The 72,089-nt window shown below is 32.0% G+C and overlaps 3 protein-coding genes across 3 annotated transcripts; 2 read left to right on the plus strand and 1 right to left on the minus strand.

Moving 5' to 3' along the window:
• Nucleotides 1-32,113: 32,113 nt before the first annotated feature.
• Nucleotides 32,114-35,252, minus strand: LOC103490139 (uncharacterized). The gene is made up of 6 exons (XM_008449514.3): nt 34,978-35,252; nt 34,597-34,724; nt 33,850-34,019; nt 33,581-33,658; nt 33,044-33,188; nt 32,114-32,662 (listed from the first exon to the last, which is right to left on the minus strand). Exons 1-6 carry the CDS (start codon nt 35,141-35,143, stop codon nt 32,252-32,254), a joined length of 1,098 nt encoding a protein of 365 aa, XP_008447736.1. The 5' UTR covers nt 35,144-35,252; the 3' UTR covers nt 32,114-32,251.
• Nucleotides 35,253-44,509: 9,257 nt separating this feature from the next.
• On the plus strand, nt 44,510-50,867 carry LOC103490141 (AUGMIN subunit 4). The gene is made up of 13 exons (XM_008449515.3): nt 44,510-45,257; nt 45,442-45,489; nt 45,609-45,734; nt 46,559-46,894; nt 47,120-47,219; nt 47,845-47,890; nt 47,978-48,071; nt 48,156-48,227; nt 48,351-48,409; nt 48,800-48,868; nt 48,957-49,008; nt 50,431-50,508; nt 50,605-50,867. Exons 1-13 carry the CDS (start codon nt 45,123-45,125, stop codon nt 50,680-50,682), a joined length of 1,293 nt encoding a protein of 430 aa, XP_008447737.1. The 5' UTR covers nt 44,510-45,122; the 3' UTR covers nt 50,683-50,867.
• An 8,119-nt stretch (nt 50,868-58,986) lies between these two features.
• On the plus strand, nt 58,987-60,372 carry LOC103490142 (protein translation factor SUI1 homolog 1-like). The gene is made up of 2 exons (XM_008449516.3): nt 58,987-59,145; nt 59,827-60,372. Exon 2 carries the CDS (start codon nt 59,874-59,876, stop codon nt 60,210-60,212), a length of 339 nt encoding a protein of 112 aa, XP_008447738.1. The 5' UTR covers nt 58,987-59,145; nt 59,827-59,873; the 3' UTR covers nt 60,213-60,372.
• The last annotated feature ends 11,717 nt before the right edge of the window (nt 60,373-72,089 follow it).

Consider the following 72,089-nt stretch of genomic DNA (forward strand, 5'->3'; position numbering starts at 1 on the left):
ATATATATATAGCAATTGGACTCAAAATATAACAACATTTGTATCAAATTCTTTCTAAATCTATTATTAATGATAGATGAAATTTAACGTAGAAATATGTAATAGATAGGTAAGATTTGTTAATGCAAAAATTGATCTAATATTAGAGAAAAATATTAGAATATTAGAAACCAAGTAGAAGGAGCTTATTTTCTGAAACACCGACTAGAGAAATGTGAAAGAGAACAAGTACAGCACTTCTCAAAAACTATAAACCAAATAGCCACTACAGACTACCGAATCTGTAGTTTCTAACCTTTAACTTTTTTTTTTTTTTTTTAATTTGATGAAGCCGAAAACTTAATAAAAATTAAAATAAAATTAGTTATCAAATAAAATATTAAATAAAAAAAATTATTATTATGAAACTTCACGATAGATCAAAGAAAATTACAACTTATGTACATAATTTATTTTAGTATATTTGAAAATAGTATATATTAAAAATGGTATCCTGTGAGGTTTAGTCAAAGTTGTCAGGCAGGGGTGAATCAAAATAATTAATGAAAAGAAGTTAAAAGACAAAATTAATATGAATAAAAAAGAAAAAAGAGAATATATAGGCATTAAATACATTTAATTTAGGGGTTGATAAGGAATTTTGGGGTAAAGTTTAAAGTGGAAAATTTAAAAAAAAAAAAAAAAAAAAAAGCACATGTTACAATTTTGGGGCAGCCGTCATTCAAAGCATTTAGATGCCCCTTCCCAAACATATAGATAAGTTGACGATCTAAAATAACATGATGATTCTTGGATCACTACTACACTCATTTAGATGGCTAAAACTTTTGTAAAAATAAAATTCAAATTAATTGGTAAAAAAAGGTTTGTCAAAGTTCATTTGTATTATAATGAAACTCTTCAAAGTGTATATGAATACTCTTTTCATGAACAAATAACAAACAAAGTTTAAGAATATATTTTCAATAATAGTTTAATATTTTCTAACACATTCTTAAAACATAAAACTTCAAAAATCATTTACTAATCTTTCATTTTATAAAGGCTGTCAGTTTGTTGGACTTTAATTTCAACCTAACCTAAGAGATAGACTAAATTATATTCATCCTCCCTAAACTTTTTCTTTTATCTTAAAAATATATTAAATTTTTAGAGTATTTTAAAAAATATAACAAAGCGAAAAAATATTTACAATGTATAAAATAATTTCGAAAACAGAAAAAGCTCACAAGCTTACTATAAAAAATACAAAAAATGTCCAATCAACCACGCCGTCAACAATGCGTAATAGATTTGATACACGATCGTTTAATTTGGTTACATGATCGTTTAGATTTAATTGTACCTAAATTTAAACGTTTTTTTTTTCAAAATTTGGTACACGATCGTTCATATTTGGATTCTTTTGGTACACAATCGTTTATTTTTTTCAAGATTCTTTGGTACACAATTGTTTAGGTTTGGCTAAACGATTTTTTTTAAGATTCTTTTGGTACACAATTGTTTATTTTTTTTACACAATCGTTTAGATTTGGCTCTATTCCCAATCTAAATGATTTTTTCAAGATTCTTTATAAGCGATCATTTAGATTTTGCTATTTGTTATACAGATCAACGACGGTTTTTTAGTCCAAATAAAAAGTTTGAAAAAAAAAATATATTTTATATTTGATACACTATCTTGAACCAAATAATAATTTGAAAAAAAAAAGAAGAGGAAAAGAATAAAGACGATGTAAAGAAAAAAATCAAATCGTACACGAATGATAGATGAAGAGGAGAAGAAAGACGATAAAAGGGAAGGACAAACCTAAAATATTTAAAAAATAGCTTCATGGACTTTATTACATGGGCCATAAATATTTTACCAGTTTGTTATATTTATGAAAATTTCCTTTACAAATGTTAACACTGTTGGGTTGGGTTATACTTTGTTTGGGGGAACGATTATCATAACTCCTCTTCCCTCTCTCTCTCTTCTTAAATCTTTTTTGACTCCTCGTAATCCTCTGTGTCTTCAACTCCTCCATAAAACTACGTTTTTAAATTTTTCTCCAAATACATGTTATAATAAAACTAAGTTTATCATAACAATAGTTTTATTATAATGGTTTTATCATAAGATTAACCCTCCATAATCCAACCCTTCCCCCAAACGTCCTTTAAGATTTTCATTTGGTATTTGAAACTTTAGAAAAAATCCTTTCATTCGTTCCTATGAAAAATATGAAAAAAAAACCTGTAATATAATCTATCCCATTAATATCCTTAACATTTCAAAATGAAAATTCTTTTATCATCCCTTTTTCACCTTTTCTTTTTCTCTAATTTTGAACAAACCCTTCCATTTATTAATAATAATTAAAAACAAACAGGTTACTCCACATTGAAAAAATTACAAAACAAAAATATCCATTTTATTTGTTTATGAAGTGTAAATTTTTATTTTTAAGGGAATGTCAATTATTAGTTCTTTTCTCTATTTTTTTTTTTTTTTTTTTTTGAAAAAGTCTATATTTATTGGTTGAAGTGAAAAAGAAATGTGTAAGGATGACAAGGAAAGATTCCTTTATTATTCTTTTTGTCAGTTTAATTATGTGTTTGAGTTTAAAATTCTTCTTCAGCTGGCGGCCGTCAAATGTTAACCATCAGATTCTGTCCAGCCGTCACCAAAAAGAGAATCTTTCTTTTTTCTAATTTTTTCAAAATACCCTAAAATACTTATCATTTACTTTCAATTTAGGTTTCAAATATCAAAAAACAAAATATTCTATATATGAATTTTATTGGATAAATCAACATTTTCTTATTTTCAAATAACTAAACCTGTCTATAATTTATATAATAAAAAATATTAATTCACCCTTATATTAACATCGAATCTGTATAAATGCAAAAATAACAACAAACACATCAACATATATATCAATGAAAAATTTAATACTATATTTTCAATTGAACTATTTGAATTCCCACTATTAATAAAAAAAAAAAAAAAAACACATATAGGACATGGGGATCATTGAAGGCAGCCGAATGTAAATGGATCAAGGAATGAGATGCAATCAACATTAGCTACGGAATTTGCTCTCCTTCTCTACTATTCTTGCGAGGATGATATACAATGTTTCTTTAAAATTTCTAAAAATTGTGGATATATTCTACTTCTTTCAATATGTGTGTTCTATATGTGTACTTAATTTTATTTGTTAGTTGCAACCAACTTCTCTTTTTTCATTAGTGTTAAATTCTTTTTTTTTTTTTTTTTTTTTTTTTTACATTTCTTCCAACTAAATAGCCTTTTTAGCATTCTTAACTTTCATGCCCGTATGAGTGCAAATATAAATCTTCCATTAGAAAAAGTTAATGTTGATTGCCCCAACAGATTTGTTTCTTAATTTTTCCTCAAAATGGATTATTTAGCTTTGTTTTTCTTGATTCAGCTACAACATGGTAGAAGTCAGAACAATTATTTTAGGACTAAATTTCCTTTTAATGTTTTGAGAATTATAAAGCCCACAAGTCACAGCCCAACAATGAAAAATACCAAAAATGATCTAGTCAATACGCGATTAATCGGTGACACGCGTGTGCAAGTAATCTTTTTCTAAACAATCATGTCCTACTATCTAAACGAATGATCTACTATCGTTTAGGTCATGATACATGATTATGTAGTTCTTTTTAACGATGGAAAAAAAAGGCTTCAAATTTTAAACGATCGTGTTGACCATGCTAAACGACCGTGTTGACCATGACAAATGATCGTGTTGACCATGAAAAACGATCATGTTGATTATGATAAATGATCGCATAGTCCAATATAAATTATCGTTAAAAACTTCAAATCAAACGATCATGTTAATCATGTTAAACGATCATGTTGACCATGCTAAACAATTATGTTAACTATGGTAAGCGATCGTTTAGATCATGTTAACACAATCGTGTATAGTTCATTTTAAATGATGGGAAAAAATCTTCAAACTTAAATGATTGTGTTGACCATGGTAAACGTAAATCGTTTAAATCATGCCAACACGATCATGTAGTTCGTTTTAAACGATGAGAAAAAAGCTTCAAATTTAAACGGTCGTGTTGACCATGGTAATGATGAAAAATGGTAAACATGCTTAACGGAAAACAAGATCAATTTCACTTTAATTACATCTAAACAATTTAGAAATGTAACATGCTTATATTATCCTAATTAAAATAAATTAGGCTTAATAGGAAACGTACCTTTGAAGTTTTCTCGATCCTCGTAATTTTCTCAAGAACACGAATCCGGGACGACCACTAGAGTTGACCCACTATTCTCCAAACTTAGAACCGGGTTGTAGGACCCAATACATGAAGGAATGAAGGAGGGAGAGATGGAAATTGGATTAGGGTCGGGAGAAATTAGGTAATTTTTTTTTTCACTTTTTGCTTTAATTTCAAAAATTAAAAATTTCAAAAAGTTTTTTACAATTTTGAAAACAAGTCTTTAGGCAAAAGACATGCAATTATTTCATGTAAAGATTAACCTAAGTTCAACACCTCATTTTCCATTAAGAATTAATGGAATTTAATGGTGTTTACATCCCATGTAACTACTTATCCCACTAAGTGTTAGTGGGATTATCCAACAAAATTTTGGATTATTTTTCACTAACTATAGACAAATGGCAATATGGTCATTTGATCATTCAAGTCAAAGTTAAACTTTGACTTTCTCAAGTTAAAAGTCAACATTTTGACTTTTTACCATTTTGTTTATTTGACTAATTTCGACCTCCTGAGCATGAATCTGCAATTTTCTGAAATTCAAATCACATTTGAATATAAAGATGGTCAGAATTTGACTTTTCAAAGTAAAAATGCCAACATTTGACTTTTTACAAATTTGACAATTTCCATCAATTCCGAGCTTCCAAATATGAATCTGCATTCATATTTTTAATATTTAAATCACATTTAAACATAAAGCTATTTATCAAATTGATAATCAACGACTATATCACATATATTTGTTGGTTTCTCTTTTTATCTAATTCGAATAGGTCGAATTATTCCAACATATTGTTCTAAGTTAATTCCATATGAGGTAGCAGAAGAACCTAATGGACCTATAGATCATGGACTCCAATGATCCGAGGTTAATTGACTAAACTCTTTTAAATCGAACTAATCAACATTTGTTAACTAACGGGCATTCCACTAAAGTCTCATTGTTGCACTCTTCTAACTATAGATATATTTGTGCCCATCTGATATAACCATTATCAGTAAGTTAATCCTTCACAGGTTGTTCATAACCTCGAATAGGTCAAAATATTGTTTTACCCCCAATACTACATCTTGCTCCTTAAGTCTCATTGGTTCATATTGAACAATTGGTTTAAGGTCCAACCTATCTATAAATAATCCACATAAGAAAGAGAAGAGAGTTTGTATAAATATATAGATAGCAATGAGTAGCAAAGTGAACAAGTATTTAACATTTATGTAGAATTGCACACATTACCTCAGCAAAGGTCTCTAGATAAAATCATACGTCAAATCTTGAAATCCATTTACATAAAATTCCATTACCTAACCTAAAAAGAAGATGCAAAATTTGTGAATGCTCGATTCCAATGACTTTTTCCAGATGCTGGTTACAGATAGTTATTACTTTTGGTGCTTTCTAGTGATGTTCTAAGTACTCATCTATTTAACTATAGAAGCTAAAAATGAAAAATTGAGATTCAGATTAGAGGGAACTAAAGTATCAAAGTACAAGGAAAAAAATTCAAAGTTCAAAGTACGCTATGAACATAAGTTATGCACGACCATGGAATTATAAGGTTAACCTAGAATCCAAATATTAATATTTTCATCATGACAAGCATTTTCCAAAATCATTCAACAAACTATTTAAAATGAAGTAAGCTTGAAGATTTAGAATTCAAACCACTTCTATACTTCTCAAGAATTTTTACTGAAAAGATACTCCATCAAAACTAACATAAATAACAATGTACCAACAAGGTTCTTTTCACCTATACTCATTTTAAAGTTATTCAGAAACCCACAAAAAGGACCAAGCTTTCTTACCTTAGTGATCTTTTCATGCTTTAGATCTAGCTAGTGCGGGTTTAATGATGGAACCAAGAAAAGATTAGCATGATGGTGTACCCAAGATACAAATCCTATATTTTTTTCAGATGAGCAGAAAAGCAAGTCAATGTCAGAAAACAAGAATACAAAAAATACGAAAATACATCACACCTACAAACATAAAATAGCAATGAGATTGTTTTAAATTTATGGACTGCTCCTCTTTTCTAAAAGCCATGTGTCCAGAAACATGTTGAATGAAAAAGATATGAATATCACTTTTTTCTTTCTAGATATGCTTAAGTTACCCCAAAATCACAATCCACAAATTCACATGGAGTAAACTAGTGAGCTTAAAGTCTCTTAATTAATTAACTTCATCTCTTAAATAGAGCAAAAGAAACAAGAGGTTTTTGCAATTAAGCCCTAAAAATCACCAACAATTAAACCCTAAAACTCACCCACTTCAGCACAAATTTTCAGCAAAACTGAATGCATGACTTACTTAGAACCGAAACCCTATCTGTTAATAATCTTCAATAGTGAACAATAAACCCAAACCCAAACACTTATTGAATGTAAATTACATTTTCATTGGATGAAATTAAAGAAGCAAAGAGAAAGAAGAAAAAGCCCTAAATAATTCAAAGAAATTGAAGCAATACCCTAAAGTTCGACAGTCCTCCAAAGCACACATAGAATCAATTAAAGTTCCAAAAATATTACATAGCGGAAGAGATAGGGGAGGCGGCGGCAATGACGACACCAAAAACCTTTCCCCTTCCCCTTTTCCTTCTTAGGAAGTCTCTTAGTGAAAGAGAAAAACTTCAACCCTTCTTCTCAGATCTGTGTTTTACAAATCTGGTAAAGTATTTAAAGGGAAACTCCCATTGGAAATTATATTTTATCTCCCGATGCTTTTACATAATGTCGGGAGTGCCTTACCTCTACCAATACTATTCATGCATGGCATCGGTAGTGGGTTACTAATTATCGACGTTTGTTTAATGCATCGGGAGTGACTATATCACTCGATGCTCCAATTATAGAGTAAAAAAATGTCTTATCTCTCGACAGAAATTCTTTCGATGGAATAAAACGACATCGAGAGAGCCAGAATTTTTTGTAGTGTACTAAACCTAAAACAAGTGGGAGTGAATTTTGTCTTGCACCTTATGTCCCTATTCATCCCTCGGTCTTACCCCTAAAATAGGAGGCTTACTGAGTCAGCGTTGTTAAGTACTTGTTCTTAATTTATGCTTATACATTTGTTCATAGATATGTCATGTTAAAGCTCTAATTGAGTGACCTATTATGCTACTAGAATAGGGTCATGCGATAAAAGATGCAGTTCCTATCCATGCGTTGTTAAACATCTCATGATATGCGTGTAATACAAGTTTTCCTCTCTATCATCCAAGTGTAAACAAATAGAGGTTTCCTTGTAAGTTCAGGAGCGAACATAGAGAATTAATGTTCCTAGTGAATCTATCGCACAACTAAACCTATGCGTTATATGTGAATATGAACAGTATATTGTATCCTACTTATATACATTACGGTGCATTTGGTGGTGCAAGGTGACCATGGCAATGGAGTGAAATGGAAGATGAACTCAAATTACACGCATGGTATAAATGAATGCTTAATAACTAATTGCAATGTATAGTGTATTAATGATTTGAGGCGATACAAAGCATCTATTAACTTCAGAATTAAGGCGAGTGTCCTTTCAGTACCTTCTCCATAGTTACTCGCCTCTCGAGATCCAAATATTTAGAGTTAACTTATGATTTGTATCTAATCAGTTTGTTTGAATTACAAGTAATTTATCCTAATTTAAGGTGGACAACCTTTCGGTTCTTTCACTGCACATGTTAACATTTCTGTAACTTATGCAAAGGATGAATTCGGTGACGAGGTTGTATCGCTACAATGTCGTCGTCGCTTGTTGAGTTATATATGTGCTCTCACTTGTCAAGCGATTGCTATCAGTGCGATTGTCTTTTCTCTCAAACAGACATTACTTTAACATCCGCGTTTAGCTAAACAATACTTATAAGACATACATACGAATTTTCTATTATCAATAATGTGTTGCATTGCTCATGAATTAATTAAGCAGATTGAAAATGGATATCATGAGAAAGATGGGAGAGTGGTAGAAAAGATGCATTAATATCTTAAACATAACTTTAGGCCTTTCGGCCATGGAGTACATTATTTTACAACTTAATGCAACAAAACTATAAAATGGTATACAAATAAATGTGTCAAGCCTCAGAGTATGATTTCTCATACTCCTTGGCTCTGATTTGTGCCTAATTGTTGAGGAGAAAATGGTGTAAAGATACTGTAGTTATATCTTATTTTACTGATTTGCCTCAAAGAATTACAATATAGAATTAAAAGAAAATCACAACTTCTACTTCCTAGAGACACACTCTAAACAGAATCAAAACCAGAATAAGAAAAACTAAGAGGAAATAATAGCACTAAAAATGATAAAAACAAATAATAAAAGAACTTGACATGATCCTTTGCTTCTCTCAAGCATGGAAGACGGTAGCCCTTACTTTTGTCGAATAATTTTTCTCCCATTCTCCTTCCTCCCCCCCTCCCTTTTAATCTGTTTTACTAACTAACTAATGAGAATGATCTCCTCCATTATTTTCTCCTCCTATAATCTCTTCTAGATTCTCACATGGGTCAATATTTTTGTTTTCGTTGTTTTTATCTCCTATTATATTTAAACAACATTGGTGGCCTAACATCACTCTCCTCCTCCAAATCCACCTTGTCCTCAAGGTGGAAGTCAAGGAACTATTGCTAAAAATCATTGTAGTCTTCCCAAGTGACTTCATGTGGAGGTAACCCCTTCCAACTGATAAGTACTTCCCATTCTTTTATGGTTGGATTCTTTCTGTAACCATAGATCTCTTTCAATTGTGTGAGCCATTCATGTTTCTCATTCCTTTTCCTTCTTAACAACATTTGCCTATACGGCTTGATTTTAAGGAATACTAATTCACCTTTTTTAAACTCCACATCTCTTCGTTTCAAATCAACAAATTTTTTCATCCTCTCATGAGCTACTCATAGGTGTTCTTTCAAGGCTCCCAAGGTAATATCTCTCTCCTTCAGCTATAGGTCAAGTGTGGAATTGGGGGTATCCATATCTTCATAGTGGATCAGTGGAGGAGGCATTCTTCCATAAACTGCTTGAAATAGAATAGTTCTAATCGAACTATGGTATGTGGTATTGTACCAATACTCCGCCAAGTGCAACAAATTACTCCATTCCTTTGGCTTCTCCCCACAGAAGCATCTCAAGTAGGCTTCTACTCTCTTATTCACTACTCAGTTTGCTTATCAAACTATGGGTGGTAAATCAAACTCTTGTGTTACTTAGTATCGGCCAGTCTAAACATCCCATTCCAAAAGTGACTGAGGAAGATCTTATCACGGTTTGAAACGACTAACTTAAGATATCCGTGTAGTCTAACTACCTCTTTAATAAATACTTCAGCAACAGACCTTGCTGTATACGAGTGCTTTAGGGCTATGAAATGTGCATATTTGCTTATGCGATCCACCACCATGAAAATTACCTCTCATCTTGCTAATTTTGGTAAGCCTTTTATGAAATCCATCGAGATATCCGACCAGATTACTTTTGAAATTTTAAGTGGCATAAGTAAACCGACTGGAGATAAAGTCAAAGTCTTGTTCCTTTGACATATTAAACATTCTTCACAGTATTTTTTGATATCCTTCTTCATACCCTCCCAATAAAGTTCCCCTGCGATTCTTTTGTAAGTTCTCAAGAAGTCTGAATGCCCCCCAAATACTGAATCATGGTATGTATGCATGATTGTAGGTAATAAAGAAGAAGTCTTGAAAAGAACTACCCTTTAATTTCCTTCAATTCTTCAGACATTAGAGGAAATTGGTCATTCATTAATGACTCTTATCTTTTAAGGATCAACTTCTACGCTTTTTTTTAGATGAAATGCCCCAGATAACCTATGTGAGCCTTAGCAAAACTACACTTTCCAAGCTTAGCATACAGTTCATTTTCTCGGAGGATCCTTATTACCACTTTCAAATGTTGTACATGCTCTTCTATCCCTCTACTATACACCAAGATATCGTCAAAGAAGACTAAGACAAAACACCTCGTATACGGTCTGAATATGTGATTCATTAAGGCGAAAGGTTGTTGGAGTATTGGTTAGCCCAAATAACATCACCAAAAATTCATAGAGATCCTCGTGTGTACGAAAAGAAACTTTCTCTATATCCTGGATGCATTTTTATTTGATGATAGCCGACTTTCAAATCTATCTTTGAGAACATGTTAGCCCCATTCAATTCATCAACTCCTCTATCACTAGAATTGGAAACTTATCTGGAATAGTTACAGTATTTAAGGCTTTATAGTCAACACAGAAGCGCCAACTCTCATCTTTCTTCTTTACCAATAATATGGAACTGAAATAAGGACTGTTATTAGGCCTTATGGTCCCTGACTGTAGCATCTCATCCATTAATCTTTCCATTTCTTCTTTCTGATGGTGTGCATACCAGTATGGCCTGACGTTTACAGAATATGTTCTCTTTTTTAAGTGAATGTGATGCTCAATATCCTTTGGTGGTGGCAATTTTCTGGTCATTCAAACACATCTTCAAATTTGTTAAGCAAAGAGGAAACCGTGTTCTCAACGGTCAGTACTACTTCTTTATCATACAACTCCTCTACCGTCGTCCTTCCTTTTAAGGCTATACACTCTCTAAGAACCCATGATCTTTCATTCCCTATGTCTTCATCATGTTCTTCGAGCTGACTCTCTTCTTGGTTAATTTGAGGTCACCTTTAATTATTACTCTTCTTCCTTCATGTTGAAAAGACAATGTTAACTTGACTCTCAAGGAATGAAGTCACTGCATACCAAGAATCATATCTACCCCACCTAGCTCAAAGGTAGGAAAGCTATCACTGATCTTCCAATCTCCCACCATTACTTCAACTTTCCTAAAGATTCCCTTACCCTGCACTACAATACTTGATCCCAAGATCACACCATAATTGGATGTTGTCTTTGTTGGCATATTCAATGAGTGTACCAATTTTGCATCAATAAACTTATGGGTCGCTCTACAATTAATGAGGACTACTACATCCTCTCCTTTTATTTTTCCTTTTACCTTCATCATTCTTGGGTTAGTCAACCCAACTACTGAGTTGAAGGACAATTCAATATTCAATTTCTCCACGTTCTCAACTTCAATTATTTGAACTTCGGTCTCTGCTTCATAATATTCTTCCTATGTAGTTTCTAATTCCTCCCCATTTTTCCTTACCACATGGTAATTTCAAAGCTCTTTTTCCTTACCAAATTTCAAAGCTCTTTCTGTTCTTTGGCCTTGCATCTATGTCCGACGTGATATTTGTCCTCACATCTAAAACATAACCCCTTTTTCCTCTATGACTAGAATTCAGCATTGAACAGTCTCTTCATTGGGCCTTTGCACCGAATCTCCCCTGTTGTTACTCCCTTTGGGGATGTTTGGTGCACAGATTCGGAATCAAATTTCGGGGAATTAAATGTCCCTGAGCTTATTTGGTGCCTAGGAATTATAGATACCTGTGTTTAGGGTGCAGGATTTTAGAATCGGGATTTTTTATGCTTGTACTTAGGGAGCTGGTTTTAAATTTCTAGGTTTAGCTAATTTGTTTAGTTTTTTTTAAAATTGTACATCCTAAATTTAACATGTATCAGATTTTTAATTGATTTTTTTTTCATGTTTTATACTTCTAATTTAGTTTCTTAACTTTATTGATTTTCATGACAATAATGTAAAAATGTAAATTTTAAATATTCAATGACAATAATTTTCATTATAATTGCATTAACATGAATGGAATAATTATGAATATTACAAATCATTCACAAAATATGATAAGTCATATAATTGAATGATGTTTACGAAAGTTTTAGTTAAGCAACATTAAAATGGGTCAAATAGGTTTCAAAATAAGCAGAACCAAGAGGATCGTGAAAAAGCGAAAGTCAAGTAGAGTTACCTTTAGTCATTGTTATGGTTATGTTGTCTTCCTATGATGCGTATGCAACTATTTTAAATCACTTTTATCAAAAGAGTTTAAATAAAAAAAAAAGTTTTTTAAAACACTTTTCTCTTAAGTCAATTCAATAAGTTCTAAGTCTTCTAGTTAAATTGACAAATTAAAAAAAATGAAAAGTGTTATTAAACTAAAAGTAAAGTATGGTACATGTGATATATATTTAAAATTTCTAACATATTACCAATATATTAATATTTGATTTATATATACTTGAAATCACAATAGATAGTTCATCGATTTTTACCAAAGAAGAATATAACAAAATAAACAAAATCTCCTAAAATGAAGGAAATATTAGTTTTAAACGAAGAAGAAAAAATAGATAATAAAAAAAGATTATCTAATAATAATAATAATAATTAAAAAAACTCCAGAACAAAAGAAAATAGAAAAATGAAAAATTCGTATTTTAAAAAATGTTATTGTGATTAAATCAAATGAGTATTTGAAAAATGACTTAGAGAAATTTTTTTCAAAAATTCATTTTTATTAATTTTTCAAGGTTTGCGGCGGTTGCCAGAGTTGGTGGTTGGAGGTTTGATGGAGTTGTCAGAAATGACACCCAATAGTCGGCCGACAATGGTCACTGAGGATGCTGTTCTGAGTTGGCCAACGAATTCCCTAGATTAAATTAGAAAAAATAGGTAATCCATGGGCTTGAATAGTGTTTACTATTCAAACTCATGGAAAAGAGTGTAAGAAGCCTTGGTGAAGACGGTCGTTGATTAATGGTGAAGATGGTCAACGGTCGCGAATGTTTAATTAAGACAATTAATTGGTCGTCGATCATCGTGACAATCGATTACCAAGGGTCATGGCTATTGGTCATTGACCATCATGACAATAGGCACGACATCAATAATTAACAATAACGATTGGTCCCCGTCAATCAAGATGTTCACCTAGCGATAGTAATGTTTAAAGTTGTAGGTCACCAACAATCAAAATGATTGGTCACCAACGATCAATAATCCACGGTCAAGATAATCCGAAGGCGATAATCAAGATGATCCGGAGTCGACAGTCAAGACGATCGGTTGTCGTGACCGTCGATTGGTCATCATTGTTGATCGTCAAGTTGGCTAACGTTTGTTGTCAACGGTCATCAATGATCAATTGTAAAAGGTTGAAGTGAAAATTCTTCTAAAACATATGACATTCAATAAAAAAAAATCATATTCCAAACCCATGGGTTTAGTTTCTTAATCCTAGGAATTTTATTCCAATGGTCCAAACATGGTTTTGGCTTCAAATGCCAAACCTCTCTAATTCCAAACCTATGGGCCAAACACCCCCTTCAATGTTATGGTCCTCATCGGCCAACTCCTCAGAGTTTATGCTTCATTAGTTACTGGTGTCGTTCTATTCTTCGCCAACGGTAATTTGTATTGTGGTTTCCCTACATACGCACTACTTAACCCACACTATCTTCTAACCATTCCCTGATTCTCAATTTTCAATGCTAACTTCATCATCTTGGCCAACCCCTCAAGCTCCAGTGTGTCGACTCCAGTCCTCAACCATGGGCTCAACCCATTCATAAACATCTCCTCCAATACAAGTATTTGCAGAAAAGCCATCAGCGTCAAGAATCTATCAAATTTGTTTCAGTATTCTTCTACTGTTGTTTCTCACTTAATTGATAGGAATCTACCCACTAGTGACCCATCTCGGATCGTTCGGAATCGGGTTAACATCCTCTGCTTCAGATTCTTCCAACTCTTGAAAACTTTCAACTCGTCATTTGATTAATACCAATCCAAAGCGGGTCTGTCAAAACTGATTACTACTACAGTTAGTTTCTTCAAATTGAAAAGTTCACGTATTTTGAAATACCTATCTGCTCGAAATAGTCATGAGTCAGGATCGATTCCATTAAATATCGACATCTCTACTTTTTGAATTTGCTCTGATCCATTGATTTGTCTTCATCAGACTTCTTGGGTTTGCTTTAATTCATCAGTAACTTCGGTTAACTCTGTGCCTTTACCCTTCGTATGACTCACTGAACCTTCGATCGTCTTTTCTGATGACGAATTGTCACTAATAATCCATTCGATGCACTTCATAATGACTTGTTGTTGCTGATGTTGCTTATCGATTTGACCATTTATTTTCTTAATGCTTGTAGTCAACAATGACAGGTTTTCATCCATGACCGGTAACCTCTAAAGTTGCTGTTCCACCAAATCCATCCTCTCCTCTAATTTTTTGGCCATTTTCATGAATTCTTCCAGGTTTCAATGCTCTGGTACCAATTTGTAAAGATACTGTAGTTGTATCTTATTTTATTGATTTTCCACAAAGAATTACAATATAGAACTGAGAGAAAATCATAACTTCTACTTCCTAGAGACACACTCTAAACAAAATCAAAACCAGAATAGAAAAAACTAAGAGGAAATTGTAGCAATAAAAACAATAATAAATAATAAAAGGACTTGATGTGACCCTCTACTTCTCCCAAGCACAGAAGACGACATCCCCTACTTTTCTTGAATAATTTTTCTCCCCGTTATCCTTCCTCCCTTCCTCTTTTAATCTGCTTTACTAACTAACAAATGAGAAAGATTTTCTCCATTATTCTCTCCTCCTATAATCTCTCCTAGATTCTCTCGTGGGTCAATATTGTTGTTTTTGTTATTTTTATTTCTCCTACTATATTTAAACAATATTGGTGGCCTAACAAATGGTTAGGGGGAAGTCTTTCTTTTTTTATTCTAAGCTCTCACCTAAAACTCAAGAAAGAAAGAATGGAAGATTGTGAGCTTGCTCTCCGATCTAAATTCTTTCACACCTTGTTCTAAATTAAAGGCAAATTTATAGGCGATGAGTGATGATGACAGTGTTGGAATTTATGTTCTAAAACTCGTAGTTTGTAGTTTAAAATTATATTATATTCAATAAAGTGGTTATTGATGACTTATTAGTGAAAATAGAATACTATAATCTTGAATCCAATAAACCAAGGTTCCAAGGTTATCTAGTGTAGACTTGAATTTTATGCAGAGACATAAACGTGAATCAAGTTCGAGTATATAGCCCAAACGGTCTATAGTGTTTGAATAAGATTGGGGGTCTTATTCTTGAAACACTATGAATGTAACCTACTCTATAGTCAGTACAAACAATGTAATCCTGAATCATTCGTGTAGAGACATAGGAGTAAGGGCATCCTATGTAAAGAGTTTACGTAAGACTGAAACCATGAAATAGTCACTTTTAACTTATAACATCGTTAACTATATAAAACTGACTATTTCGATTATGATGACCTAGGTAACTTAATCTTAATTATGAGCTAACTATGAACTTCTATTCAAATGGAATTATCCTTAGATTTTGATAGGTGATGGCAATTAAATGGCGTTGGCCCAATAAGCCTCCCATTTTAGGGGTAAGACTGGGTGGATGGCTAAGGTGTAAGATGGAATTCGCTCCTACCCACTTTAGGGTTAGTAGATAGGTTGTTACCTTAAAAACTAATTAAATCCAACTCTTGAACAAGGGATCCTACCCTCTCAATGGCCGAAGAGGGATTTGGTTTAAAGGTTAAACCTAGTGGATCAGTAGGACTTAAGGAACAAGATGAACTCTTATGGATAAAACAATATTTTTTACCCAGCCGAGATTACAAACAACCTGTGAAGGATTAACTTACTAATCATGGTTATATCAAATGGATAGAAATATATCTATAATGAGGGGAGTGCAACTATAGGACTTTAGTAGAATGACCCATTAGTTAATGAATGTTAATTAACTTGATCTAAAAGGATTTAGCCAATTAATCTCGGATTATTGGAACCCATGATCTATAGGTCCATTAGGTTCCCCTACTAGCTCATATGAAATTAACTTAGAACAAAGGAATAATTAGAATTGTTCGAATAAGGTAAAGAGAGAGAAACCGATAAATGTATTTGATATAGCCGTTGATTATAAGTTTGAGATAGAGTTTTATGTTTAAATGTGATTTAAATATCTAAAATATGAATAAAGATTCATATTCGAAACTCAAAATTGATGGAAATGGTCAAAGTTGTAAAAAGTCAAAATATTGACTTTTGACTTTGAAAAGTCAAACTTTGACCGACTTTATATTCAAATGTGATTTGAATTTTGGAAAATGAATGTGGATTCATGCTCGGGAGGTCGAAATTAGTCAAGACAGATAAAATGGTAAAAAGTCAAAATGACTTTGACTTAAATGGTCAAAATCCAACATTTTGTTGGATAATCCCACTAACACTTAGTGGGACAAGTGCTTACATATGATGTAAACACATAGTCCACTAAGATTAAGTGGATTGAGAGGTATCATTCAAAGATGAATTTTTACATGCATTTTCATGTTAGTTTTTTATGAAATGTTTTGAAATTTTTCTTTCAAGTAGAACTTTTGATAATTTTAGAAATTATTCAAATTTTTAACAAATGGTCTCACCTCTCTCTCTTGACCAAAAGTTGATTTCTTCCTCCAAATTCCATGTCTTTTTCCATCACTTCTTCTCTTATTTCCTTCATTTAACGGGTCCCACAACTCAATTCTAAATCTGGAGAATAGCGGGTCAACTCTAGTAGTGGTTCTGATTCGTGTTCGTAAGAAGATATTGAGGATCAAAAAGCTACGAAGGTATGACTTCTATTAACCCTAATTTGTTTTAATTAGGGCTTATTAAGCATGTTAATCTCTAAATTAGTTTAGATGCATCTAGAGTAAATTTCGACTCGTTCATCCACTGCACATGTCTCGGTTTTATATCAGACAGGAAATTTCACGCTTCATTAATGATTCTAGTTAAAGTTGCATCGGAATCGCACATGCATCCTTTTGCACTCCTCATCCACAACACCTATGGACCCACCACTCTCGTGGAGCTTTTGTAAACACTATGTGTGTGCCCAACATGTCTTCTATGATACCACTCTGTCACAGGGTTAGAGTTCTTGAGCACGCGACATCACTAATGTGACACCATGGTGGCCCATTCCAAGGTAAGTCTTTCCTATTGCTCTTGAGTTGGACTAGTTTCACCTTTATTCATGGACTCATCAAAGGAGCAGGAATAGCTCCTGACTAGTCTAGGGCTAAGGTGTTATGGTCATCCATCCTTATAAAGTTGGAGGCTAGCGACAAGCTCCCTATCTTACTCAAGTTTGCCTGCCTAACTCAAGAGTAGGCTTACATCTCTAACATATATTTTGCTTGATCACTATTCTGCATGCCTCATAAAGCATACCTTGGGACTAACCAGTACATTCATGTCTTGCCACGTATGTAACAATCACTAGAAGAAATTTGACCTTTAATGTCGGTTTAAAATCGACATTAAAGGGCTTTAATGTCACTTGGCAACCGACATCTTTGTGAGCGTTATTAAAGGCCTTTAATGTCAGTTTTCAACCGACATCTTTGATGGTGTTATTAAAGCCCTTTAATGTCAGTTGGGCTTTAATGTCGGTTTAAAAACGACATTAAAGGCCTCTTTAATGTCGGTTTGTAAGTTTTCAACCGACATCTTTGATAGTGTTATTAAAGCCCTTGAGTGTCGGTTGAACTCTGATGTTGGTTTAAAACCGACATTAAAGCCTAGTTTTTGGATTCATTTTTACAAATTTATTTTTATTTAATTGTTACATTATTGTCCTATAGACCAACATTGAGTCAATGTAGATAAATATGTTTTTCACACGCCAACAAATCAATGAAATTCATATTATGTTAGAAACTATAATATTTGTCTTTTACATTTGAATACACAAAATAAAATCTTAATATTATGTTTATATATACATTCTACAATAGTACATGAAAAAAGATTCTAATACAAGAATTAAATAATTAAAAATCCTAAATGCCTTCTCAGTCTTCAATTTTCAACGGCCGCTTGGCCAATCTCTGCACAATCGCTTATGCATTTCGCACAATCTTAATATTATGCTTATGCATTTCGCACAATCTAATACAAGAATTAAATAATTAAAGATTCTAATATGCATTTCGCACAAAACACTTTTTAAGGAATTGTTCTCATTTACAAAAGAATTATATAAACAAATATGTTTTTTTTTTTTTTGTCAAAGAATAAACTGACCCGCAGAAGTATCTCCCTCCCTTAGCAAAGAGTTACTCGTACATTCAACAAAACAACATAGTGTAAAGGTAACTATGATTAGAGAGGAGAGAACTAGAGATCATGGTAATTAGAGAGGAGAGAGCAAAATAGCATATAAATTTAAAATATATACGATTGTGCAGAACCAACAATGCTACCTTGAGATTAATCCGTTAAGTTCTAGTTTCCTACAACATAACACATCTTCAACCGTTTACTTAAACTATGTTGTGAAAGAGTTCTATTTTCTCATAATAATCTACACAATATACTCTAGAATAATGAGGCAGTATGATTTAATGCGACATAGCTGATGTGGTTTCCTTTTCTCATGGATGATATAGCTAATATGGATTTTAAATCAGGAGATTCAAGTCTCTTCATCTTACATTATGTTTGCCATACAATGTGGGTTCTATTTTTTTTCTCTACATTAATCTTCATATTCAGCGAATAATCATGGGACAGATTTATTTCCTAAAACTGTTATTTGACTTATGTGACAAGAAATATGTTATCAAATAGTGGAAGAAATATTCTTACATCAAGTTTGAGCACTCCGTTGCACTTTTGGAATACAGAAATCATGCTCCCAATATTTTTCATCGATTTCAATATCACCATCTGGCCTTTGCTTCATGCCAAAGCTCTTATCCGATCCTGGGACTCCATCATCCGAACTTTCGATTGCTTCTGCCCACTGTAGCAAAATATATTTGTTGAAAGCTCAACCAGAAGTCACTCATAATCCACAAATTTTCACCTCTGATTGAAAATAAATGATATAAAATATGGAGTGAGGAACCGAAAGATGCTTTCTCTCAGGCGCAGTTTGCTAAACATTTTGTTTTTGTTTTTGTTTTTTTTTTTTGAAAAGTTAAGCCTATAGGAACTCATTCTACCTCCAACTTTCTTCCTTTGTTATCTACACTCTACCAATGGTTTAAAAAACCAAGCCAAAACTTGAAAACTAAAAAAAGTAGCTTTCAAAATGTTGTTTTTGTTTGTGAAAATTGGCAAAAAATTCAACCATGTATAAGGTCTCAGTTTTTGACAATCAAACTTCAAAATAACAGAAATAAAATTGATAAATCAACCAAGAAAGAAATAGCAGTGACTCGCAATTAGTTGCAAAAATCTAGAAGATGAATGGCTCCGTTGCTATATGTCTTTTTCAACAGAAGCACGATGTTATAAACCCATTAGTACTAAAGGGAGAAGTATGAGGAAAATAAGAAGAAACAAGAAGTTAAGTAAATTTGAAATTATAGGAATTTCCACCAATAGAGTTCTCAAGCTAGGCTCTTCCCGACTACAATTATATGAAGAAGATAGATGTTTTCTCCAACATGAACTTTATGCATCTAGAACTAATAATAATCCTCATAAATGTTTGAGTCCATAAATAACGAGAAGATTAAGAAAAAATTTAAATAAAAAAAAATTCTCAAACATAATAGTCATTAATAACAATTTAGCATGACATTAAATACAAGATCTAATATTACATTCACAACTTATCACATTCAATTTTAAAACTAGTAATCTACTTTTTAAATTTCATTAACCAAATTAAAGTTTGAGTTCACAGTGAAAAATATTAAGAAATAATCTAAATGAAGAAACCAATTCTAACCACCAGTCATGTGTTTTGCTCTTAGAAATAAACTATTGAGAAGCACCATTAAAGATATCTGCCTCAACATTTAGAAATAGAATTCAAGTGGCCTTTACTGATCTAAGGAAAGATGTTAATAAAACAAGTGCCAAAAAAATGATGTAAAAAGTAGTACAAATTAACCATAAATCTACCTATGTTCCTAAATATCCAAGCAATCAGCACCAATACCAATAATAGAAACCATGCAGATTTTAACTACATAGACAAATCATCAAATCGTCTTCTAAGAAAAAAGAAAACCTTATCTCCTTAGAATTCCATATATCCAAGCATCATAAACATCTTCACTACTTCCTTACACTCTTTCACTACCTCACCTAGCCGACCAAGTAAAATTAACACTGTCGCCCTATTGCTACAATAAGCAACATTTTTCGAGAACAATGAAATAGACTATTTTTCAGCTAATTTGGCTCTATGTTTTTCTCTTACAGTTACTGAGAAGCTTAATGATTTGTTTGTGCAAACAAAATGACAATTCTTAACCACCGGTCTTTTCTTTTTTACACTTTTTCTCCTTATTTGTTTGTTTAGTACAATAGTTGTGAGTATGAAGATCAAATTTTTAATTAGAGTCAAGCGTCGTTGACTATGATAAAAGTCAAATGATTCACGTCCATTGCCAACCAACTAGGGATAAGTTATAAAACAATTTACGTACACTACTAACAAAATAGAATAATAAGATGTAACAACCTAATGAGGAATTTTATCAACTAGATGGTGTGCGTGTGGAAGGAAAAAGAAATATAAGAACAATATGTAGAGGGGGCAGATTTCATTTTAGAAAGCGACGTTACACAGAATTGCTTATATACTTTGAAGTTCCACAAAATTGCTTTATCACTCAACTTCTCACTCTCCACATTTTCAAATGCATGAATCTTTCTATTTATTATACTGTACAAAAGCATTTTAAAAAGTAGCAAGAAATATAAGAAATTTTTGAAGTTACATAGTGAGCAAGTGAAACTCATATTGCCAACTTCGGAATCGTTCAAGGCGTTCAATGGCCGGTGCTTCGAATGTAGATCTGGCCACGAGTAGACCAAATCTGAGCTTACGAAACAGACGCAACTGGGCACAGTGGTTACAACAACTAGGTACAGACGCAATGTTCAAAGAAAATGACTTACCTGACGGTGGTTGAAGAAGGATTGTTCAACAATGACAAGGTATGAGCTTGGAACGAGAGATGACAATATTGGATTCAATGACGACTAAGCATGGGTTGGGCACGAGAGATTTCTTCTAGTGGTGATGGCGACGGCTGTTCGAAGAAGAAAGGAAAGAAAGTGAGATGAGATTGAGAAGAGAAGGAAAGAAATCGACAAAAAGTGGAAGAAAAATCGTGTGGTTAGGGAAAGAGGTGCAATGGTGGTCGTGCGACTTGGTTAGGCAGATCTTGGTAGTCGTGGTCTTCAGAGTTGGAGATTCGTGGATGGTGGTGAAGACTGAGCACGGTGGTGGTGAGGACTGTACAAGAGGACGGTGGTCACAAGGTCTGGTCACGATTGGTGTTGCCGCATCTGTTTTTCTCCGAGGGTGTGAGATGCGCAATTGAGAAGAGAAGGAAAGGAAATTGAAAAACTAGAGAGAAAGGAAAAGATGCGTGGAAAAGATTAGTAAAGTAAGAGAGAGGAAAACTTGATTTTTTACCAAATTAAAAAAATAAAAAAAATTACAAAGGGGCTTTAATGTCAGTTTTCAAAAGGTGGTCGTTTAATGTCGGTTTTAAACCGACATTAAACGTCCGCCTTTTGAAAACCGACATTAAAGCCCATTTTTCATTTTTGCCACCCGGCATTAAAGGCCAGGTTTCTTGTAGTGAATCTATTATCTGTTAGCTTTAAACTCTCCCTAAATATATAATCTTCTCGCTATATAATCAAACTTAGACATCTCCAAGTGATAACCAATAAAAGTAAATTCTTCACATGAATAGAAGCATGAATGAACACTTTAAGTGAAACTCAAAAGTAAACAACAACAACCACATAGAGAGGTCCACACAAAAATATCGCCAATAATGTCTGGCTCCAAATAGCAAAGCTTCTATTTAGAAGAGCTAATCCTAAAAGACCTTGAGACCACAAATATAGAGTAGAAAAAGGAAACAAATATGTAAAGATAAGAATTTTGGTTGAGAGGGTAAGAGAGGTTGCTTCTTTGAACTTGCAACAAATAAGGAAAAAATATTTTTCAAGACAAAAACTACTCACACTATAATATTCTTGATAAACATAAACATATCAAGCCAAAAAAAAAAAAAATTAACCAACTCTAACTATGGTAACAAAAATAAAGAATAAAAAATAAAAATATTTCTCAAAATCTAAAAGCAACAAACAAAAAAAATAAGAGGATCATTTCTCACAATTTCTTACTACCAACAAGAGAGAAGCTGGTCCAAGTAAATAACTTCCACCATAGATAATGGGTTTAGTTACATTGTTTTTGAACATCCCTTTGGATAGAAAAGTTTCCATTAATGGTACGTTAAATAAGCAAAATTGATGAACAGTAGTGATAATAATTTTGTATCCCTTCAAAAAGTCAAAATTGAGTAGATGATAGGATAAAACTTTACACTTTTTTTGCATAATTTCTTATATGCAAATAACCCATCTTTAGAAAAAGAGTAAACAAATTAAGAATGATATTTCTTTTACGTGATATGTTTGAGGGCATGCAAAATAGAGGCTTACGAAAATATTTACATTTTTATTGAAAAGGATTTTGTCTTTATTTCATGATCATTTGGTTTTTCTTTTTTTTTTTTTTTTCCTTTTTAAAAATTAACCCCATAATACTACTGTTCATATGATATTTCTAAAAAAAACGTGTTTCATGAAATTGAACTTGTTTAATGCAAATATAGTTCGATTTCTACTTGATTATTTTATTCTCTCAGTTGAATGTGTACACATTTAGTGTATTAAAATGAAGCTCTTCAACGTTCTCAGAGTCAAAATCTTAGAAGAATATTTGTTTCTTTAAAGGAACTTTAGTCTTCATAGATGTAATTTAACTAGGGAGTCTTCTCGTTATTAGGAGAATTCTCTCTAGACTTAATGAAATCTAAATTTCTAAACCCTTCAAATGAAGTGAACTTCTCTATTTATAAAACTTTTAAGTTGGCTTTTTGGGCTTGAGTTTGGTTGGTCAATGGATTTAGCCCTTGGATCTAACGAATTAAACTTGGATCTTATATGTACATTTGAGCCAAATTTAATCTTTTTAGACTTTGATGAACTTTAGCCCAAATCTCAATGTTTAATTGTACCAAAACTTAATTTATTCAATCTAACAACAACGATGAAAACACACTATATCACCGAGACCATTTATGTCTTCAATTTCACTTCAAAACTCATGTCAACTAATTATTCAAATTTCACTAATTTATAATTTTTTTCATTAATTTGAGAAATGACATGACAATTTGGATATTGGTCCAAAATTTCTCGCTCAACACCTACTCTCATTTATAATTCAATTATGAAAAATTGCAATGGGTAACCTTTTGATAATATGATATAGCAAATATAGCACATTGTTTTAGAATTTTACAAATATAACAAAATTCTCACTTTTTAAAATACTCTACATCTTAAGTTTGTTATTATTCTCAAACTACCATTCAATAATTTTTTTTTCCTCCCATTTTTAATGCCTTAATCATCCCTTATTTCGCCTCCCACTTTTTAAGGTCCTAAGCACCCTTTCTTTATACAAGAAAAACGATTTGTTCTTCCTGTCTTAATCTTGATTTTATGATATCAATGGTACATTAATTACATTATAAAATATAATGGTTGTTTATCGGAGTAATTTAACTTCATTTGTGATTTTTCTTTACTTTCTCCGATATGTATTTTGAGTTGAATTTGATTTTAAAGGATTTTATTTTAATATTTTTACGTTGATTTTGTTTTGATTTTATTGTGATGTACTTTATATTATATGTATTAGTTGGTTGATATACTTACTACGTAATTTTCATTTTCTCAAATCTTATTAATTATATGAATGATATAACTCAGTGTGTCATTATCAAATATATCAACAATATATTATCAAAGTATATCAGTAAAGTGAATCATTTATCAAATATATCAATCAAGTTTACAAGTGTATATTAATAGTATATCGAGTGTATTTAATCAATCAAGTGTATACTAAGTGTATCTGTAGTACTTCAGGTGTATCAAACATATCACATGCATCAAGCGTATCACATTTGTTGAGTGTACCCATGAAACATAACAAATTTATTAGCAATGCATCAAGTGTATCAAACTCATCAATGAAACCTTTAAGTGTATTAAGAAGTGTCAAATGTATATTCAAGTATATCAAGGAGTATTAGATGTATCGAGGGATATTAGGTGTATCAAGGGATATTAAGTGTATCATGTATGTATCAAGTATATTAGGTATCATGTATGTATCAAGTATATTAGGTCCATCAAATGTATATCGGTAACGAGGACATTTGTGATATTTTACATTTTCTATATATGTGGGTTGGGCTTTGTTTTTGCCATTTTTTGCAAACAATAAATTTGGGTGGACTTACAAAAAAAAAATTATTTACACTTTATACAACACTTGATTTTTCTATGAAATGAAAATATATTATCAATTTTGCTAATTTAAACGAAATTCCTACGTTTTTTTTGTAATTTCAAAATTTCAAATTTATCCCTATGAGAGCAGGCCTAACAATCAACAAACAAGATAGAGGTTTTTCATAATGAAATAAGAACATTCTTTGTCGTTAGTGCATAGGTTTTGATTCAATTCATTAATCAGTATAAATGAATTTAGTCTCTAACAAGAGTTGTAGATGAGTTTAATTAAGCATTGATGCGATAGGACAATAGAATTTACTTATATTGATTTTATTTGCAGAGAAACGGTTGGTTATTTAGATAATTGAAAAAGAGACTTCGTACCATTAATTTTATAAAAGTTTTTTTTTTTAATTTATTTTCACACACTTGAAAGAAATTTTGAACGATGATGTGTTTGGTTACAAAATTGTTTTTAAAATTATTAACTTATATTTTATATTTGGAAATTTATTTAAATAATTAATTGTAATAAATATATTTTTTTATTAATTTATTTTTCATTTGCTTTCAAAATTGTTTTCACATAAAAGTTGGCCAACAATAGTCCTCCAAAAATAGTAGCTGAAGACGGTGGTCGTAAGTGGCAGCAACAGTCACTAAAAACAATGATTAGAGGTTGGTGGCAATGGTCTCTAAAAGTTGGCCAACAACAATTATCAAAAAATGATTGTCGGTAGTTAGGCAACTAAGATTTTTTAGAAAAACACTAGCTCGAAGTTGTCTGCTGACGATCATAAAAAAGCATTCGTTGGAGATGGTGATCTGATGTGGTCGTCAAAAAACGGTGGTTAGAGCGAGGCTGGCGAGTGAGAATCACTAAAAAATGATCACTTGGACTTGGACAATCATGGTCGTTGGAAAGTGGTCATCAGAGGTTATCTGACACAATTTTCGAGAAAATGAGCCCTAGAAGTTGGTCGTCGATGGTCGTTAGAGACGTGGTCAACATTGTCTGACGACGATTATCAAAAAATGATCGTTGAAGGTCTGTCAGGGTCATCGCTGAAAAATGGTCATTGAAAGTTGATTAGTCGCAGTCACAAAAAAGCCATCTAAAAAATGATGTCGACAATTAGGCAATGGCGATTGTCGAGAAAATGGTTGGTTGAAGTTGGTCGTCGACAGTCGTCAAAAAACAATGATTAAAGTCAATGGTCGGAGGTTGGCCAATGACTGTCATTGGAAAACAATCACCGAAATTGGTGGAGGACAATCACCAAATACTAGATGTCAGAAGTTGGTCTGTCACACAGTTGCTGAAGAGCGATAGTCGAAAGTTGGTTGGTAGCGGTTGCTAGGAAAACGTTAATTGAAAGTTGGCCAATGGTGATCGTCGAAGGATTTTAATAAATAATTTATTTTTAGCATTTTTAATAATTTTGGGTTAAAATTTCTTTTTAAGCGTGTGACAATGGATTTCAAATTTCAATAGTATGAGAAAAATATTAGAGGCGAATCCCAGTTAATCATAAAAAAGAAAAAAAAATACTTCGTCATTGATACTTTGAAAATCAATTTAAACTGAAATCTAATTAAAAAATAAATTTATTTTGTAAGCCGAACATGATTTATTTGAGAGAAAAAGGATTTTAAAAATGTTGATGGTCAAGATTAGACCTTGTAAAAACAATTTGATTGTAGACAAAACTAGTATTATAATAGTACGTGTGTGGAGGAAGAAGTATGATAGATAGTGTTATGATAGTATGTGTGTTTGGGGAAAGAGTTATGATAGGTAGTATTATAATAGTGTTATGATAAAATGTATTTGTGGGAAGGATTATGTAGATAGTGTTATGATATATATATATATATTAAATTCATATTCTAATTCTAATACACAAATTTTATATATTTAATATATATTCAATAAACAAATTTAATATATTTATATTAATAAATGATATTATGAAGTAATTTCAGCCATAAAAAATTATCTTTTTTAAAAAAAAATCTTCTGGATCTTTAAGTTTTCTTATGCTTAAAAAATTAGCCTTCATTTAGTAACTTTCTGTTTTCCATTTTATTAAAATTATTTTTTTATAAATTTTTATAATATTTATTAAATTTAATGCTTATTTTCCGTCCAAACCTTCAGCGTTAAGTAAAATAGAAATGAAAACAACCTTTTGAATTTCCCTTTTTTTTTAGTTTTTCAAATTTTAATTCATAAAATAATAGTAAAAAGTAATAACAAATTATTTAAGATTGTGTATGCAAATAATGCTTATCAATTTAATTTTAATTTTAAAAGATAAAAAAAAAAAAAAAAACTTGGTTGGTTAATCATTTTGTTATTTTTGATATTAAGTGATGTTTTTTACAACAAAAATGGAATTAATAACAAAAATTTAATAATAATAATAACAACAAATTTTTAAAAACTATAACTTTCTTCAAAAATTTCAACTTAATTTTTTAAAATATCTGTAAAGTATGTAACTAGTTAATAAAAAAAAATGTTTGTAAGCTAGATTTTTATAAAAGAAACAAAAATAAAAATCAAATGATTATTTAAATGAAAGGACTAAATCTTTTGCTTTCTATTTTTTAAAAAAAAATTAATCTTACAAAATTAATTTTCATAAGTTTCATTTTTAAAAAATTTTCTGTCCACCCTCTACTAATATTTTGAAATACAATACCGAGTCAAAAAACTAAAACTAAAACTAAAATTTTAATTTTTTTAACAAGGAAAAATAAAATTGTATATCATTTTTTAATATTTGCAAAATCTCACTAATACAAAAATAATAGAGTTGTGAAAATTTAAAAATAAAAACAAAGGGACGTTATGGACGGGTTGTGAGGGGTTGAGGGTTGAAATGGGATAAGAGGGATTATGGAAACCCTACCATAAATCAGGCCCCAAACAAGGGTTAGGGTTATGGTAACCCAACCCACATTGATTAACCGGAGCCCAAATAGCCTCTTAGGGGGCGTTTGGGGCCTGGAATGAGTTATTATAATCTGTGGTTATTATAATCTGTGGGTTATTATAGTCTGTGTTTGAGGTGCAGATTATTATAGTCTGAGTTATTATAATTTGTGTTTGGGGTGCAGATTATTATAGTTTGGGTTATTATAATATGTGTTTCGGGTGTAGATTATTATAGTATGTAAATATCAAGTGTTTTTTTCACTCTTTTTTTTTTCTTTTGCAACACACATTTTATTTCAAAATTATTTTATTCAATCTCGTTAATTATGTAGTTCGTTAAATAAATTTAACTATAATCTTTATAATGTAATTTTCTCATTCGTTAATTATGTAGTGTTCAACATAATTAATTATAGACAATCGAAATTACATATTTAGTAAACATCACAAGAATGACATAAATTAATTAAGAGTGTTCCTAGTGCATACATTTCACAACACGTTAGCAGTTTAGAACAAATGACAAAATAATTTCAAGCGATGATAGTAATTAGAAGAGTATTAAGGCAACAAAGTTTATGGGCTAAATCTATTGATATATAGAAAGAATTAACAAAGCAAGATTGCCTTTTGAAAAAACGAACATATGAAGTTGAGTCTTTTCTTTTTTATTTTTTTCTTCTCTTTCAAATAACTTTTAAATCGGGTTGACTTATACAAGTCTAGGGAATGATGTAAGTTTAAACAAATTGTTATTAAAAATGAATGACGAAATATAACCTAGCATAGAAGTTTCTAGTCAATTCCATTTACCTAAAATATTGCATCCAACAAAAAATTTGCTTTTAGGAGAAAGTTTAATTATTAATTCTTCATTTTCATTATTTAATTACTAGTGTTTTTCATTAATTTGTGTTTTTTTTTTTTCAAAAATGATTATTAAAGCAAGTTATAAGTTTGTTAATTTGGTAAAAAAAAATTAAAAAAAATTATATAACTTTTTGCATGATTTAAACTACTACATACCGGCATTTTTTTTCTAAATGCATTTGCCATACTATCATTGATTCTTTATTTTTCCTAAGTATGATACAAGTTTATTCTTTTTATAATAGAATTTTATTATTTTTTTTCTTTTTTATCATGCTATCATTCTTTTGATAACACAAATTGTCTTAAAAAAAATGCATTATGATGCATATCTTTTCATCTTTAGATTTATTATACAAATTTGGTTATTCAAATTTTGTTTTATGCTAAATCTTTTCATAAAATAGATTTTTAATAAAAAAAATAGAATCGTATTTTTTCTAAAAATTATTCCTTTGATTTATTTAGAAATAAAAGCTCAAAAAAATTCGATTCAATGAAATTACATGTATAATTTCATTTTACTCCACCTAATTACCAATATTTATTTTTATTATGTTTATTTATTTCTATAGCAAATAATGTCAAAAGTTGTTGATTGTCTTATTTGTTTTTTTCTATTTGAAAACTTGAAACAAATTGATAAAACTATGAATTACTATTTTTCTTAAGTTAACACAATTGATTTTTTGTATTATGTTTATGCATTAACCGTTGAACATAATTCTTAAATTTTTGCAAAGGAAATTTTTTCTAAGATATTTTTCCAAGTTAATTTTTCATAAGTAATTTTTTCTACGTTATTTTTGCAAATATATTTTTCGTAATTTATTTTTCTTAACCTAAGTTATTGTTGCAAAGTAGATTTTTTTCTAATTTATTTTTTCTAACAAAATTCATTAGATGAATCTTTTTGTGGCGTAATTAAAATTTGTGAAATATATAATAACCCTTAGAGGAGTGAGGGATAGTGATAAAATGAGAAATGGGGGAGTGAGAAATAGTGTGAGAGAAGCAAATGAAGGAGTGGGGAATAGTGGCAGAAGAGAAATAAGGGAATGAGTATAATAGTCCTAATCCTAATCCTCGGGTTACAATAACCCTAGGGACAAACATAGAGTGGGCTAAAATAGCCCACTCCACTCCTTCATAGTCTAAGGGTCAAACGCCTCCTTAGTGTTTGAATCCCACATCTTTCCAATAACAATCCTTGGTCTCCTCTCACTATACTCAAATTGTTCAACCCACCATGCTTCCCCATCAGCTTGGCAATGATGCTACTTACGTCTTTCTGGCATGAACACTCTTGGCTTAGTTTGGTGTCCTTCGTTTCCACAAACATATTCACGACTTTTTAGGAAGCGTTTGATGCATATATTTGTAATTTTAAGCTTGACATAAGCATAAAGGTTTAAAAAAAATATGTTTAGAGTGCCGGTTTAGATAGTTTAGGTTTTAAGAAAAATGTGTTTTGACGGTGCCTAGGAATCATGAAATAAAATGAGTGAAATATTTTCTTACGTTTAATCCTAATATTGTTAAGTTTAAAATGAAAAAAAAAAGTAGAAGAATATTTTTTGAAAAAATGAAATAGAGATTTAACTAAAATTACAATTTTATTTGATTTATGGTTAATTTGAAATTTCAACTTTACTCAGTTTTGAAATAAAATTTCATAATTTTTTTTTCACTTTAATTAATCTTTTTAGATTTAAACCATAACTTACTAACTTTAAATTGAAATAAATTTGTATTTGAATCTTAAATTCTTAAAAATGTATTTTAAAAAATTATTAAATTATAACTTAATGTAAGTAAAATTAAAAATTATTTACAAAATATAGTAAAATTATCGAATTATATATAGCTCATTTAAGTTTTGTTTGATATATGTGTAAATAGTTTTTTTTTTTTTCATAACAATTACATTAAAAGTAATCATTAAGTTTAAATGTTTATTTTTATTTGGCCAATAAATTGCTTCCAACATTTTAATTTTAAGTTTAGAAAATATTCAAAGTCTGCTAGTTAAATTGATTAACGAAAAAAAATGTTACTAAACTAAAACATAAACGATGGTATATGAATCATTGGAAATTGCATCAAATGATAAAAAAAAAAAATGGTCCATAACACTTCTTTCTTGCACATTGCAAATATGTTAAATATGACAAGTAATTAGATATATCAAACGATTATCAGATGGTTATCAAAGAGCTACTAGAGGACTATTAACTTATAAATTTGCTACTTTTGTAATTTAAAAAATGTAGTGACATGAGTTCTATTATTATAAATTTGTTTGCTATTTTTGCAAACGCCTCCATACTTATTTACATTTTTCATTATATTACCAATATATTTGACTTATAATTGAGATTTCAATAGATATGCAATCAATTTTAACCTAGAAAAAGTAGAAGGAAAAAAAGTCTCGTAGAATGGAAAAAAACATTAATTTTAATCAGAAGAGAAGAGAAATAATAATTAAAAAATATAATCTAACAATAATAATACTAGGAAAAACTCTAAAAAAAATAGAAGAAACGAGAGATTTATTTTAAAAATATTATTGTGATTAAACTAAGAGCTTATTGGGAATTTCTTGGTAGAAAAAAAAGGTTTTTCAAAAATATATTTTATTTGAACACTTTTGACAAAGAAAATATTAAAATAAAAACATAAATGTGTTTGATGACTATTTTTAAGTACTTTTATTTACAAGTTTTACTTTAACTTATTATAAACCAAAAAAGCTTTTATTAATATTTTTCAAGGTTGACAGTGAAAATTAGAGGTTGATCTGTGATGGTTGACGGAGTTGGTGGTCGGAGGTTGGTCGACAATTATCACCGGTTTGTTCAAAAATTGGCATACCCTTCTAAATTAAATTAGAAAAACATAAAAGCGATAACTCATGAATTTAAATAATGTTTGTTATTCCAACCCAAAAAATAGATAGGAAGGCTTCCAAAACACTTAGACCCAAACAAGAGTTGGGCTTAGGATCCTAAACACATCTGATCCCAACTCTTTAAACAAACATCCCCTTACGTATTGCACAACAACCTGATGCTGCACTTCTGATTCTCTGTTGTGGTCATTTAATCCAACTTAGAGTTTTACCATTAAATCTGTTATGATTGATTTGGTGGGTGCACTCAATTTAATACTATTTGGCAATTTGAAAAAACAATTATCCTAAACGGATTAAAATCAAATATCTTTCTTGAGAGCTTAGCTTGAGTGCTATCAATATTGATGATCTCTATTCTTCCACATAGCTCAACTTACTTCGACATGATAAAAAAGAAGATTGACAAGATATGTGAAATCCAAATGATATAATTTATTGAAAGTTACAATATTTTAAAATGTCTCACATAAGTACTTTCACTGGTTGTTCATTTGGGCGTTATTCAATTACCTTCTTGCCTTAGTATAACTTAATTTCATGTTGATATAAAGTTCTACCAATTAGGATAGATTGAACAATTTATATTGACATATAGCTTTATGATAGACTGAACAATTTATATTGACATATAGCTTTATGATGGATTGAACAATTTATATTGACATATAGCTCCTTGTCTTTATCTCTACTTATATCCTGCTTCATATCTCCAACTACATGCACAATTCTCAAATGATAGACAACACCGACAACATAGAGCATAGGCAAGCCTATTCAAAAAGAGAGCTAGATACTTTAGAAGTTACTTTTTCTATGGTACATTACATTTATCAATCTTTAAACCCGATCTCGTAATGGTATAGAATTTATGTTATTGATAAACCTTAAAGAGAAACAGTAGTAGCTAATAGCTAAGTACGACTCTGCAAACTTTTACTTGCTTGAGATGCCAAGGCCAGAGCCTTGGCTCTTGTACTCGTCGTCATCCACTCCCTCTCTGCACGCCTTTGATGTTGCCTCGCATTTTTAGCTCGTTTCGGAGCTAACCGAGTGTCCCTTTCCACAAATGCAAGTCTGAATTTCTCAGCTAAAGACAATTCTGAGGGATTTGATGGAGAAATTGGGGCCCTTCCTGTGGATCTGCCCACCGCCCATGTTTTGGGATCAATATCAACTATGGTGTGTTCGTCTAATGCAATGTTTGGCAATGCTTCCCCTGGAACCTGCTTCCCCCTGAAACCGAAAGGGGATGGCTTTGGGTTTATTGTAATGCGCGGGCATTCTGTGGAGAAAATCTCCAAGGAATCTTTATCTATTTTTGGCTGCAGAAAGTGAAAAAGAAAGCGTGAATGATACGAATTTGTGGGACTCTTTGATTATCCCACTTCTACAACCACCATGAAGTCAAAAAGAACTGGAATTAGTATTTCACTTGCTGTCGAAATGTCAGATATGTTGTTGAACCTACACTTGAGGCACATTTTCAGGAAAGTAGACATTTCACCGTTACAAATAGATCACAGACAGCACTTGGCAAAATGATAAAAGTATTCACCAACTTCTAACCATATGATTCCTAATCAACGAACTTTCTTATACTTCCTAAGAGAATTATATATATATTTTTTTTAATCTAAAAAGGAAAGCAGGAAAATAATGAAAATAAATACAAAATTGGGGATAGATCATAGAAGGCACCCTACCCAGACCAACCACCGAAGGGATTGTGCCCCATTGGCAATTTCAGCTGTATCAAGCTCCTCCCATGAATCTCCTTCTATATCATCCAGCCTTGGTTTAAAAATATCCAAGGACCTTCGTGCCGTGGCATCACTCCTCGGACACCCTCTGCAACATTTTTGTTCATATCCTGTTATGAGGTTATTACTACTAGTCAAAACACAACTATATACATATACATATCCTGTTATGAGCCAGAATGACAGCACGCACAAAATTAGGAAATCAACAAGCATGTGATCTAATCATTAAGTAAACAAAGCCTTGGACCCTTAGCTCTATGTGTTATTATAGACGAATAAGGCATCAAGAATACCATACGAAATTGGAATTTTGTTACTTAGCTTTCGTTGGAGATACTTTGAAAAATAAGCGGAATTGATAGCAACTTCTTGGCAGTAAACTATCTATGAAATCTCGGAACTAGCATATCAAACCGATGTAAAAAAACCAATAATATATATCAAAAGTGTATTAGAGGCCGGGGAGTAGGTAAGTACCCGCAACGTAGGGTTTCCAAGGAACAACAATGCTGAACCAGCTCAGAAACACCAGCAGCTGTTATCTTGTTGCATCGACTGCATTAAAACTCTTCTTCATCAAAAGATACTCGGAACAAAACAAATGGTGAATTTGCAACTAAAAGGTAGAACCTTGCTAGGTCAACATAGTGAAGAAATATAAAAACTTCAAGTATGCTATTGAGCAAAAGAAAATAAAGAAAACATAAAAGAAGTTCGTTCATCAACAGAATTTGTGTCCTGCATACCTAATATCCACAGCTCTAAGAGATTTGCATGTCTTGCCAATTTCTGCTAACCCAAAATCAGAAACTTCTGAACCAGAAACATCCAGGGTTTCCCACGAACTATCTACTAGGGAGATAATAACATCATCGTTCAGTAATTCTCTTCTTCGTGCAACTGCTGCTATCGATTGCTGTAATTTCAGAAAACAAATAAAGAACACACATCAAATGACAAGTTTTCTATTAACAGTATACAATTGCAGCATAATAGATTGGAATAACCCAAGCATCATAAAAGAAGATGGAAGTACTTCGTCAAATCATAACTTTTTCCACTATACATTTAAATTTGGGAAATTGCATCATATGACAAAAAGATTTAGAAAAAGACAGTCCATAGCACTTCTTTTTTGCAAATATAACAAGTAATTAGATATATTAGACGGCTGTCAGAAGGCTATCAAAGTGCTATCAAAATGTTATGAATTCAAGTCAAAACATAAAGTATCGAACATGAAACTGAGATCAGCGTCGATATATAGAAATGGCTATACAACTAAACCATATTTTTACTTAATCAAATATTAGTTAATCATATTTTCTCAGAAGAACACAAAATGGCCTCTTTCTGAACTAAATTCATCTACCCAAATCCAAATAACGTTCAAGAGTGCAAGGAGAAATCTAAAAATTCAACAAAATGGACTTAATTAATTAAATTTGGTCGAGTTAATTGAACATAAAGAACAAATTCTAAACCAAACCAACCTTCACATCTGACGGAAAGTTGGCACTAATCTCATCTAAGTCAGGAATTATATCTTCCAAATGCTTTCCAATAACCCCAACGCACAAACTGACTAAATTTGGAGGTTTCTTCCTCTCAAAGGCCAATCCTGTTCCAGTAACCAAAACAAGAACTCGAATCACGTGAGTGCAAAACAAAACATATGTGTACAACACGCAAATGCCAGAAAATTAGCAAATTGGGTCCCCAAATTAGGGCTGAAAACATTATTTGTTTTCTTTAAAATTTCAGAACCAATCAATTGAAATCCAAAAAATAAGAAGAAACAAAGAAAACCCAATAATTCCCTCAAGTTGCAATTCCAAAGTCGATAGAACGAGTGAGAAAGAGAGGGGATTTACGGGAGAATTGAGATGCAGTAGGCTTGAAACAGGATTTCTGATCCAAATCGGGAGACGCAGATTTAACGAAGGTATTAGAATAAGTAGGCTGGGAACTGGATTTCTGATTCAAATCAAGTTTTACAAAAGTTTTCGCAATGTTTTTGGCTTCTTCGATTGTTTCCATGAAATTTAGGGACTAGGGAAACGAGAAGAAATGAGAAAACAAGAAGAGAGGAAAAGGCATCTACGGTGGTAATGAACTATCAAGTTGTAGGGACGACGGAGCAAAGGAAACATTAGAAATTTATTTATTTATTTATTATTATTTTAAACAAACACCGCGATAATAAGAGGGGTCTTTTTAAAAAATATAACTAAACTATACTAAAACAATTTCCAAAAAAATTCAACATTCCACGATAGAACATATAAAAAATGTCCGGGCCATACATATGCATAATGTATTTGATACAATTTAGATTTGACTAAACTAATTTTTTTCAAGATTCTTTTGTAAACGATAGTTTAAATTTGACTAAACAGATTTTTTTTTAAATTCCTATGGGACTAATTTAACATGATCGTTTATATTTGGCTACTTCAATCTAAACGATTTCTTCCAAGTTTATTTATACATGATATTTGAAAACTCTAATCTAAACGACGTAAAAGAAAGAATAAAGACAAAGGAAAGAAATTGTAAAAGAAGAAAGATAATGGAAATAGAGGAGAAAAAGACGAAAGGGCAAACCTACAATATTTAAAAAGATAACTAAGCTTTGTTAACTTAAATATTCTAGTAGTCGTTATATTTATGAAAAATTTTCATAATAAAATTGTTGACTTTTTATTTTATTTTATTTCTTCTTAAAAATCAAAATTTATATTTGATACATTCTAAAAGTTCATCCTCTTAATCGAGAAATGTAATATGGTTTAGTAGAAGGATGGTTGGAAATGAAAAATCTAACCTTCCACGAACGTCATGCTAATTATTAGTCAGCTCTAGTAAAGAATGTTTGAAGAACTTGATGATTTGAAAAAATCGATCACCTAAATCGAAATTGTGGTTTGGGTTAGATTATTAACACGTTTAGATTTAAATAAATAATTTCTTTATAGATTAAGTTGGTTCGTGGGTCTACAAAAAATAACCCAACCCAAATCAAACTATTTTATTAATTTTGAATGTATATTTCTTTACTTTAGGATATGATTATATATACATTTATTTTATTTTTATTTAATAGCATTTTTTTAAATAACATATTCCCCACCAACCTTTTAAAAATAGTTTTTTTTGACACTTTGAAAAGAAAATTTTAGGTAGGGTTCTTTTCAAATATAACAAAATGAATCAAAATATTTACAAATATAACAACATTTCAGAATCTAGCAATGATAGACACTAATAAATATTAATAGACTTTTATCAATGGCATTGATAGACACTCTATTAGTATCTATCAATATCTATTACCCATAGATTCTGAAATTTTGATATATTTGTAAATATTTCCAACAATTTTGTCGTTTGAAGTAATCTCTTTTCTTTATATTATTAATTGAAATTAAGTTTTTAATCTTAATTCGATATATGAAAATGATTCAATCAAATTTTTATGTGCTAATATTTTACTTCTTTTTAGAACAAAAAAAAATTAAATAAATGAAAGACTAACCCCGATCTAACCCAATGAAGTTTATTTGGGTTGACAAAATCTAAAACCCAAACAATTTGTTTTGGTTCTTTGTTTTTGAAAATTAAGCCTATAGATAACTTTTCCACCTTTAAAGCTCTTGCTTTGATATGTGCTTTTTATCCATGTATGTATTCAGAAACCAAATAAAATTTTGAAAACTACAAAAGTAATTTTTAAAAACTTATTTTTGGTTTGGAATTTGGGTAAGAATGAAATTCTTCCTTAACATTGATGTAAATCATGGCGAGAAAATAAAAGAAAATAAACTTAGTTTTAAAATAAACAAAATGGTTACCATAAGGGTAAATAATGTTTTCAAAAAATTGATTTGTTTTTAGCATTTGATTAAAAGATCATGTGTATTTCTTTCACAAATATAAAAACTATAATCGAAGAATTAGAAGAAAATAAACATAAATTTAAAAACAGTGGAAAGAAAACCTCTTTTTCTATGAGTCGAAAGGAGGCTTTCATTAAGGTTGTGGTTCAAGTCATCCTCATATACACTTTGAGTTGTTTTAAGTTGTCAAAGGACCTTTGTGATGATATAAATAGTAAATGTGGCCAATTCTTTTGAGGCAAGTGCACTGGATGAGCTAGAAAATATTATGCGATAACAAACTTTCAAGAGATCTAAGGTTTCATGACTTAAATCTCTTCAACCAGACTATGCTCACTAAGTTGAGTTGGAGAATTGTTTGAAATCCTAATTGTTTGCTTACTAAGTGCTCAAAGGTAATTCTTAGAATTGAGATTTCCTTCATGTAACCATAGGGAATAACCCTTCTCTTATATGGAGAGGGATCATGTAGGGATGTGAGCTTTTCTTAAAGGGTGTTATCTATGGAGAATTGGGAACAGTGCGAACATCTACATCCATAAGAATTCTTGGATGGTGGGGGAGGGGGTCGAAAATCTCTGCTTGTGTCTTAAGGACGATATGGCATGATCTTTTGCTTTTTTTTTTTTTTTTTTGCTCACGGAATTCCAGCTTGGTTCATGAATGTTTCACTCATGTTGATGGTTATTTTACTCTTAGCTTATCTAGACAGGGTCGAAGAGGTTTAGATGAGATTATTTAGGATTCAGATTTGAAAGGTTGGTTCTATGTAAAAAGTGCCTGTGTTGAAATCAAATTCCATTAGGAACTTGCCACTTTGGAAGTCAGTTATGGAAGCTTAAAATTCCGCCCCATGTGAAATTCACTATTTATAGAATTGTCAATGGCACTCTATCTACTCAAATCAATATTTCAAAACGTGGAATCTCTTCTAACCCTCTGTGTTTGTTTTGCAGGAAATTTTTGGAGTTCTCTAACCATATTTTCTAGAGTTGTAAACTCATGAAAACTTTTCTTTTTCCCTTCCTTACGTTAGTTCTTGGGTGATGTTAGGTTTTGCTAGAGTACGTCAGACAACTAGGGAAGGAACTTTGAAAAAGCTCTCGGGTTTAGATTAAGAGGCCACTACCATTCTTTTGTGGGATGTATGGAAGCTACCAAAACTTGGTGAATATTTCAGGCAATTTAATTTGTTCCTTCCAGAGAGTTTGTGGTCAAGAAAGTCTTTGTTCATATTGAGGAGTTTGGATCGTGCGATATGAAGGCTCCTTCTATCCCCTAGGAGGTGATCGAACTGAGCCATGGATCATGGTCTCCCTCTGAGTCTTGTTGCTGGAAGTTCAACACCAACGCCTCTTGGAGTAATTGTGAAGAAGCCGGGGGCATTGGCTGGTTCATCCGTGACTCCGTTGGGATCGTTTATCCTTGTTGGAGGGGAGATGGTGGCGTCAAATTGGAGCATAAAAAATCAAGAAGCCCTTATTGTGATTAAAGGGTTATCTGACATTCTTGCTAGGGTTTGACTTTAGTTCTATCCCTCTAGTTTTTATGGAGTTGGATTACGCCAAGCTGATTAATGCTATTAATGGGGTGGGGGTTGATTTGTCTGAGCTGTCTTTCTTTACTTTGGATGTTGAGGTGCTTGTTAAGTACGTTGGGGTCATCTCTTTTTTGTGGTGTTCCCACAGACCATTCGCCTTGCTCGTGAGGTTGTCTCTTTGGGTAGTTGTAAAACTTGTTTTGTTTCTCCTACTTCTTCCTCCTCGGGTGAAGTTGGGAGGGACTTTTTTATATTGGTGTGGTTCTCCTCTGCCTGTGAGGAGTGTTTGTTGTCGGACTCTGGTTAATTTCTTTATATTATATCTTCTTTTTTAAGAAATAAAAGCGTAAAAATTTAAAAGAATAAAAGAAAACCATTTTTTAAAGTCAAATATTTTAGTAGATCAGTTGAAAAATTTAAGCTCACCTCCGAACAATTTTAGAAGCCTAGTTGATTGAAAGGTGCATTCTTAATCCCAATGATTAGTGTGCTCTTACTAAGTCTAAATAAATTAATACTTATTGTATATACCACATTTATGAGTTAAATACAGGAGTATTTTTGTCTGTTCGAGTTTGGTTTATTTTATAATATTAATTATTATTTTAAAAGTCAATAATATAATTTTTTTAGTTCCACCATTCTTGAACTAAAAATATATGTAAGTGTGCTTATAACACCTTCAACAAAGTTTAACTAATTGAGACATACGTTTTCTAATAAAATGTTGGTTCAAATCTCTCTATGTTGTTGAACAAAAAGTAGGACAAATATCGAGTTATACGCTTAGGACAAATATCAATTTGTACTTCTAAACTATGCATTGTATCAATTTAGGTCTTGAATTTATAATTATATCAATTCAAATTCTAAACTTTGAGAGTTGTATCAATTTAATCCTCATACCGATAGTTATATTAATTTAAATTCTGAACTTTTACAAGTATATCAATTTAAACCCTTAGCTTTCAAAAGTATATTCACATAAAACACAATAAAGGGTTTAAATTGACAAAACCATGTACGTTCAAGGTTTAAATTTATACACTTATGAAAGTTTAAGATTTAAATTGATACAAGTATTAGTTTGAGGTTTAAATTGATACAATATTCATAGTTTAAGGTGTAAATTGATTTTTTTTTTTAATAATGTTTAGAATAAAAATATATTTTTATATAGTTACGTCGATTTTCATCATAAATTTTTAATTATTATCAAATCTAACCTTAGGAAAATAGTTGGTTATTTTCTGCTAATTCATCTAATTTTACAAAACCAAATAATAATAATAAAAGGTTAAAAAAAAAACCTCTATATTGCATGTTCTACTGGTTTCCTAGTTTAGTGTAAGACTTATGATGCGTTTGGTTTCCAAGAGTGATTATATGATAAAAATAAGTGGTTTTAAAAAGTTTGGCAACTACCTAAAAAGAAGTTAAAAAAAAGGGTGAATTTATAAAAAAAATTGGTCTAGGATAAACACTTGAAGCTAACTTTTGAAAAATGAATTTCGGGTGTTTAATAGTTAATGTCTCCCTAATTTGTATCAGAAGCTCTAGAATTAGTCACTAGTTAACATCTCGTTGAGTTTTATGTCCTAAAACTTGTGATTTGTGAATATTGAACTATTTTGTTATTATACAATAAAATTGTTATTGAGTTATTGTTTGATAAATTGTTATAAAATAAGTGATTTGCTCGTAATAAGCTCATAATCTAATAAAATAAGGTTCCCTGACTATAGTACAAATGCTTGAACTTTATATGGTTAGCGACATAAAATTGAATCAAGTTTAAGTTGATCGTCTAAACAATCTATAGTATAGGAAAATAGGGTTGAGCTTATTCTAGGAACACTACAGATTTGCCACACTTTGTATCTAGTACAAACGATGTGATCCTAAATTATTCATGTGGAGTTGTATGAGTGAGGGGTATCCTATGCAAAAAGTTTGTATAAGACCGAACCACGAGATAGTCTACCACACCTCGTTCTAAGTTTTTCCCTTTAACCTAGATCATGGTGTGAATCTAGTCCTTAAAACAATCCTTTTCAAACGTAAGATTGATAAAATGCTTTTAAAAAATTCTATAAAAATTTCGGCAGCACCTCCCCTAAAATATAGGTTAACCAAACCTGTAGAGGAGAGAAATTTTGCACTTCTATATATGTATATGAAACTCCAAAATCCACAACACATCAAGTGTGTCTTACCACACACTTATTCAGACAATTTCAAAGTTTCAGGGAGGGTTAAGATTCAACTAGATATCATATACAAAAGGTTACAACCCGATGAAGGATTTCTCAAAACACGAGTCTTCAGCGCTCTCTTTCTACATTTAACCTCCCCAAGGTGCAATACAAAAGATAAATATATACATACAAAAAATAATTGAGATCTATAATCGATGACGAGGGTTCAACCAACACTTGGCCCTTGATCGCTACCTGAGAGGGGAGAAAACATTGAAAATGTAAGTTGAAAACTCAATGAGTGGCAAGTTTCCTAAAAGTAAAACTTGTAAAACATGCTTAAATAGAAAATCTATAAATATGCATTAGTAATGAAATATTAGTTAAAACATCATTTTCTCGTAGTCACTAATCAACTAACAAACCTGTAGTCAATCCAACCATGGCAAGGCGTCTAAATATATGGTCAAAGATAGCTCGCACATGACAAGAATCATGTGTGGCCAAAACTAGCTTACATATATTTAGTACTCAACCATGATAACATACTAAATATACGACCAGGGAATAGCTCACACGTGATCCATATCCATAAGGAAACACGCGGCCAAATGGAGCTCACTAAGTATTTGACTTATGGTTTAAGTTTTCCTTCCCCAAGTTTCAAGGCGATGAGGCCAAGTTGAGAAGGGTAAGATGAGCAAGCTAGGCAGTTTAAGTTTAAGCTTGAAGGAGCTGCGCTAGGCGTTGGAGACCTGAAGTCTTGTTTTAAGTCTTTATTGTAAAGAAAGTAGATACATGGTATTTGGAACGCATGTTATTAAGTAATAAAGAGAAGTTGTTTATTTTATCATGCGTTGTATGTTTTCTTATCCCCAAGTAGTTTAAGTATCAAGTCAAGAGAAAAATTGAAGGTTTAAGATTGAGCATTCTGGTGTTTCATGATTGTGGGTCAGGACTGGTCAAGTCACATTCACATGTCGCAAAGCAAGGTCAAGACGCGTTACGGGACACGACATGAGAGTAATACATTAACACATGTCCTTCTCCCACTTACTATCAACGTTTTTTCTATTCACCTTGTTATTGATCCATACAAACACTTTCTGAAAAGGGGTTACGATCAAGGTGATAGAGCTGAAAATGGACCTCACAATGAATCTTTGGGATGTGAAAGCTAGAAATTGATATATCATAAATATTATTTTTCTTCGACTAAAATGTTCTATTAATTTAGGATTTTTTGTACTAAGTTAAGTTCCAACTAAATGAATCTAACTAAATCTAGTCCTATTATGACTTCTATAATGAAACTTTACTCTAAAGTTTATAGGTGTACTAAACAATTTAATTTACCTAATAACATCTTATGTGTGAAACCCGCGTCCTAATAAATGAGTTTCTTGTAAATTAATTTTTGAAGTTAGTAGAATTAAGCTTTAGTAAAAGCGTTTTGAGATAACGCGAGGAAATGGGTAGAAGGCGAAGGAATCAGATATTGCATTGTGAAGAAAGGCAAGTGGTACAACAAGATAACGCGAGAAGGGATGACGGCAATGAATACAACCAATTATCAGATGACGAGCTAGGCGAGCAAGAGTCGGTTAATTGTTAAACTCGAATAGTTAGTCAACTAAACACGAGTTAAGTTTAAGTTAAGCATGGTTTAAAGAGGATACTGAACTAGGCAATAAAAATGATAGAAAGAGAAAAAGAAAAGCTTAACTGAGTAAGTGACCCTTCAAAAGAAAAGCAAGCTTTTGAAAATTGTTTTTACCACCAAAGTCATGTTGTTATATTTCCATGTTATTTGATATGCTCATTCTGTAATCTCATATATACATATCAAAGAACATGACCAATTTGAAGCATGTCTATGTTGGTAAAGTTGTATTGTTGTGATGCTTGTATGTGTACAAAACCATTAGTCTTGTTCTTGATAAATAGCTAGCTATTATGTTCAATAAGAGTAGAGGCTGATAGAAAGCAGTAGACATGCTCAATGGAATTAGGATCTAATTAATTGCATCTAACATTTAGAAATTAACATGCAATTCCCTAATTAGGGGTTAATAGAAACATACCTTCGTAGCTCTTAATTACTCTCAATCTATATACGAACAAAAACCCAAGACTACCACTAGTGTTAACCTGCTATTCTTTAGACCTATAAACTGGAAGTGGGATCCGATGGGTGAAAGATTTATGAAAGAGAGATGAATTTTGGAGGTTGAATTTACGGTTGAGAGTTGGGAGAGAAAAAATTGGTGAAAATAATTTTAAGAAAAAACACTAAATTGCCAAAAAGCTTTTGCATAGTAGAAAAATTACCCCTTAGATAACCTAATTACATGCAAAAACACATGTAATTAGTTCATCAAAGCCTAACATCTCACATTCCACTAACAATTAGTAGACTTTAGTAGGCTAGGTGTTTGCATCTCATCCAACCATATATCCCACCATGAGTTAGTCCTTAAGGGAACAACCTATCTACTAACCCTATAATGGGCATGAGTGAATTTTGTCTTACACCCTCTGTCCCTAGTTATCTGCTCGACCTTACCCTTGAAATGAACGACTTATTAGGCTAGCGCTGATAAGCTGCCCTCACCTTTATTCAAATCTAAGGATAATCCTATGTGAACAAGAATTTATAGTTAGTTTAGGATTAAGATTAAGTTACCTAGGTCATCAATAAATGAAATAGTCAATTTTATACCGTAAATGGTGTTATAATGTAAAAGAGACTATTTCATGATTCTAGTCTTGTGTAAACTCTTTATACCTACTCTTTTATGTCTCCACATGAACGATTCAAGATTACATCGTTTGTACTAATTATAGAGCAGACTACATCTATAGTGTCCCCAGAATAAGGTGCTCAACATTATTCATATACGACCATTTATACTATATACTCAAACTTGATCCATTATGTCTATACATAAAGTTCAAGTTTACTTAAGATAGCCTTAGGATCTTAGTTTATTGGACTCAAGATTATAATATTCAATTTCGCCAATAATTCCTCGATAACAACTTTATTGAATAGAATATGATTTTAAATTACAAACATACAAGTTTTAGGACATAAATTTCAATAGAGGCTGCCATGTGTTGAGTGGTTTGTTAGGTAGAAGGATGACTAAACGCATTGAGTGGTTCGTGTTCAAGTCAATCGCCATAGGGATGATGATCCGTAGGGATGCTGATGGTGAAGTAGTAATAATCACGGTGGTCATTGCGTTGAGGAAGTTTAATATCCCGGCGTTAGGAATAAGTAGAGGCTAACGAGACTATTATGTTGTTTAATGTGTAGTAAGACGTTAAGACGTTTCTGAAAATAAGAAAGCTTTTATTGAGTGTAATTGTACTTCCCAAATGAATTTATAAATACTTGTCTGTAATGACTCAAACTCATAACAATACAATTTATTCACATTGCCTCAAACCCCATTTTCCAAACGTACGAAACATATTGAACTTGACTGTCATTTTGTTTAAGAAAAACTTTTTCATGGCCACGTTAAACTACTACCAATCCGTTTGAGTCAACAGCTTGAGGTGAAGCCATTACCAAGCAACACTCTTACTCCACTGCTTTCCAAGATAGGCATTATAAATCCTTTTAAGTCCATCTTGAGGGGTATTAGAGTAATTCAATGTTAGTTTCAATGTTGTTATGAAGCTGCGTAGTAAATGCACTAACCAAAATGTTAGAGTATTTGCCGGGGGATTCCGAAAAAAGTAAGACAAATCCGATGATGGAGGCAAGTTGGTGTGGAAAGAATAGGGTTGTCGAATGTGGAATGTCCAGCTTAGAGTGAGTCGATACGTTTGAACTTCCTTCTTAGAACTAAATTTGCGAGATATGTAACCCAAGGCAAAGGCAATTCCGCAATCTATGCTTCTGACGTTAGTAGATGGTCAATTGATATCTTTTTTTTTCTTAAAATGGGTCAATTGGTATTTTTGGTCTGGGAAAGGGGTCATCCATACAAATTTCCGAAAATGGACATTGATTACAGAATGTAGAGAAACTAACATAGACAAGTTTGAAAGGGTCGAAGTCGAGGTTGGGGGAAGAAGTGATGGCGAAACGAAGTTGAAGCAGTGCTAAACAAAACTGAAGCTTGATACACGAGTTTGAGAGAACGATTGCACAAAGTTGAGAGAAAGTGAGGAGTGCGAAAGACAAAACGAATTGGAACGATCATTTTTTTTTTTAAGTAGGGTAGTTATGGTATTTTACAAGGCAAAAAAGTGTTTTTTATGGGTTATTTTTTAAAATTTCCTCCCTCCGTCGGAAGAAGATTTCGATACATCGGCTCACGGTAGAACGGCTTTGAGAGGTATATGCTTCGATCCTCCGATCTTCAATGGTGAAAAGCTTACAGGGCGGAGGGCAAAACCTCCCTGCTGACGTGACGCAGGTCATTGATCAGTTGGAGCGCCACTGCTTGGCTCCCGATGGATCTCTCGTCTCCAAACCTGCCCACTACGATCTACAGCTCGTACTCCATTTACTTCTCTTTCTCTCTTTCTTTCCACTCGATTTCTTTGCTTTATCGATCGCTGGGGAAATGTAGGTGGAATTGAGCGTTATGTTTGATTTTTGTTCGGGAGTGCTTTGTAAATTGACCGTATTGTGTAATGGACTGAAGCTCTGAATTTCACTAATTATTTTGAAATTTGCAGGCCAGAGAAGAAATGTCGAGGGAAAGGTTGCGTTATTTGGAAGCCATGGTAGGTGGTACTTTGATTTTCTAGTTCTGGGTTCTGTGATATTTTTAAAATTTATTGAGCTGGTTGCATACCTGCATCCGTTGATTACTTTGAGAGTTGATGTTTTGGGTTTCATGTAGGCAATCTATTGTGAAGCAATTGCAATGGTGGAAGAGTACCAGCAGGCTGTTTCAATGGCGAACCTTGGAGGAGTTCGAGATGTTCAGGCGCTTTATCCACAGCTAGGCTTGAAGAATTCGCCTCAGGTTTGTGATACGAACCATTCCATTTCACGGTATAAAATAAAATAGAAATCCAAATTCTACCTACCTCTCAAACTCCTCACTTTCTCCATCTAACAACATTCCAATTCAGAATGAAAATAGTTTCTTTCTGACAAATCTCACTAATAAACTAATTTACCTGTATGGATAACCTTGTATTTCTAACAGTTTGATTGTGTTCTTATTGGACTGATTTTGCTTCTATAGTTGGTTGTAAAATTACTTTGCAAAATGGCCTTTATTATTTTAGTTGGAAGGATCATTGAGTTTCAGTTTGATTCTTTCTTAGCTTTTACCTTAAAACAACGTTCAATATGTTTTGTTTTCTTTGTTTGGGTGTTCAAACTGAGTGTATCTGGAATATAATTGTTTGTTGAGGAAATATAATGAAAGGCCACAGGCTGGAAGTCTGCAAAATAATGAAATTGTGGAAACACAACATCAATAGGTTCGTTGATGGTTAAAGATTCTCTGAACCTGTGATATTCTTTGATCTTTAACATTGGTTTTTGTTGGAATGTATATGAGTGGGGCTTGTTATTTATGTAGAAGGCACTTTCAATTTTTCAGTGCACAAACTTGCCCTCCGTTGTCTTGGTGGTGTTAAGTTTGCATCTGAACTCCTCTCAGAAATTCAGGGTCTCTGTGGCAATAGTTTGGATATTTATGTTTATAGATATATAGGTATATACATATGAACACATAAATTTTTTATGTACCAACTAACAAGCTATTCGGGAAACAAGCTTATGATTATTGGAATGGCCTGAACTCCTTATAATTATAGCTTTCAAACCTTGTTTCAGGTTTATGAGACTCTTGAACACCGAATGGTAGTGGCAGAAGCATCTCAAAGATTGAGGCTTCCTCTTATATCAAAGGACGGTGAAATCCATGAGGAAGAGATCGAGAAGCTATCTCGAAGTTCCCTTGATAGTACAAGCACTAGTGTTACAATAAGCTCAAGCACTAATTCAACAAATTATGCAAGTGCTAGCAGTACTGGAAGCATTGTGAACAATAGTCTTTCAGTAAGCTCAACTGATACTGCAGAACCTGGAGTAGGTGGTGTTCCCAATCGCTTTCTTGGAATTACACCTGCATTTTTATGGCAAACACAGCTCCATCAAACGCCTTCCACGGTATAGCATCTATTATGTGGGAACGTGTGGAAGGAATCAAACTATCAACTATATTTACATTTCTTTCTTTTCTTCTGGCTTTTATTGAATTGGGTCCTTTTGCAGTCTTTGCTCTTATACTAAATTCTTATTGGATAGTTTTTAAGCACCTAATATTTTTATTCTCAATTTATGAAAAGCTTCACTGATCTAAATTATCTGCAACCTGTTCTTATGTTACTATAGGATATGGCCGAATATCAAATGGCTCTTTCTCGTGAGATAGATTCTCGTCTGAAGACTAAATGTGATAAAGTAGCTGATGCTTTTATTATGGATGATATTGGTAGGTTGTCTATCTTTCCTTTCCATTTTGTACAATTCTGCAAGCATGTTTTATCAGTGCAAGTGTGATTTAAATTTTTTTTTAATCTTAATCGTCATAATAATATATACTTTTTTTGTAATGCGTTTTCTAGCTTCAGATATTCAGGCATATTTTCTTGATCCCATGTGTCGAAAAGTTGACATTTACTTGATTTGCGTTATAAAATTTGTTACAAATAAGGGGCTTTGTTGATAATTTATAGCCCCGGGGTATTTTAGTATTTTACTTTACTCTAAGTTTAATTTCTTTTTTGCATTAGGGCCTGCTAGAGCCTATAAAGTTGTCTTCTCTTGTAGCTTTCATTGTGTGTGGAAATAATAAAAGACTCTATGGTGGTTTTTTTTCCATGTTCTAGGATTTTCCATGTAGATCTTGTGTTTTCTTTTCTACCGTAACAAAAATTATCTTTTTTTATTTTTTTTATTTTATTTTATTTTTTTATTTTTATCTTTTAAACTTTGACTGCATTTATCCATGTGAAGAGTGTCCACCTACATGATCTCGAAATATGAAACTTTGTGGATTTTGGCTTTAGTATAAACTCATTAGACAATGCATATCTTATGGCCTTGCATTCATGCAGAGTCATCATCTGGGCATCATAGCTCTAGTGCTCGGCTTCCAGAGAGGTCTGCTTGGCTCTTTCGTGGCAGTATTTATTTTGTTTTATTTTCTATACCCAGTAATTTGTTCTCAAATAAGACTTCAATCAATAGGGTTAAGTTGATCATCGAGGAAATTGAAAGGGAAGAAGCAGCTTTACGGCAAGAGCTTTACTCGGCAGACAGAAAGTTCGCTGAATATTACAATGTATATGACAGGAAGTTCGTTTTATTCTATCCGTTTTGTCAAAGGTTAATTGCACAAATTGTCTAATAATTTGTTCAAAACTAGGTTCTTGAGCAGATATTGGGAGTACTAATAAAGCTTGTTAAAGATTTGAAGTTGCAGCATCAACATAAATATGTAATTGCCTTTATTTTCTAGCATAATGGATGATTGGTTTCACATGAATGGTTTCGGTTTTTAGTTTTCGTTTGTAGATTTGAGACTTTAGCACATTAACCTGGATGAAGTGAAATTTTGTAGGACGATCTCCAGAAAACATGGCTGTGCAAAAGGTGTGAGACCATGAATGCAAAACTGAGGTCTGTTTGTAATTAAATGCTCATTTGATCTTGTGTTCATTAAACAATTAGATATTCGTACAATATTTTTTCTTGTGCGAAGCACATGTTGAGTGCATGTCGGAGTGTGTCTGTGTGTCTAAAACCGACTCCACAAGAAATAGTGTCTGTACTTCTTATCTATGTCCAATCAATACACCTTAACATGTGACATTGGCTCAACTCATCAAAATGATTAGCCATGCCTAGCCTGAGCTTTACAAAGATTGTGGCAATTCCTTTTCATTTTTCTCTCCCGTTTCTCTTCTTTGAAGCTGAATACTATTTTAACTGCAAATTCTATTCTATTTCTCTAAATATGCTTAGCTCATGAGCTCATCCTCTGTCGTAACTATGCACCTCACTTTTCAGTGTATTAGAGCACGTTCTCTTGCTAGAAACTTACACTCAGGAATCTATACCAGCCCTTCATAAAATAAGGTATTTGTCAAGTATTTTCTTTTCAGTAAACGGCAGGTCAGCATGTTCTGTTCAAGGTAAAAATGATTCGTAACGTGCTTTGTTACAGAAAATATCTTGTTGAAGCTACGGAGGAAGCTTCTATTTCTTACAACAAAGCAGTAAGTTTTTCTCTTTCTTACTCCCTCTTGCTCTTCCCTTTTATCTCTATACGTATGATAAGAACAGGAATATACTCGAGGGTTTAGTGACAATCTAACCACAGTGGATAACTGTTTTTAGTACAATAAAGCGTAGGAGACTGAATCATTGACTTTATGATCACTAACACATTTATATGCTAGTTGAACTATATTCACTTTGACCCATGAAGTGATAAACAATAACCGTAGGGAGCTGTGTTTTGAAAAAACTATTTCAAGTACCACCTCCAATATAGGTCGGTCAAAATAACTTCATAAAAGCATTAGCTGATTTCTCTCTATCGTGGAAGGTTTTGTGATTTCTGCCATAGCAGAGCTTTGTTTTTCAGCCACTATCATGTACCTTATGTTTATTGATGACATTCGTGTCCCATTTGATTATTAAACCTTACAATGTGTCTGTATTAATTTGTTGAAAACTTATGCGAGATATGTATAAATGCATAATAAAATAAATTATACCTCTAACTTCCACTTCACAAATTAGAGGAAAATAAGCAATCGATCATAAAATTGTAAATAATAAACCGAAGGAAAAAAGCAGAACATTTAAAATTATACTGGTTTGCCCCAAACTCAGGACTATATCCAGTATTCTGCAACTGCAGGCTCTTTTATGATGAAAATTGAAAAGAAATCCTCGAACTTCTCAAATAGAGAGGTAAAACAAGAACTATTTGAATCCAGTGTCTAGGTATTTTGTACTGTATTTTGCTGTCACTCTAAAATACTGAAGAATAAAAACGTCAATGCTCTCGGTTTTAATTCTTCCTCAGCAGCAAAATGAATCACGGCCCACTTGTATTTTTCCTTCAAAAACCTCCTTTTATAGAAAAACTCCAGTGCTCCATTTATTTCTTTAGTCATTCCCACTAACGATTTAGTCAATAGAAAAGCTTTCTTATATAAGTTCATTAGAGGAAATGGGCCTTGAGAAAAAATGGGTTAACATGCAAAATAAAATTTTGCCACATGTACGTTGAGAAAGAAATTTCTCTCCACATAAAATTTTTGCTACAACTTAGCAAATTGATTTTGGGCCAAATAGTCTGGGCTCCACATTCTTAACATGATCCGTGTCACATAACGCACTGACCCTTCCGGTGTTGAAAAATAAAAGCAAATAATAATAATAGAATGAAACAAAGGGACAAACCATGGATATCATTTTTCCAGTTAACCCTCACAAGAAATGGACAATGAAATATTCAATCACAAGAAAGGGACAATGAAATATTCAATTAAGCAGTACTCTTATTGTTCTACTCCTTTTGCAATTTGACCCTAAACCATAGTCTGCGTAATTTTATATCCTCACTCTGGACTTAGCTGGTTCTTAGCTGGTTCATGCTACATGGTTTACATTTACCTTTTCAACAGGTTACTCGTCTCCGTGAGTATCAAGGTGTAGACCCTCATTTCGACAATATTGCAAGGCAGTACCATGATATTGTGATGGTAATAATGTCTTGTAAAACAGCTATTCACTTTCATCATCCTCTTTGTTGAAAATGAGGAAGCTCATTAGGGGTTTTACTCATTTTTATTTTGCAGAAACTTGAGAATATGCAATGGACAATACATCAAGTTGAGATGGACTTGAAACGCTTGCCAGATCAATCAAGTACCTGAAACATATTACATAGAATTTAATTCTTTTGTTTGTAATTGCTTCTTTTTGTTGTATTATGAATTATGATTTGCTTGAAGTTAATTTTTATCAGCAGCCTGTTCATAATGTATTGTTTTGCTCTCCAACTTTGTCTTCTCAAATGGATGGCTTAAATTAGTACCATGGCAATGTTACTTCTGCAAAATCATCTTTTTCTTCAGAGTTGTTTACTGAGGTATCATGACCTTCATTAACCACTACATTGATTGATTTCATGACATTGTTGGAGCGCCTAGTGAACACCCGAAAGGCTCTGCTATCCAACAAGTACTCTAAGAAAATTCCTTCGTCAAACTTGGAGTCGAGTTTCTTCTGGTCTCTCTATCATTAAGGATGTGACTTTGCTATTGAAAATATAAATATATCTGACATTGTGTTTTTCTCCTTTCATATTTCATAGACCGTGTTGAAAATGTCAGGACGGAGAGACGCACGATTATGGATATAACATGTTGTCAATGCTTCTACCCAGAAGTAATAAGGAATTTCTTTGGCATGAATCGTGGCACATGCCATTTCTTGAAGGTTATGTTCTTCATTTCCACAAACCCATTTGTTGCGGAGCTATGGGGTTTGAGAACTAATGATGAATATCAGAACATCTACATAAATAAGTAAAGTTCTCATTCTAAAGTTGAAGACATAATTCTTGAAATGCTCCAAAGGTCTTTGATTTGCGAAGGTCTCTGATTTGTCATGAAGAAATTTGACCTGAGTGTACAAAGAGAAATCATCTACACATACTAAAACATATTCACCTTCAAAACTTTCTGTTTGCATGGGTTGCATAAGGTCCATGTGGATCATCTCAAGGACACGACTGGTAACAATATGAGACATTTGTTTATGAGGCACATGATCTTGCATGCTTGATAGTCATGATAGACAATATCTCTTTTGAAGGACAAGAAGGGGAGACCTAAAATGGCATTGTCGGACAAAATCTTCTGAATAGCTATCATGTACATGTGGCCAATGTGTTTATGCCACAGTGCAAATTCGTCATGACGTGAAAGATGACACATCTGAGAGGGGCCATTAGGACACCATAAATAATAGTTGCTAGAGAAATGCATGCTCATAATTTAGGAGTTTGCACCGTTTGTAACAATGCATGTCTTTAGTAAATTGAATATTTTAGCCTTAATCACAAAGTTAACTAATGCTGATTAGATTGGTCGTGAGACCTACTAACATAACATCTTTGAGGGAAGGCAAACTGGAAAAGTTCAAAGTTCCCTTTCCAACAATCTTAACAAAGGCACCTTCACCAAATGTTACTTGACCTGAGCTAATTGATTTCACGGTTGGTGATATAACTTTTCTCACTAGTCATATGATGGGAGCTACCACCGTCAAAGTATGAGTCTTCTTTAGTAGAGGACTTAAAGGAGGCAACACTACATTTGTCTTGAACTTCTTTGACTTTGCATATCTATTTTGCTTAGTTTCGATGATTAGGTGATGCAGAGTGCATAAGTAACAAATCCACCGTCTTCTATGAGTGTGTGAGCAAGATACGCTTTTCTTCCAGTGAGAGGAAGGTTCAACAATTCCATAAGATTCTGGGTGTTGAGCTTGAACAAATTCGATTTTCTATTTTCTTTGACTTGATGAGTTCTATTGCTTTCAAGCCTCAATTTGTCTTTTGAGACCTTACCTTATGAGAGAATTTTGTTTAGAGTAACTATTTGAGGATTGAGCATCTCGGTAACTTGCACATTTCATCATTTTCAGCTTTAACAAAGTTTCACTCATGTTTTAAACTTGCAATAGTTGACATCAATTTATGACCGTCTAACAATAAGGTTTTGATCCATTCTTTATGAACATCTAGCACCTTCAAGTCTTCTTGTCATTTATCAAACATCTTGTAAGATGGATCAGATGAATTTTCTTGAGATGTAGTGCTTTCAACTCTTTGAAATGCTTCAAAATTAGGATTCTCATATGACAAAGTGTCAAAGAGATGTTACTAACAAGAGCTTTAACATCTATGTTAGAATCACTACTGTCATCAGAATCAATATCATACCAAGTAAGCACATAACTTTTATTTTGTTTGTTCAAGAATGTTGGACACTTAGCCTGAAAAGGTTTGAAACCCAACATTCTCTATGTTTTAAAGGCTTCTCTTTATGGCAGTGGTATTAGATTTCTCAATGTCTTTACAAAAACTTTGAGCTTTTTGTTGTTTTGCATAAGTACCTCCACCAAACTTCGGACGTTTGGAGCGCAAGTTTCTGGATCTTCCGTCAAAGTGTTTCATCACACAATTAAATTTTGCTTAGATAGCAAAGTAATTGATTATGCAAGAGCCTCCTCTAAGTTTTGAGAACACTCACTCACATCATCACAAACAGATTGAAAGGCAATTCTCATATTCTTTTTATCTTGCTTTCCATTAAAAAAAAAAAACAATTCAAATGCTAGTAGAGAGCCAATTAATTCATCCACTTTCATGGAAGTTATATCGTGTGCTTCTTCAATCACTGTGACTTTCATGTTGAACCATTTGGGTAGAGAACGCAACACTTTTCTAACCTATGACATATTTTCTCCAAAGGAAAAAAATTCATTAGCCAGATCCAGTAATCAAACATTAAATTTAACAATTGTTTCATCCTCTTGTATCCTGAGGTTCCCAAACTTTGTGGCAACATTTGAAGTATAGATCGTGTAACTTTGGTTGTTCCTCATGAGCAACAAATAAATTGTCCCAATTAGCTTTTGCTGAGACACAAGTACTAATCAAACAAAATATATTTTGATATACTCCGTTGAAGATAGCATTTAAGGCTCTACAATTCCCTAAAGTAGCTTCGTCTTCCGTAGCATTCTTCCAGGCCTTAGGTTTAGGAGAGACTTTCCCATCCTCACTTGTGACAATTGGATGAGTCCATTATGTGATAATAGATTTCTAAGACTTTCTATCGAGTGACTTAAAAAAGGTTGTCATCTTAGTCTCCCAATATGCGTAATTAGTTCCATCTAGAACAAGGGGACGTGTAGTGAACCACCTTCCTTGAAGCTATCCATGACTGAAGCACATGAAATAAAGGTGACCCTCTTAGTTACCAATTGAAAATTTAAAAATGATTATTTTCGCAGACATAGTGTTTATACAATCGTTATAGGAAGTAGTGAGACAATAGTAGACTATTAGAGAGAGAAACAATAGTAAACATAGGAATTGGTAACCCAGTTCGGTGATACAACACCTACGTCTGGAGGGTAGTGTGCCCAAGAAAGATAATTCACTAATATAATAGAGTCAAACAGTTACAACGTTTGTACTTATATGTATAGTATCAAGATTACAGTGACAACTATATAACTAACTTAATGAACATCTAGGCTTCCTCTAGATGCAAGACTTCCTCTCTTTTGTACTTAGGTTCCCTCTAAATATGTTCCAATTAGTGATGAATGACTCATGTTCCTCCTGAGCGTGTGAGACTCCCTTTCATTTAATGTTATCTCTTTTTTCACTTGCGAACTCCCTTTGCGTGTGAAACATAGGCTCCCACTAAGTTAATGAAATCTATATTCTCAATGGAGTTGGCTTTAGGCTCCTTAAAGCAATGTTGTATGAACAATTTTGATGTAGTCTTCAACAAATCACTCACAAGTACAATAGCCACACATAGATAGATGAATGCTTCGAGCTCAAACTTATCTCAATATCACAATCAAGAACAATTCAAAACATATGCAACTACTTTAGCAACGAAAGCAACACAAGCTTAAATGGCACAATGGATCAAGGAAACAACCCACATAAAGAATTGGCACAACTCTGAAAAAAAACATCCTAATAGAATCAAGTTGCAGAATAAAGTAAATGAGGATGTAAATAGTATGCCGAATCCACAACTTCTAGAACAACTTTTGAGACACGAACATTCTGAGATATATAATGGAACAACTATGAAAATAACTTGGTTGCATAGGACGCTTAATCAAATATATTTATCCAACTTCAAAGGCTCTAACACATTCTATTAATGTGAAAATATATAATAATTTTGTTGTTTGTATGAAACGATAGTATTTCATCTACCTTGCATACAATGTTTACTTGTAAAAAATAGTAAAATATATGTGAAGGTTTTAAGTTGACATCTCAAGGCTAAGAATCTCCACCTTTCCATTTTGTCCCTCATTTTTAACAAAAATGACTATTATATCAATTATATGGTTAGTTATTAGAGAAATTGCATCAAATGACAACTTTTTTATTTTTTGAAAAAGCAGTCCATAGCATCTCTTTTTTTGCATATTGCAAATATGACAAATATGATAAGTAATTAGATATATCAGAGTTATTCGCAATGTAGAAAATGTAGTGACATGGAACCTTATTATCATAAATTTTTTTGTTATTTTTGCAAACGTCCCTAGTTATTATTTGTAATTATTCATCGTATTCCCTAGTTTAAGTGGTTACTAACAAAACACACCTATTCAATTTTCACATCCTTGGATTTAGTGGTTACCGGCACTGTACACCTATTCAACATATTTGTAGCCTATTTATAAGTAGATCATCTCTTTTCAATGAAAAGGGAAAAATATTTCTATTCATCCACAAAAATAGGGAAAACCTGGTCTAAAGAATGTGTATGGATTTTAAGCAATCACCGTGTGACCAACATTCATGTAAGTACTATCAAACTAATATATCGAAGACCGTAAAATTGCACCATATTTCTCAACTTTAGAAGTATTGTTTACTTCTTACCCTTTTTATTTTCAATACATTCTTATTATTTTGGCACCAATAAAATTTTGAGTTTTTCACCTGTCTCCAAAAATAACATGCTCATTAACAAATGTATGCTTCTGTTCCATTTCCATAAAGATCATCTTTTATCATAATCTTTTCCAGAATCAATGCTCACTACTTCATTTTTTTTTCCAATTTTGATAGCAATATTTGTCAATTTTATTTTGGCAGTAATGCTTGATTTTTATATAAATATATATATATATATAATTAACGCCCAGAATACAAAAATCAATGAGTTTTTCATGTGAAAAAATGCCTCCAAAAAGACTATGCTCATAAATAAATGTATGTTCTTATTCCATTTCCATCAAGATCATTTTTTTCCCGATCATAACTTTATATTTTTCATAATCAATGCTCTGTACTTCATTTTTTAAAAATATTAACTTTGTGAATAAGCGATCTCGTAAGTTTCCGTAAAACATCCGTTGCGCTCCAATAAGTGATCTCGACCGAGATTGGCCCAAGATCCATTGAGATTTGCACCTTTCTTGACTAGACAAACACCAAGATTTTGCCTGAGAACCCTAAATATCCTTCTTTACTTCCAGTCCTGAGCAAACAAATCCCTGAGATCCTTACCTTCCTCTCCGAGTTTTCAATCCCGGTCGAACACGACCTCGAGATCGTCCGAGAGCACAACTCCAAACCTTTCTGTCCTTCATCTTGGTCTTTCACAGCCTTGAGAGCATCAAAATTTCACATCTGCCTTTACTCTGCCTTTTATCTCGATCGAATAGGACCGAGTCTTGAAGCCTCTTTCCCAAGATTCCTTTTCCAAGACACCTACTTTGGCTAACAACCAACTTTTCTTCCTATCAATTCAACACAACTTCAACCTCAACACTTAACTTGAACCAAATCTTAAAGTTTCTCTTTCTTTTACTAAAGCTTAACAAGTCCTAATGGTTATAGAAATCTGGGGTTTCACAACTCTCACTCCCTTAAGAAATTTCGTCCTCTAAACAAAACAAACAACTCCTTTTACATACGTAAACTTCATTACTTAAGTTCAACGGAAAACTTACTTATATACTTATATCTTACATCCTTGAAACAAAACTACATTCATAAGTCCACTACTCCATTATACCCTTTTGCTTGCTATCACCGAGCTTTGTTTCATCTGATAAAGAAACTCTTGACTGGTTATTTATCTGTGACTTTGCTTGCGAATCCTTTCGCGCCTTCAAGGTTAACTGAGAACATTCTCTTTTAAAATGTTCATACTGCTTACACCGATGACAAACATCTATTTCAATTAAACATTAACCCTAATGAAATCCTCCACACTTGTGACATAAAAAATCTCTTAAAAAAAATCTCTTAACCGGGGTAGTTACTGATTCCTGTCTCTACTTCTCAAAATTTCTTTATTGTTGCTTTGGATGAATACTTTATGTATTCTCTTTTTGTAGCTTGTCTTCTAGAAAAAGTAACCTGCCTTTGTATCTTTTCTTTTACTTTAAGGTAATGTTTTGAGAACTCTTCCTCAATTTTAAGAAATCCTTGAACTTCTTTCTACTAATCTCTTGCTTCTCCATCCAACGTGGTTTCTACTAGTTTGACTTCTTGGTCTTTCGGGCATTTGATCATCCTAAAACATTCTATCACTTTACTAATCCATTTATCTTGAACTAGTTGATCCTCTAAACACTTCGACCCTTAAAGCTTCCAGTTTTCTGCTGGTACACTTATCCTTATAATCTATTTGGTTTGCGAGTGACAAGATTTCTTTCCTTAACAACTTAAATAAGAAAAAAAAAAGAAAAATAGTTTTACTTGCAAAGCTTTTGGTAAGATTGTGTCCCGGTCGTTGCTTACATACTTTCTCTGCCAATTTGACTCTACAAAGAATCTATTTTCTACCTTTACCTATCTTAACTTTATCTATTACTTAACCTTAACCATTTTTAAACTCGATTGAACCTTTTTACCTTTCTACTTACTGAGAACTAACTTTTGCTCTGAACTTTAACCTCTTGAGCTTTCCCCAAAAACTAATTTTTTTTTTTTTTGAGGGATGGATTGGCAAATTTTGGGGAGCCAGTTGGAATTATAGTAAAAAGCGAAATTAATAAGTTTTATAGCAAATTTCCTGACACAGGCCTTTTCTATTCCCGCTTTGCTGGTTCTATGATATGTTAAGATTTTCACGTACATTGTATTGGATATTGTGTTAGATTCTAACTAGAATATGAGATTTATCCGCAGTAGAATATTGAACCAAAATTTTCCTATATGAATCTCTATCTATAATATCTCCAATTAGTTATTCTAATCGAACCTTTATATCTAATAAATATATTTATTTATTTAATAAAATTATAAACCTTTATGTTTAATAAATGTTTATATATTTATTTTCTAAAATTTCTAGAATATATATTTAAATAATTCATAATATCTATTTTTTTAAGGATTTCAAAAAAGTATAAGTTTAATAAGTTTTCCACATATCTTATTTTATTTTATTATTTTAATCTTGTATTAAAGTAATTATAACTATATTTAATAAACTTTTATTTAATTGTTTTTTAGACATTAAAATATTTCGTTAATAAATAATAAATATTTTGGTGTTATTTTTATGTAAATAAAAATTTTAAATTAAGATGTGTAAAATCATCCGAATAAAGAATGAGTTTTAAACTAGAAACAAATATTTGAATTAGAGATGTTAGTTTTCTGGATACAAATAGGTTATTAGTTATATAATTATATTCATAATTTGAAATATTAAAATAAAATGATATTTAGTTTCTCATAATAAATAATAATATATTATTCTAAAAATATTTAAATATTTATTTTATTTAACATGAAGATATTTTTTCTAAAAATTTTGTTATGGTTTTATGGATGCATGGAATATACGCAACAACTTTATTTTTATTATGAAAATTAAATTTACATTTGATTTTAAAATATTGATAATTATTGTATTCAAAACATTTGTTATTTGATTTCTTTTAAATATTGAATTTTATAGTTTTTTTTTTATATAATTATTTATGTTTATATTGGAGTTAAATTATAAAACTATTAAATTGAAAAAAAAGAAAATAATTTTAAACTTTACGTAGGGCAGGTGGTATGGAACTACTTTTAGTAAAAGCGGGCATAGAGAGAAAAGTGAATGGGAACCTCAAGTTGGGAGTTCGTAAGTCGTGAGTGCGAGTCTTGTGTTTATTCATCTCCAATTGGGCCCACTTCCCCCCCTTCATACCGAGTCGGGTCACGAATCTAACCATACGGATGCGGGTTGCGTTGGCGTTCAATGAACGCGTCGCTTAATTTCACACCCCTTGCCTTTTCTCATGTTGTTTTCCTTTTCCTTTTCCTTTTCCTTTTCCTTTTCCTTTTCCTTTTCTAAGATAAAATGATTTTCCTTCCATCTTATACGGTTCACCTCAGCGTAGATCTCAACCATCCGTTTCTAATCTAAGTCCTCCACGTCATCCTCCCAGAAGGTTCCAGCTCAATCCAACCCAATTTAACAATGAATTGTTTGTTACCGCCTTCCCCCACGAACCTCTCTATAAATACTCCTCATCTGCCTTCTCTATTATTTCAATTTCATCCTTCTTTCTTTCCTTCCTTCCTCCTCTCATCTCGCTCAGCGCTCTCGGTAACTTTCTAATTCTTTCTTCATTCTTTCATTATTTGTTTCTTCCCTTTTGTTTTTTTTATTTTGTTTTCTGGGTCGTCAACAAATAATTCTTCCTTCTGCTCAATCCTTTATACTTTTTTGTTTTATAATCAATTCTGTGTATGATCTCTCTCTTTTCCTCCTTCCTAATTTTTTCTGGTGTTTGATCTATTATTTTATGAATCAAATGGGATTTTTTATATTTTTTTATTTCCTTGTTTCCTGTTTCTTATTTGCTCCCTGTTTTCCTTTTTCCTTTTAGATCTTTTGGTTTGTGTTCTGATTATTTGGTAATTCTGGTGTTGGGTTGTACTCACGAATTCGGGAACCTTTTACTTTTTCTTTCTATTCGTAATTAGTTGTTTGCTACTCTTGGCTGCGAAGCCCTCAATCCTTCTTTTCGACGGTTCCTGACTCTAGTTTTGTGACCTTTTTAATGAAAACGTCCTTGTTTTTAGAGTTTGGTAACCAACTAAGTGCTCGTGAGAAAACAAAGATGTGTTTGGAAAGACAAAACATTGAATATTAAACAAACGGATCCAATATCCAGCAAGGGTCTTAGCTTTTGCTTTTAGATTTGAGGAGTGTTCCTGGTATGTTTAAGGTCTATGGATGGTGAAGGTTCTAGGGTTTTAACGGTAATTGTTCCTATGCTTTCAGATTCTTGGTTGTTCGGTTTCGTGCAAGTTTCCATCCAAACAAGGTTCATGGTTGAATTAGATTTCCAGATCCCATCTGCGTTTGATCCATTTGCCGACGCCAAAGATTCGGATGCCCCCGGAACGAAAGAGTATGTTCATATTCGCGTCCAGCAAAGGAACGGCAAGAAGTGCTTGACAACAGTTCAAGGTCTGAAAAAAGAGTTCAGTTACGAGAAGATTCTCAAAGACGTGAAGAAGGAATTCTGCTGTAATGGTAACGTTGTGCAAGACAAAGAATTGGGGAAGATAATTCAACTTCAGGGTGATCAACGCAAGAACGTCTCTCAGTTTCTTGTTCAGGCTGGTCTTGTCAAGAAAGATCAGATCAAGATCCATGGATTTTAAGCAACCTTCTGCTTGATGTTTTATCTTATGCTGTTGAATTGGAAGTATTGAACGAGTCTTGTATGTTTTTTTCTTTCGATATCTTTTTCTTTTTCAATGGATTATATGTTGGTGTGTGATGATGGGAACTTACTATCAATGAAGCGTTTGATTTTGAGTATTCGGTTTGAAATTTGTGGTATTGCATTCTTCGCTTCCAACAAAATCGATAGATCGGTTTCAAGGTTTACTATAGTTCGTTGACCATAACCATTGCAAGTCCTCGTAGGGGAAAAAGAGGAGACTTCTTTCGAAAGTTTGAACTTCTTTTTTGGGGGAATGTGAACCCAAATGTTAACATGTCCATACATCGTGTTACTTGTCAGCCAAGCTAAATTACCAAGAAAAATATTATTAATAATGTTAGTGATGTCAATAATCTGAGTCTTTCTTGATTTCATTTGATTCATGAAGTTAAGAGGTAATATTGGAAGAATGAACAAGAATTCCATTTGATTCATGAAGTTAAGAAGTTATAAATTTAGGTTTCTATAATCGAATTATAATAATTTTTTGGGAATTTGAAAATATTGATTAATTTTATTTGTACCGATTCATTTAGGCATCTATTTAGGCTTCTATAACTCGAATTATAATAAATTTTTGGAAATTTGAGAATATTAATTAATTTTATTTGTACCACCAATTCATGTTATCTTTAGTTTAATTAGTAATCATTAATTGATAATTAAAATAAGCTTACAGCAGTTAAAAATAAAGAGGAAGTTTTTTTAATATATGCTACTTGTTATCCAATGTTTGTTTTTAGATTAATAATATAAATGATTACCAACTTCAAATTGAAACAGGAATATATAAGAATACGAACAAATTAGTGGAAGGGAATTGATGTGTCATTGGGGTAGGAGATTTAGAATTTGTAGTTAGGGTTAACTAATTAATTCTATTCTATCCTTTTTTATTCTTTTCCGTAAGGGATCAAACTATGGATCTCAATACTATTTGCAACTTTTGAAATAATACAAATACTTTTTATTGAGGAAATAAGAGTTCTTTGGAAACGTGCCCATGTTATTGGTTGTCGTGATGACATCATTGTCTTTTACCAAAAAGAAGCTAGAAGAAAACTTGAAATTTGTAGAAACCATGGATTTATCTTTAAGTTAATTTTGAGTACATTTCAATTATATATGAAAATAATATTCCTAATACATTTTCTTTTAAATTAATTTAAAATTTAAACACTTATCTATTTTGTTTCATCTTTTTATAAGTATTTATACTTATTTACTTTTTAAAAAAATTAATTATTAGGAGTGTTTTTTTTAAAGTTGGATTATTTTTTAATTCCATTTTTTAAAAAAGGTATTTTAAAAGATTACCGAATATGTCGATTCTTTTAAAATGATTTTTCTTCGAATATAAACATTTTAAAAGTAATTCGAACATATATAATATGGCATCATCATACGTAGAATATAGAAGAATTGAATTTTAATTTAATAATCTTATCTTACTTTAATGTTTGTCCATGATGATATATAATTTTCGTTATTAAAAAATTGAACCATCATAAGAACAAATCATTTTCCACAACGTCGAGAGAAAAAAATCTGAAAAAATTGTTTGAGGCAATAAAAAGTTTTGATTTGTTGACAAATACACAATAATTATGTTCGCCAAATACATTGAAATAATTGTTGGATTTGGTGGGAGACATAATCTTTTCCCCTTTTGTTTTCACTAATTATTAATGTTCATATTTATTAAACATACATTATTAAAATACTCGTCTTTTAGGGTGAACCAAAATATTTATAAATATAGAATTTTTTTTCCATCTATTTACTTTCTATTGATCAAGATAAGTACTATATGAATTTAATAGAGTATGAGGGGCATATATGTTTTATATCTGATTGTTCTTAGGTAAGTCCTGTACAAGTTGTACAAGTTGTTCCTAAGAAAGGAGGCACGACTATGATAAAGAATGGGATAAAAAATGAAATTATATCCACGGGAATTATAACATGGTAGCATGTATTTATTGATTATTGGAAGTTGAACAAAGTTACTAAAAAAATATCATTTTTAACTCTATTTTATTGATCAAATACTTGATAGGTGATAATTTAAATCTTAATAAGTGATTGAAACATAATGTTTTGATCGAAAAAAGTTATGGATAATTGAGATCTTAGTGCAAGCATGCACTATTAATAAGTAATAAATTTGGAGTATTTGAAGTGTCAAATCTAAAAGGACTAGATTGATTTTAATTTGATTATCTTGGGTGGACTCCCAACCCAAATTGTAAGGATTGGGTTGAAATTTTAATGTTTTTTTGGGGTTGGATTGGATTCGTGTAATGTTTTTAAATATTCGAGTTGATCTGACCCAACTTGAATTTCTAATATTATTCAAAAGTATATGACCTGAATTTCTAATATTATTCAAAAGTATATAACCTGAATTTATGATATTATTCAAAAGTATATATTATAACTTATAAATATTATAATTCACATGCATATTATTATGAAGTCTATAATATGCTGAATTTTGATATTTAATATTTGAGTTTTACGAAATTTTAGTTATCGATATGTGTTGTGAAATTTTTTTAAGTATTTTAAGTTAACAAAAAATGTACTTTAAAAACATAAATACAATAAATAACCAGACAACCCAACCCGAATTTTAAGAGTTGAGTTGGGTTGAAGATTTTATTTGGATTATTTGGATTGCCAATTTAATTAATAGAAAATTTTGGACTGGTTCAATAAATCTATCCAATCCTAATCAATCCATTTACCAAGGTGCCGTGAACAATGAAGATCAAATATGGGCAAACAATGTTTCAACCTTTTGGGTGCTACTGCATTTAATTTAGTGATGCGGCCATACATACAAATTACACATGAATAAAAATCTACTACTATTTGATCTTATGTCAAGTTTTTATAGGAGATCTAAGAAGCTAATGCCTAATGTTTTCATGGTTAGTTGTATCTCAGATTAATTTTAAGTTCAGTTTCTTTATCGTCTGTGGTACCAATTATTTTTAAGGTGACGTGATAGTCCTATTTCTAGGCTCGAAGTCCCAAATCCTATTGTGACATCCATTTACACCCTAACTTTCTCAACATTAGAGATCATGAACTATATTGATAAATGAAGTGGCTAGTTTAACATATCAAATTTATATTTAAAATGAACAAAGAGAATGCGTAAAACAAAGCAGTGTGCAATACAATATTACTTAAGCCATAACAACCTTAGGTATTCACATGATTGAACCTCTAAGAAGATTTAACTCATGAAAAATAAAAAAACAACAAACCTTATTAAATGTTTTAGTTTGTTGGGTTTTATGTTATAAAACTCACGATTTAATTTGTGAATATTCTATTCTATTGATAAATAAAGTTGTTGTTGAGGTATTGTTCAATCAATTTTTATTGAATAAGAGATTTTGCTTGTTATAAACTCAAAATCCAATAAACCACGGTTTCTTGACTATAGTATGAATACTTGAATTTTGTGTAGTGGCATAAATATGGATCAAGTTCAAGTAGATAATCTAACTAGAGATATTCGAGACCTCGTGGGGATCCGCTTTGAATGAGGTGGAAAATCTTTGAATACACAGAAGAATGGGGGAGGGAGTGAGGATTATTTTTTTCGGCCTATTGACATTTTAGAGCCAGAGAGGGAGAATACATTCCCCGGCCCTAGCCTTGGCCCCAACCCATACTTACATACATATGTATACTTATTTATTTTTTAGGAACTCATAAAGGAAATCATGGAAGTGTTTATAGATAATTTTCTTTTTTGTTCTTTTTTCTTTTTTCTTGTTGCTCTTTTGAGGCTTGTGTTGCCAACCTCACACTTTTGTGATAGAGACATGGTCTAGATATTAATCTTGTTTTGAATCGAAAAAAAAAAATGCCACTTCATGGTTAAAGACATTGTCTTGAGCCATAAAGTGCCCTAATAGGGATTGGAGGTGAATTGAGCAAATAATATTTCTCCAATTGAACAATTGTCACCTTCTTCTAACGTGAAAATTAAGAGCAGGCAGGATGGTAGGAAATTTATTAGAGATTTTTTTTTAAAATTGTTAAACTCTTGACCAACTTGCATTATTGTCTATGAGTGTTTTACTTATTTGAAAGAAAGATTGATATTCCTGCTATATTTTTATACCTTATTGGATACAATCTTTTGAAATTATGTTTGATACTAGTCACAATGTGTAAAAACGCCCCAAAAATTAAGATAATTTTGGAGTTAATTATCTTAATTTTGTTTAATTAGATTTAATTTATTAGACATTATTTTGAATTCATTTAATGAGAATTATTTGATTTTTGTCAGAATTGAAATTAATTAAATATTTGTTGGATGAATATTTAATTAATTAGAGGTTTTGGCATGTGTTGTTTGTTGAGTTTTTGATTAAATGGTAGATTAAGAGGATTAAGTAAAGTTGTAGATGTTTAGTGTTGTTGAAGTTGAATTAAATTAAATAATTATGGATGTTATTTAATTAAATTGTGCAGTAGAAAGTTTGTTGGAGATGTAACGCCCCAACAGATTGGAGTTTCATTTGTTCATCTCAAGAGTAATTTTGTAAATTCAAAATTGTTATGAAATTGGATTATTTTTGACCTTATACTTAATTAAGGTTAAAGAGTTACTTTGGTTGATTATTTAATTATTGAAGTTTAAGGATAAAACAAAATATTTGTTTGTGAAGGTAACAAAATTAATTATGTTTATTTAAAGGTGGGTTGGTTGAGTTTTTTGGTGAGATTTGGAGAGAGAGAAGATGGTTGGGTTGATTTAATTAATGGAAAAGAAAAGAGATTTTTATTATAAAGGAGCCTTGGGTCCCGTGCATAAGGAAGAAAAAAAATCAAAGAAAGAAAGAGGGGAAAAGAAAAGAGAAAAGGAAGAAAACAAAACCCTAGCCACCGCCGCCGCGTACCCGAGCCGCCCAAGCCCTCCTCCTTCTGTTCAGCAGCTCAGCCGAGTCGATGCAGCCACCATCCGTCGCGTGAAGCCCCATTCTGCCGCGTCGCCGAGCAGCTCAGCCGAGTTGTTCGCAACCGCCAGCCGTCGCGTGAAGCCGCGTCCTGCCGCGTCGCCGAGCAGCCCAGCCGGATCGTGCGCAACCGCCAGCCGTCGCGTGAAGCCGCGTCCTGCCGAGTCGCCGAGCAGTAGCAGTCGATGGTCGTCAGCCGCGCGCCTCCAGCCGTCGAAGCCGAACCCACGTTTCGGCCGACCCGCGCCCGCTCGCCCGAACCCGAAACCGCTCCACGCCCGCTCGCCCGAACCCGAAATCGCTCCACGCCCGCGCACGCCCGCTCCGAGCCGTAAGCCGAGCCCGTGCGCGCCCATCCCACGCCACGAGCCGCGCCCGTCTGCACCACGAGCCGCGCCTGTCTGCGCCGCGAGCCGAGCCAATCCCCAACCTTCAAGCCGAGCCGGTCCCTACTCCTCCAGCCGAGCCGCCAAGCCTATTTGGCTCCTTCCATCCAATTTTTGGTAAATTAATTATTTATTTGGCTTACCCAGTAAAACTTAAATTTTTTGGACACTAAATAATTTAATTTGGAATTAAATTAAATTATCTTCCTTAAAGGGCGTCTTGGACCAAGTAACTGCTACAGCGTGGGATTTCTTCGGTAGGGGCTCAAGCATTGCAACCTCTTTCTAGGGTAAGTCATTTCAACTGAGTTTTGAGCCGTTAGTCGTTGGTGACTTAATTATGAATTTTGGCGTATTAAACAGTTAGGACCTCGTTGCTTGGAAAGCACACTTGTCTTCCGGTTAGGACTCGTCGAGTAAATCTCCAGGTAAGAGATTTCTACTACTAGCTTCATGTTTAGAATTATGAGATCACGTACACCTTCAGTTGTGCATGTTGAAGACTAGACTGTATGATGCATGAAATTGATGATAGCATGATGCGATTGATGATATGGTTACATTATGGCATGATATTGTGATGACGAGAACTGTTATGACTGTACGACGGTTGTTGAGATGGAGAGTGAGATGATGATTAATCTGTTATGATTATATGATGATGCTATGTGTATGAATGCTATGGTTAGGGTACCTGTTAGCTTAGCCTATTAGAGTCGTACCTGAATGGGTGTCCTTCGGAATCACCACCTATTTAGGACTGTGTGGTCCGACGGGACACCAGTCTAGCATGGATATAGATATGATTCGAGTGACTCGACGGGGTCCTCGCATCCCGATTGTCCTAGGTGTCCCCCGTGACACCGAAGACCAGATTTACGTTCCTACGGGAGCGCATGTTGCACGTGTTCGGGAACGTGCCAGAGATTGGGTACCAGTTACAGGACTCTGATAGGAAGCTAACAGGCGCCTAGTGGGACTAGTAGTGGGTCCCTTACTGAGTATTTTATACTCACTCTCTTCATGTCATGTTTTTCAAGTAGAGGCCGAGGTAAGGGCAAAGGCAAGCTGGCGAGCGACCAAAAGTGACCGTGGCGAGCCATAGGGATTTTTGCTTCCGCTTATTCTTGTTTTTTACGTTAGTACCTGAGTTTTAGTCTTCTTCACTATTCACTATTTCTTTTTTTAAAAAGTAGATAGGGCCCGAGTAGGACTTTAGAATGAAATTTTATTTTTGCATATTACCTTGATTGGATTTTCATAAATAAATTTCTCAAATTTTATTCGTCTTTACTAAATTTTATGACTTAAACCACTTGTTCTACATTTAGTAATGACTTCGACTCAGTATAAGGAGTTGGGTTGTTACAGGAGATTTGATAATTATATGTATATGTGGATATATATATATATATAATTATTATGTGAAAGGAAAAGATAATTATATTTGTTGAAATATAATTATTTAAAGTAAAGATAATTAATTACTTTAGAGAAAGATAAATAATAACTAATTATTGTGGAAGATAATTAATTATTTTGGAGAAAGATAAATAATAATTAATTATTGTAAAAGATAATTAATTATTTTAGAGAAATATAAATAATAATTAATTATTGTGAAAGATAATTAATTATTTTGGAGAAAGATAAATAATAATTAATTATTGTGAAAGATAATTAATTATTTTAGATAAAAGATAAATAATAATTAATTATTGGAACATAATTAATTATTCGGTAGAAAAATAAATATTGATTCGGAGAGAATTGTTATGATTGGGTAAATAAGGAAAGAGAAGAAATTGGATTTATTTAAAAGAAAATTGATAATTATATATTGAAATATAATTATTAGAAAAAAGGAATGTAACATTCCAAATTTTTATGAAGTTTAAATTATTTGGGTGTTATATTAAAGATTGGAACTAGATTTAATGGTTGGGTCAGAAGTTAGAAGTGATTTGTTGGAAAAGATTTGATTGATTAAATTAATTGAGGATTTAAGTTAATTTGAGATTTTGGAGAGAAAAGTTGGTTTTGGTGGAATTGAATTTAATTGAGTATATATATATATATATATATATATATATATATATATATATATATATATATATATATATATATATATATATAATTTGGAAAAGTGAAGTTAATTAATAATTTGGAACAGTGAAGTTAATTATATGATAGAATATAATTATATTTGTTTGGAAAACAAGATAATCCATGAGGAGAGACATGTTTGATTTGATTGAATGAGAAAAGTTATATATTTATTTAGAAAAGAGAATAATGGTTTAAATAAATATATGTGTTTATTGTAGATTTTGGTGAGAGAAAAAAATAATAATAAAGAAGTATTATTATTATTATTAATGGTTATAAATGTCTAAGATTTTGTACATTTAAGACATTTATTGAGTAAATATAATAAGAATAAATATATATGTATATTTTTTGTATTATATATATATATATCCTAAAAGGAAAAGGAAATAATAATAATAAATATTATTATTATTATTTGAGTCTATAAATAGCATTAGAATGCTTAAGTTAGAAAGAAAATGAAAAAAAAAAAAGTTCTTCATCTTTTTTTCTAGGATAACCCTCTACCGCTACTGCCTCATTTTAATTAAAATTTGTCTTTTTGGAAAGCTTGAGGATTTAAAGTGATGAATTTTTCCATCAAGGATAAGAGAATTTTTCAACCTCCATTTGAGTAATCTTGGTAAGCTAATGAAATTAAATTAATATTTTGTTAATTAAATTTTGGATCTATTTGGGGTTTCTTTAAAGGTTCAATTGGCTAATTTTTTAAGATTTAAATATTAGATTTTTCCCAATTTGAATTGATTTCAACCTAAATATTTTAGAAAGTTAATTAATTTGGGAGAATTTTTGAATGATAGTCAATTGCTAATTTTATTAATTAAGATACTGAGTTTTTCCTTTTATGATTAGGATCAAGTTAATTGGAGAATTTTTACTGTCAGCTAGGGAGTACTTTGTTTGGCTAAAATCTCAAGGTAAGAGATTCTCCTATTAGACATTCGAACTGAATTTAAGAGACCGCATGTAATTATGATTATGCATTGATGGTAGCTAAAATGCATAACTTGATGCTATTGATAATGATTGTCATTATATTGATGACTGATATTCTGTTGATGACTGTTAATGTTGATGTTGATGCATGATATATTAATCACATGATTAAGGATGTTAAGATTAATATTCATGTCTTATGTATGATGTTTATGATATGCTACATGCTATGAATGGGCGTTCTGTTAACTTTGTCTATTAGAGTCGTATCCACATGGGTGTCCCTCGAGATCACCACTTTTTTATGAATGTGTAGTCCGGGATTACTAGTCCATTATGACATTGACATTGACATAGACATAGACATGATTACGAGTGACTCGATGGGGTCACTCACAACCCGATTGTCTTAGTATTTCCTTCGGGTACACTAAAGACCAGATTGTCCTAGGTGTTCCTTTGGGTTCACCGAAGACCAGATTTGTTCCTATGGGATCACAGTTTGCATGTGTTTGGGAATGTGCCAGTTCAGGGGTACTTCTTTACAAGACTCTAATAGAAAGTTAACAGACACCTAGCGAGACTAGTAGTAGGTCCCTTACTGAATATATGTTTATACTCACTCTTTCTATGTTTAATATTTCAGGTGAAGGTAAGGGTAGAGGAAAGCTGGCGAGCGATAGAGAAGGATTCGTGACATGCCATATGGGGACCAGTTTTGCTTCCGCGTATATGTATCAATGTTTTAGTATTCCGTTTTTATTAAAAATTTAGTCTTCCTTCTTTGCAAGAAAGTGTCTATTGTTATTGTTTCTTTTTGTAATGACTTCAGCTTAGTATAAAGAGTTGAGTCGTTACTATGCATTAGATGTTGTTTTAGGGCAACATAGCGATAACATGTTTAGGACTCACACTATGTCAGTAAGACAAATATTAGCTCAATAAAATTACAATATTGAAAAGGGGTTGTTAGTTATTGGTTTTGTTTTTGTGTTTTTTTTTATTATAAATTTAGGTCATATTCACTTTACTCTAAAGTGATTGTTCATACTTACCATGAAAATTTAAAATGTGTTTACTAAGAAAGATGCAAAAGCTAGACTAATTAGATGAGTTTTACTCTTTCGTGAATTTGACTTTGAGGTAAAGGACGTCATGAATAAGGTTTGAAAATAAGAATGAAAAAAGGCTAGTTCCCCTGTGTTTCTTGATGAACAATTTCATCAAGTCAAAAATATTTTTCCTTGGTTTGCTGATATTATTAACCATCTTCCAAAACACGTGCCACATGATAAAAAAACTCGTCAAAAGGAAGAGGTTCTCACACACTAGCTAACAAATCCTATTATTGGGAAGAGCCACTTCTATACAAAGTTTGTGCATATAGCATTATAAGGAAATGTGTACCCAAGGAGGAGGTCGTAAGTATCTTGGACTCTTGCCCTTGTCCAACTAAATTTACATATATGAACTAAAGTAAGATCCATTTATGACAATATTGAAATAGAATTGAAATTAAATCAAAATAGAAATTACAAAATTTATTTAAAGCAAATTGAAGAACACTATTATTGATGTTGGAATTCTTCTTGAGATTGTAAGAGTAAGAAATTGGAAGAACTTATCGAGGACAAATAAAAAACTTCAAATTAAATCAAAATAATTGAAACTAAATTGAAACTCCAAATGAGATAAAAATCGGTTTTAATAAAATCTAATTTTAAAACATCCAGAAAAACAAACTTTATGAATAATTTCAAATCTTGAAAATAAGTTGGATTTTGAATTTATTGAAAGATTTTTCTTTTGAAAAAGATGAAAGTGAAAAAGAACAAAATGATAAAGAGCTAGAAGAAATAACATTTACCACATCTCTCCAATCAAATGGATATTATTGAAGGTTTGGGAGGAAATAGAGAAAATTGTATTGAAGTATTTGTTTTTTTTACATGGAAGAATATTTGGAGGATGGTTTGAAGATGATTAAAGTATGTCTTAGAGTATCAAGGAAAGAGTGCGTAGGAAGAAGGAGAATAAGTGGGAGAGATAGTGTTGTTGATCAATGTTTTTAGAGAAAGATTGAGTGTATTTGTAGGTGAAATTTAATTTTAAAAAAATATTTTTTTAATTTATAAAAAACCTTTAAAATATATTTAATATTTGTGTTGAAGTAGGGGACCGAAGCACGCTATATATATAAATGATTTTCTTAAATTTTAAATTAGAAAATAATATTTTTTTTACAAAGTCTAATTCTAATTTAAAACCGAGTCCGACCAAATACAATGTCTACACTAAGCATTACATTAGCCTGACATAAATCTTATGTCTAAACTAAGCATTACATTAGCCTCACATAAATCTTTCACTTTAAACTGTGAGAACATAAATAACTTAGTATAATTACTTCTATGTTTGTATTAAAAATCAACATATCATCAATATACAAACAAATAACCACATAATTAACTCCAAACAATTTTTAGTAAAGACAACTTTTAAAATAAGAACAATGAAGAATACAAGTTTTTGAAAAACATAACTCGAAGAAAATGAAGGAGAGGAATTAAGAGATGAAGAATCGTTGTTCTGTGTTATAGAAGTGAGGGAGTAGAGTTCTTATATGGGCATGAAGCAAACTCAAAATAGGTTGGGAATAGACGAGAGAAAGACACATGGCAATCCAAGACTTGACAAGTTTGTTTTGGATCGACTTGCTTTGGTTCGCCGGTGGATGACCATTTGAACATAAGACCAATTCGTAATGAAACCAAATCTAATAAAAAAATATTAGAACTTTTATTTTTTAAATAATATAAAAAATTTTAAAAAATTTTCTTTTTCCTCGACTGACCTAATACTTTTTTTCTTTTTAACAAATTTTAGCAACAATCCTCATTTGAAAATTTTAAAACATAAGAACTGTTTTTAGTGAGCAATAGATATTGTACATAGACAAAGGTGTTTTACTACTTAACCTTTACGTAATGTAAATGTTTAGGATATACTGGAGAAACTCTTGGTTTTGAATCCTATCTCTAACAAAATCTCACACACAATATTTCTAAGGTGTAGCTCAAAAACTCGTGCTTTAAAGTCTTGAACGTGTGTCCGAGTATAGTGAACACTCTAGAGAATTTGTCTAAAATTCATTAAGAGCCAAGTCTGACTCCTACATTCATATAAGTGAGCCTATTAAGAATACTCATGTAGCTAGGTAGTCCACTTGACATAAGTATAGATTTCATTAAGAATACAGTTAAACTTTTTCATACGCATCAGGATATCATGTTGTGACCCTAGGTCATAGGAAGGAACTCTCCGTATCTGTTTTCATGATTCATTCCATATCACTTGTGATCACTTATTACCCTTTGAACCTATTTT

Source organism: Cucumis melo, chromosome 1 (genome assembly GCF_025177605.1).
Source record: "Cucumis melo cultivar AY chromosome 1, USDA_Cmelo_AY_1.0, whole genome shotgun sequence".
NCBI classification, from domain to species: Eukaryota; Viridiplantae; Streptophyta; class Magnoliopsida; order Cucurbitales; family Cucurbitaceae; genus Cucumis; species Cucumis melo.

Bases quoted from the DNA above. Each gene is read 5' to 3' on its own strand.
- LOC103490141 (XM_008449515.3), top strand. From the start codon at position 45,123: ATGGTGAAAAGCTTACAGGGCGGAGGGCAAAACCTCCCTGCTGACGTG. The intron at 48,072-48,155 runs GTATATGACAGG...GTTCAAAACTAG, and splicing joins AGTTCGCTGAATATTACAAT to GTTCTTGAGCAGATATTGGG. The intron at 48,228-48,350 runs GTAATTGCCTTT...GAAATTTTGTAG, and splicing joins TGCAGCATCAACATAAATAT to GACGATCTCCAGAAAACATG.
- LOC103490139 (XM_008449514.3), bottom strand. From the start codon at position 35,143: ATGGAAACAATCGAAGAAGCCAAAAACATTGCGAAAACTTTTGTAAAA. The intron at 34,725-34,977 runs GTAAATCCCCTC...TTACTGGAACAG, and splicing joins TACTGCATCTCAATTCTCCC to GATTGGCCTTTGAGAGGAAG. The intron at 34,020-34,596 runs GTTGGTTTGGTT...CTGAAATTACAG, and splicing joins ACTTTCCGTCAGATGTGAAG to CAATCGATAGCAGCAGTTGC.
- LOC103490142 (XM_008449516.3), top strand. From the start codon at position 59,874: ATGGTTGAATTAGATTTCCAGATCCCATCTGCGTTTGATCCATTTGCC.